This window comes from Alosa pseudoharengus, unplaced genomic scaffold, assembly GCF_046254945.1.
Source record: "Alosa pseudoharengus isolate Yale_2024_CS ecotype anadromous, Long Island Sound unplaced genomic scaffold, YU_APseudo_1.1 YU_APseudo_1.1_scf_20, whole genome shotgun sequence".
In the NCBI taxonomy this organism is placed as follows: Eukaryota; Metazoa; Chordata; class Actinopteri; order Clupeiformes; family Clupeidae; genus Alosa; species Alosa pseudoharengus.
In genome coordinates this window covers 9,373,424-9,445,512 of record NW_027468664.1, presented here as the reverse complement: position 1 = coordinate 9,445,512, position 72,089 = coordinate 9,373,424, and the positions used below count along the sequence as shown (strand labels likewise).

Genomic DNA, 72,089 nt, shown 5'->3' with positions numbered 1-72,089 from the left:
GCTATTCCTTTACAACCACCACTCCCCCTTATCTTTCTCTCTCTCTTTCTTTCTCTTGCTCTCTCTCTTTCCACTCTGCACTGTGTCCTTTTGGAACAATCAAAACATAAACATCACCAGGAGAGTGAGTGCTGAATTTGATGTCCTCACACATTCACATCCATGATCCATCATACATTCCCACTCTCCCCAGAACGCGAGCCAACACCAGAGGCACTTGAAGGGCCAAGAGAAAACACTGCCCAGTGGCAGGTTTGTAATGTATTGCTGTGTTCTTTACAATAAAACCTCAAAACGGTCCTGTAGCTTTACATTGACACTTGGGCAAGCGCAAGCGAAGGCTGCAAAGTAGAGACACAGAATATACACTGTCATATCTCCAGACAATCATAAATTAGAGTATAGCTGTAAATATATAAACAGCTGCATTCCTTTTTCAAGTTAATGCTGAAGAAAGGAAGCATTTCTGCTTACTGCAATTGATGGTTGAATGTGTGTTTTGACCCGAGTGTAGGTTTGGAGTGGTGTCAAGGTTAAGGTTTGGCTCAGGGTTAATACATAGAGGCATTTCTATTATATTTTCAGTCTTAAGGTTTAGTGACCTTCCAAAGGTCTTGGATGAAGTCAGGGCAGATCGGAGTGTAAATCCAGCTTACGTTTACAAAATGCCAAGTGAACGTTTTTCACCCACGGTGTGTCTTAGCTGCTGGAGGTTGTTCTGCCAGAAAGCTACCAATCAGCAACTTATCAGGTGCTTAAATCACTGACCTGAGTGGTTTTATACATGTAAACAAACTACTGATACAAAAACATAACATTCTCTTCAAGACAATCAGCAGTCTGTGCAACATTGATTTGTTCAAAGCCACAGTTGTTGGAAACAGCATTCAGCCTTTCAGCCAGTTCAAAGGACTTGGTTACCGTGAAGAGAGAATTCCTTCACCTCATTGTATCACAATGACAAGTGACATGATTTACACCCTCAATGATAGCTCTTCCATCTGTAACTACATCTACCACTGGCCTTCTCCCATTATTAGCACAGCGGACCATGTGATGGCATTATGACTGACTGCTGCTGTGTCTTTCGGCTAGATGGACATACTCCAGAAATAGGTCGTCAACTCTCCTCAGAAACCTCGACGGGCGCCCTACGAGTGGACGTGAGCTTTAGGAGGTGACTGGCCTTCCATAAATGGGATGGATGGATGATTCTATTTAAAGAGTCTCCTCTGTATCCCCTCTCCTCGCACCTCTTTGAAAACCACTCCGGTGTGTCGGACGCCGTAAAATAATACGGCTGATAAAAGAATATTGGAGATTAAACCTGTGGCTTTATCAGTCAAATTAGAGCGTTAATGGCTTCAAGGTCAGCGTTTTTCGGTGCCAGGCTTCTCTTTTACCACTCGCAGACTTGATCTCCTGTAAGGCGAGAGCTTTTAGAAAGCCACAGGAGAGCTATTCTTGATGCAGATAGTCAGCTGTGATGGGACTTGTGGCATTTGTGGTTGCACAAGTATCAGCTGAAGTCGTTCAAGAAAGAGGAGTGAAAGGACACGACAAAGTGTTTCGTTTACACTGCATTTCAGATAGTGCCACAGAAGTGTGTTAGTCCAACTAATGGAACAATGATTATACATTTATGTTATTATCTAGGTTGTGTCAAGTCCACTTTTCTATCACATGCACAGACCCACACACACATGCACACGTACACTCACACACACACACACACACACACACACGCACAGACCCACGCACACACACACACACACCTAAATACAAACGGTATACAAACACGTAATCTTTCCTATGTTCTTGAAATGATGAGTCAAATAGCAAAAAAGGGTTATGGATTGGTTGGAATATAGGCTACTAAAAATTAACAGTTATAGAGATCAACGTGAACGTGAGTCAGTTACTGTAAGAACCGTATAGCGTGGTTTCAGCTATGTGATAGCCAGAGAATGTCTAATCTGTAAACGGGCTCTGGTGATAGCGATCAAGTGTGTAGGCCTACGATTGATATAGGCCTACATATTCTATGCGATTTACACGTTCAAAAAAGCATGGATAAGATGAAAGAAACTTTAATTGTGTTGTACAGTTTTGCAAAATTAGTAAATTATAGCTAGTGAAATCATTTCACTAGTCGCAGATAGAAATTATTAGGATACATTCTTGCTGTGGAGACGACACACTTTAGGCTATTCAGGAATTATTCGCGAGATCATTGCAGCCTGATTATTAGCCTATATTTAAAGCCAAACATCTCTGGTGTGGTTTTGACGATCAGAAAAATAATTTTCCTTAGCTATACTGAAATAGGCTAATGATGTCAAGTGCGCTTCTGTGGGTGCAGTGGAGTCGGAGTGCTGTCGTGGAACATTGGAATTTGTGGCTGCCCAGGACGTAGATAGATAGATAGATATACTTTATTGATCCCTAAAACTTCTCTCTATCACCCGCACACCGCACTAAAATGATGTATTTAGCAGTCAAAATCATGACAGGAGGGGAGAAATCGTCAGACATCCATTATTTTTGTTATTCAGCACCCCTGGTCAAAAATAGGTTCCCGCGCGCCTGACTGTAGATGGCCCTGCTTTTCTCTACTTGGCGTCTGCTGGGTGCACTTATCATCTTACAGTTGATGCAAGTTGTCATAAGTGTACTTAGCAGCAGGACTGAAGAGTACCACAACACCTCACCTGCTTACAAACACTGCCACTCTAAACACACATGCAGTCACACACTGGACTCTGTCACCCGCATATTCTGCTCTATCACACACACATTCTCCTACACACACACACACACACACACTTTCCTGCACATACACATACATACACACACACACAGGGTTCAGAATTTCAATTACGGGTCCTGCCTGGCCACGCTGTGGATGAAATGCCAGTCGGTGTGACGGGAGCAGGAGCTGGGAGGAAAATTATGCTCTCCGAGCCCGTGTGGTGACGTGAGCCGGGAGAGCGAACGGGAAATATTAACTGGGGAATAAAACGATGCTGACAGCAGAAAATGGCATTGCCAGCTCACTGCAGCACTTCTGGATTCATTTTCTGTCCTGGGAAAAATATAAGGTTTTGGGTGACAAGGGCCAGGGATATAGGGAACGATAGCAGGAAGGGACAGCATCACTCCCGGGGTCCATGACCGTAGCATGTCACATGTTTGCAGGAGTGGAGACAGCAGGCGCTACGACACTGTGACACTGTGGCGTCCGAGTATTCGTCTCAGAGCGAAATGAGATCCTCGCTCTGCCTGAGTGTTTTTCCCCCGCGCTTCTACTTCACTGATGCTGCACTTCTGCAACAGGGCAGGCTGACAGTATCCAGTGGCTGCTAATTTGACACGGATTTTAATTAAGTTCTTTTAATTAAATCAATGAATCACAACAACAGGGGTGGCCCATCGGTTTGAAATGTAATTAAATATTACTCGTGGGTTTTGGTCTTCTCCCCCGAGCTGGACTCGACCACATATCTTCTCCTCTATATTGTTTTGTCCCTTCAAGCTTGGGACACCACAGGGTAAAAACGAGTTAGCCTGAAAATGCTCCTAGATGAAATACTGTTCATCCCTTTGACGTTTTCAAAAACAGAAAAAAGAAAATACCCTTAGATTTAAACTGATCCTGAGGTTCCTCTCTCTCTCTCTCTCTCTCTCTCTCTCTCACCCTCTCTTAGCCCATTGTTAGTTTTGGGGGCTGTCCAAGAGCTTTATGCCCTTATCCTTTCATCCCTGTCTTTTTCTCCTTGCTTTCTTTCTTTTTTTCTTTCTTTCTATCTATCCTTCACTCACATTTTTGCCTCCCTTCACCGAAGACACCTAGCAGTGAGCTCTTTTGCTCTCGGATGGAGTAGAAGGCTTTTGGTCCTCAGTAAAAGGCAGTTTTGTAAAAACATCAGACAGTGAAGTTGAACAGACAGGAGGGCGGTGAATGCATAAGAAAGTGAAGAGCAGAGAAACTTGCATCAAAGCCTCCCGTTCAGCAGGGCACCTACTCTACCCTGTTATTTTCCCCCTTCTTTAAGTGTCTTTTTTCTCCACTTCTCTTTCTCGAAGAGGCAGACTGCTTGAGAGGTGTTTGCTAGGCTGCCAATATAGACCGATGTGCAACAAAAATACTGCCTATACATGTTCACTGCCAACACTGCAAACACATTGCCCACTTACATTCACTGACATGGAACACAGAAAAAAATGTAATACTTTTGCATATGCCTACAAATAGCATATGCCTACTTATATGCAGACGCAGATGCAAAAGCCTCCTGGAATGATGTAAACACATTGCCATCTGCATAAGACACAAACGCCAGGGAGAGAGGGAGGGTACCTGAGTTCCCTCATGACAGGCCACCCTAACGCTACTGCCACTCTTTATTGCCGTTCAGTGGGATTGAGCACGGAGAGGGGAGCTCTAACGGTTCTCCCCGCACCCATCAGGGGTTGGGGGGGGGTAGAGGGGCGGGTGCACATGAAAGGCGTCAGACTCCCCTGCCATTAATTAGACACGAGGCAGATCTGAGGCATGGGGCTAATTTGGGTTAAAACAGCAATTTGTGTCATGCTCTCAAAGCCGAGTGCCATTTACTACCAACACGCGTCGGCCCGTTTTTGATCTTGCAGACACACCCCCTTTCTAGCGCAAACTACCCCCCACCCCACCCCACCCCACCCCAAATGCATTTATTCAACTTCATTAAAGACGACACCTCTACTAGTTGTTTCGCACATCATGCTCTTCACTATCTTATACACTAATGCAGATGGGGGGGTGGGGGGGGGGGGGTGGGGGTGGTTATCACTTCCTATCAGACAAAGGCAATTTCAAGACCTGACATATTTTTTTTCACTGAAATAAATAGAGAGAGGGAAAGAAAGGAAACAGATGGCAGTATTGATTGGCATATTCAAAGCAAACCAAAAGCTTTGTCAAGAAACTTCAGCTGCTGCCTTTGCAATTGTTCTGATGATATGGCGATGGAAATGCTTATCATCTGGGACGATACATGACCTTGAAAGATACATGATCTCTTGAAAGAAGCCATCTGTAACAATCTGCACTATGTACAATAATCAGGTTTGTTTGCACTTCATTTTCCAGTCTGAGGTTAGGTTTAAAATTAACAATGAGAAAAACACAATGTCAACATTTATTTTGTCTACATCAATGATGGTGATTTGTTATTTCAAGCCTTCAGGAAATGCTTCTGTAGAAGGGTGGAGTATTAGATTTTTGAAATCAATCCACAATTGAGTAATCTCACACTTTATGTGCCTATTGATCAGACTGATCCATACACGATTAAAAGTTTGAATGTGCCATTACATCTGTGTAAGCAGCACTCCTCTGTTTAATTAGATTGTTTCATTTAAATCTGTAGAGCTTTTTCTAACTGAATTAAAGTCAAATTACTTTTTTATGGAAATGTTCAAAATGTCTGCATGGGCTTGTTCGGTCCCGATTAGAAAGGAGGTGTAGAGAGGTAGGTCTACCTGACAGCTGCTTTGCTAAATTTTATATTTATCCTCAGTCATAGAAAGCCTCATTATCTTCAAATCAATCAGTGTAAGGTGCTGAAATCTCACTGAAACTCATGTGGATTTATTACTCCCAAACTATAGGCATTTAATGCTCCTGACAAACCGTATTTTAGTGTTCCCCGTCAACCCATTTGTTTGGGAAGTTCTTCGCGCAGCGAAGCGGCGGTCATATAGGTTTAGTCAGATTTTTTTTCTTTGTCCAAATTTCCATCAAGGATTCCCGGGACACTGAAAGACCGGGGTACACGAAACTTGGTGGGCATGTAACCCCACATGGATAGCATGGAACCATCGTTTTTCGTTTTTCAACCCATCCCATTACCACTTATTTCATGTATAGCGCCACCTAGTTAAAAATTAAAAAGCAAAAAATTAGGTGTTTTCATCACAATATCTCTGGCTGACATGGTCAAAACTGCACGAAATTGAAAGTGTAGGATCATTATGACACCTTCCGAATGCATGCCAAGTTTTGTGAACTTTCGTTCATGGGGGGCCATACAATAAAATAATTTATGTGTACATTTAGTGACCATACACCAACAAGGATTCCCGGGACACTGAAAGACCGGGGTACACGAAACTTGGTGGGCATGTAACCCCACATGGATAGCATGGAACCATCGTTTTTCGTTTTTCAACCCATCCCATTACCACTTATTTCATGTATAGCGCCACCTAGTTAAAAATTAAAAAGCAAAAAATTAGGTGTTTTCATCACAATATCTCTGGCTGACATGGTCAAAACTGCACGAAATTGAAAGTGTAGGATCATTATGACACCTTCCGAATGCATGCCAAGTTTTGTGAACTTTCGTTCATGGGGGGCCGTACAATAAAATAATTTATGTGTACATTTAGTGACCATACACCAACAAGGATTCCCGGGACACTGAAAGACCGGGGTACACGAAACTTGGTGGGCATGTAACCCCACATGGATAGCATGGAACCGTCGTTTTTCGTTTTGATCTGTAGCCCCCCCGCTGGACTGGACCCCCCGAAAGAAGAGTAGGGCAGACACAGTTTTCTGTGAATATCTTGAGAACCGTAGGGCCTAGGATGACCATTTTTTTCTGTATGTTTGCCTCCAGAGGGTCATGTTAACCCATTCCATGTGCACACATGTGCATAAACAGATACACACGCACACACATACATTCACAGTAATCATACGTATGACACATACTCACACAGTAGACATATGTACGCATGCATATGCACAAACACACATACGCAGACAAACACACAAGCACGCACACACACAGACACACACACCCACACACATAAACATAAACGTGTGCACGCACACATGCACACAATTCAAGAATTTCTCAGAATTATGAACAGGCAAGATGGGGGTGGGGTTGTATAAAATGAATTTTACATGTGAAATCAATGAACTAATCATGTTTTGGTACTTGTTGTCTAGCAAATACCAGTGAGAATTGAGTGTGGATAATGCAATTTAGTGAGACAGTTAGAATCATATAGGCCTTTCAGTGTGATTTTTTTTTTTTGTGGAAAAAATGTGCTGGACTGGGCGGCGGTCATATTTTGTACCGCTCTGCGGTACATCTAGTTCACCATAAATTAATAAAGTTGAGTTAAGTGGTTCTGCAATGTAGGCTATGATTCCGTTTTTTTGCAGTACCATGTCCCTTACATCAGGGGTCCCCAACCTTTTATGTACCATGGACCGGTTTGATTCCTATTTTTTTTTTCACGGACCGGCGGGGGTGGGGGGGGGGGTGGTTGGGTTGGGGGTTCAGGGGTTCCATGTTCCATATGTGTTGTGCATGCATTACTTGAAAAGAACTAGCTCCAGTTATGTATGAACAGTGAAGGTAACGATCTCTTGTGAAAAACGTGAACTTGAAGAAGTGAAAATTGAACAACTTGAAGCTACATCTATAAGTGTGAACATGCTTAACAAAATATGGGAACAAAACATGGGAACTAAACGTGCATTACGAATATAATCAGTGGGAGCCCTGCTTGTTTCCCTGCAACAAGAAGCTTCCATCTGGGGGTGATGGAAGACAGTGACACCCTCAGTGTGTTTGAAATGTCCAGTCGATTGCGCAATTTGGTCTTAGTTGCAGTCATTGCCGAAAACCCGGCCTCGCATACCGGTAGATACGTGGTGGGAAACGTTTTCAGCACTTTTACGGCTATCTCGGGATATTCTGCTTTGGTTTTGATCCAAAAACCCGCCAGAGAGGTTTCCTTATACACACTCTTAAGCAATTTCGATCAACTGCTCTTCCTCCTGCGCTGACAAGTTAGGACTATTCGGGATATTGACAAATGGGTTGCGGACCCACTCATTGGTTTGCCTCAGTCACTCCCAAAACCCACTACTGTTTGGAACATATCAAATACACGGTCCACTCGTCGTCCCCACAAATCAAGTTTGGCTTTAAATGCAGCGACTTTATCTGCCAGTTTAAAGACAGTCGTCATTCTCCCCTGGAGTGACAGGTTCAGGTCATTAAGCAACCCAAATATGTCACACAGCAGGTTTCCGTTTACCAACAAAACTAGATGCGCGCAGCCGTGGGGCAGAAGATGCTTGGTGGCCGTCCACAACGTTATAAACTTAACCTAAATAGTCGGCTGCTGTAAGCTACAATCGGATTTTATTGTATACCCCTGTTGTCTCAATGATAATAACATCTCACTTCAGACTATATTTCAAAGTTTGCTGTTCATTTGCATTATTAATATAACATCGTATTTTGTCATTTTTGGCGAAGACATGCATTCCGTTAGGAATATTGAACATATTTAACATTCTCTAACCATCGTGATTTCAAATTGGTGCAGTTTTCAGCACAAAAACTCATTTGATTCTTATGCTCTTTTGCATTGCTCTATGCTGTTCTATGGTGCTTTCTGCCTCTTGGTTGTGCACGCATGTTTTCGTGACGTTGCATAGAAATCCATGTATAGACCTCTGAAGTTCGCCTACAAAAAAGCTGCCATCTTTGACATCCGGTATCTGGCGATTTTTCCTATGGGAAAATAACATGGGGATTTTGAATAATCGCACCTGTTAAAGTCTCGTGGGGATGAAAAAGTCTGAAATGCAGACGTTTTCCTGAACACACTTTTGTCCTCTGCCTTCGAGTGGATACTGTGATCTCCGGTAAGTGAAGGCGGCACACTTAGATTTTTGCTACTCCAGAGCTAACTTGCAATGCAATTTGCCATAGGTAGTTAGCTTCAATTAACAACCGGATCTCCTTATATGGGCAAAGATGGCCGTTTTGGATCTTTTTTGTAGGCGAACTTCAGAGGTCTATTGAAAAGGGAACTATTTTTTGATGCGTAAGAACGATGACGAAATTAACATTTTTAAACAATAATGGGGTGTTTTCAGATTATTTTGTTTGTGGTAGAATTGTTGTATAAAAGCAATATAGCACTCGTGATCGTGGGATTGGTCATGGGTATTCCCACGGCTGTTGCCTGCTACGGCCGAACAACACCCGTGGGAATATCCATGACCAATCCCACTCTCACTCGTGCTATATTGCTTAAGTGAGCAAGAAACAAAGCGAGTAGATAAATAAACTGAAAGGACGCGAGGGACTTCATTATCAGCACAGGTCTGGACTAGGCAAAATGGGGTTGATTAATTAGACAAGTGACAAAGCATGAATGATTACATGACAGCAATGGCTGCTAGGTCATGAGGTGCACTGGCGCCTTAATGCAGGGGCTTACCTGGGCTTCAGCCCAGGGGCCTCGACCAATGAGGGGCCTCCTAATAATAATAATGATAATCAATAATAATAAACGGTGTGTCCGTATTCGCGGCGTCATTAGCCTACTCTGGAGCTAGCCTAAATAATTGAGCACATCGTACTGCTCTACAATTACATCCATGCAGAGGCCCCCTTTGTCTTCTCCAATTCTAAAGTGTAACAAAATGTAACAAAACGTAATAAATCCCAACGGGTGTAGAGGAGCTAGAGGAGAGGCTGAAACTGACTGACAAACTTCCCAGACAGCAAAATATATTTGGGCCAGATTTGGTCCAGATCTTAATTAGCATTTTGCGCAGATCCTCGAAACGGACCTGCCCCGGGGTCATTTCTTCCAACGGGCCAATACCGGAACAGGTTGGAATTACGGATCAGAGACAGATAGGGGCCAGAACTGGCCCAGTACAGTTAATATTGCCATGGCATTTGGTGCGGATCTGGCCCAGACTCATATTCTACATCTGGGGCTCATCTGGCCCTGGTCTGTGATTCATATTTAAGCTATCAGACAATTAAGACCCACACAATTTGTAATTTTCAAAATAGTTTTTTATTTAAAAAAGGCAAAAGAGAACACTGTGTCCGCTAGCCTAAGCTTAGGCCTAGGCCTACAACATAACACAAACCAATATGTGAAATATAAGGCTTATGTTGATAAACAAACTCCGCTAAACGCACTGAAAGAAAATGTCATGTTAACATAGTCCGTTGCATCTAACCGGCTGATGTCCCGATGATGATGACGACGGCGCTCAGCTGTGTCGGAGGAACATTACTGGCAGTCTGGGGAGCACTGAAAGCACAGAACAGTTGGGCGATCCTGCAGATCAGCAGGTCGGTGGACTTTGACAGCGACAGTTTGTTGTTTTGTGTTCTTCGACGTTAGCTAGGCTACTCAATCCAGACTGCAGGGCAGGCTGCTATCATGGCAGCTCGCAGGGAAGCAGCAGTTCCTTGGTCGCGGCAGCGGCAGATCTCTCGCAGAGGCTAGTAGCTGTCCTGAGAAATATTTTCGAGCAGACGGTGAATTGCAGCGCCGTTCACGGATGGATGTCAGAGGACCAAGGCAAAAACTAGCCCAATGGACTAACGTTAAAGTTAGGCATCAACCTGCGATTCTTCCTCACTGCTCCTGTGAGACGTACAAAAAGCACACAAAGCAAAGAAACAAAGAGTAAATATTAGATTCAACATCCAAAGATTATTTATTTTATAACAGTATAGTATAATCAAAAACAAAGTTGAATGTCTGCACACTTGCTCCCGTTTTGCTTTATCTTTTATTTTTTATTTCACCAAGTGAACGTTTTCGAGCTACACGCTCTTCATCAGACTTAAGTCATCAAGTCTGATGAAGAGCGTGTAGCTCGAAAACGTTCACTTGGTGAAATAAAAAATAAAAGATAATGCAAAACGGGAGCAAGTGTGCGGACATTCAACTTTGTTTTTGATTATTTGACCCTTTTGTCCTGCACCTGCGTTCTGGATGTGCGCACCTCTACCTGGGATAACAGTATAGTATGCCAACAATGCATTGCATCCCAAACCGGATACACTGGAGGACGGCGACAATTCTTGTGGACCTTCGATAAAAAGCCTAGTGTTTACAGCCAAGTTTTTCCACTCTAAATCCATTTTAACCAGGCTTAAAAAACGCTGGCCGTCTATGCAATACCTGCAGTGCTACTAGCAGCAAGGCTAGCTACAGACAAAGTGGGTAACGTTAGCGCTAATGGCTACGAATTTGCAGCTAACACACAATGGACACGATATTAAGCGATTTTGGTGAATAAGCAAAGCTCACAAATTTATCCTTAAAGCTCATGTTCACATAGTTGTGGATGCATGTTTAAAAGAACCTAAACTACAAGCTAATCGTAGCTACTACCCAGCTTGTCTGGCACTTTTCAGGTTGTCAGAATTTCAGAGTAAACTAAGTTTGTAAACTTTCATGTTTAATACAGGCCTAAATATTGACTAAAATGACATCAACACCAGTTTACATTTAAAATTATATTTGTATAATGTACTTACCAATAATCACAAAGACGGTGCAGCCTGTAGTCTTCCACTCTGCATAATCACATAACATAGAGTTGCAGGTTTATGTGGGGGAAAAGTGTTTCGTTATGGCTCCTACACACAGTTGCGTTCCGTCAACGCATGCCAGTGGGTGTTCCCTACGGTAGCTATGCAAATGACTTGAAGTAAAACCGTAATGTGATTGGTTGGTGCCGTCCGTAGATTGGCTTGATTGGCCGGTGCCGTCTGTCGGTGCAGCAACAGCTGAACTCCTCAACACGAGCAGCGGGAGAAACGCGACGCAACGGACCCACAATTCAGTTAGACAACGGATCACGTGAGCCCATGTAAAGTGAATGGGATGCGTCTCCAGCAACGCGATGCACGCAGGTGTGTGTGGGAGCCGTTAGTTGTGGCGCGTCTGGTCTGCGAATCTGCCCCGGATAGGCGCCGCACCCGCTGGATGGACTGTCACAGTCAGAAGCTACAGACAATTCTGGCGCAAAGTTGGTGCAGATCTGCATAGTGAGTGCGACTGCTGCGCGAATCTGCTGATTCAAAAACGGATCTGGCACATACAAACTCTGGAGATAACGTGGGTAGGATTGAAGCAACGATAAACGAATGACGTGGATTCCTGTAAGTTACTGTCCATGAAAACAGAAGGCATAGCAGGTAAATATAGTAGCAAATAGCCTGGAAATGAAACAGCTTTAAAAACATGTATTTCACTTGTCTCATTGGAGTGAACGCAGAACATGGGCTGTGGCGCAAAGAAATGAATTAGTGATCTGCGTCTCTGTTTACCAACAGCTAAGCCATTCGCACATAATAGTCTATGTTATGTTTTCTCCATTGTTAACATGAGATATGTCTCCATGTAGTGTAGTGATAATGCATAAGGTAGCCATGTTCACGTCACATGAGCCAGCTTGTTCTGTAGGCTAAAAGTATCTGTCCCTCCCAAACTGCTATAAACTGGTGTGTTAGTAGCGAGAATTTAAAAAAAACTCCTGGGGAACCCCCCCGACACGACAAACACATGCACTTTTGAAAAGCTTTTAAACGTCCATGTGTATGTCGTGCCACTCTTAACAATGCAGATTCGAACCTCTCTGAGACACAACCACCACACTGAATAAATTTACAATTATTTATTACAAGGGAGCAGCAGCAAGCATACATGCAGAGCAGGCAGAAGATGTTAAGTGTACACAGTGTCAGGCCCGAGCCCACCCTCTGTTAAGGCCCAGGATATCCCCCACACAGTGCCCGCAATACCAGTTTAAGCCACTAGAAGCCTACCTCTGAGCAACAAGAAAACATCACAGGACTCTCTTAAGATAAAATAGCCCACACACCCAATCACAGCAACGGGAATAGCATTACCAACACACACAGGCTAGCACTAGTAGAAACACAATATTATTCACAGCACTCCAGTATGTACCATTCAAAATTGCATAGCAAAAAGTTTAACACCAATACAGCCACATAGGAATAAGCACCCAATAAATCACTTCAGTCCAGTTTGTTTCTTCATTGCCACACAGGTAGACAATTGTGCAATAGGCCCACGCAGTTATAAGGAGGGAGGGCTCACCATGACACAGTCCACGCCCCCTCCGCTGTCTGGCCCCCGATCAGAGAAATAACATTGGTCGGCGGCACCCTCCTCGCCAACCAAGAAAACAACAAATCCCACAATGCACTGGGTGGTGTAGCGGCGCTGTCTCCGTGGAGTCCGCCTCCCTGCAGCCAGTGACGTCAGGGCACGCTCAGACTGCTGTTCAAATCGCGCAGAAGACTTCCTTGTCGGTAGGCCCGATCTTCCACACAGCAATCGCGCCTCGGGGAGAGAACAACGTTTTAATATTTCGTAACCCTTGAGCTGGCCCATCCACACTAAGAAAGAATGATGTTTGTTTTACTTTCCTTTAGCAGCCGTACGATCGCGCATATCAGCTGTCTCCTCTCTTCAGTCAGGCTGCACAGCTCCAAGAAGTCGGCACCCCTCGGGAAAAGGACAGTTCTTAAAACTTAGACAGATGACCGATGGCCCACTCACACAGCAAGACAACAGATAAGCAAAGGTTACTTTCCTTCATGGATCGGTAGTTTGCGCCCTCTTAATCAACCCGTCAGCGGTCAGTCATCCAGCAGTCCACCTCGCATCAGCTGTTGCTTCGGGGTCGCGTCATCAGGCCAGCCCTGGGTTTCCCCCCGTTCTCTCTACAACCTCTCCTTTCCCTATAAAAAGGATTTGCCTCCCAATTCTCCCAATCACAAACCCTCACACACCCCAGTCCAATTAGTCCATCCACCAATCACAGTGTTCCACATGAGAAAGCAGGAAACCGTCCATCACAGGGAATTGTTCATTGTACACAATTAAGCATTTTCAACCAGCATCAGACATTTATACATGGAAAACCCCCAAAACCCAACAATCATGACAATAAACCCCTCCTGCCTGTGACATGTACCCATCTTTTAACTTAGCCTACAGCCAGTGCTGTAAAAGTTCAACGCTTGTTTTCGTGCAGTAGGCTAGCCTTTTTGATAAGCGATGCCATGGGTAGGCTGACGTGATTCGAGGGCTTTCTGTTCCTGTTTATGTAAAGGTTTTACATAGGCTGAATAATGATAGGCTACACTGCATGTTATTAACCAAAAGCGCACGCTATGTCGGGTCAGATCGCGGGCCGGGTATCATTTAATCATAATTAATATTTGCGGTTGGGGGGGGGGGGGGGCTTAAAAAACATATAGCCCAGGGGCCTCGGGTGGTATTAAGGCGCCCCTGATGAGGTGTCAATCACTCTCAGTGCCGGTACCGTCACAACCACAATCGCAGTGGACCAAGCTTCCACCTCCAGCAAGCGTGTCTGACGACAGCATGAGAAATATAATTTACTTAAGACACGTATATCATTTATGAAATTACCATCAGAGAGAGTGTAAATCTTATCCGTCACGATCAGCCTAGGGAGACGGAGACTGAGGGCGAGAGCCGAACAGAGTGGGAACGCCTACGCATGAGGAATGCCTGTTTGAAATGGAGAGACCAAAATGGAACAAAGCAAGATTACCTTACATAATAAGACAGAAGACCTCACTAAATCTGGCTTGCTTTAATGGAATGTTCAGAAAAGTTGAATATACAGTACGTATTTCTTCCGATTGGGCCTCCATGTTGAAATCTATTGGTACTTGGTAACCCCTTATATAGTTTGTATAATATCAGAAATGTTTTGCGGGTGTGTTCCTTTAGACAGAAAGCGTCACCCCCATAACAGCATTATAGAAAAAGCAAAAAGGAATTTCCAAGAATACACTGGTTGTATCTCTCATGATCTCGTACACTAGAAAAAAATAAAGGTGCTTTTCTGTGTTTTATTACCTGGCTATGTTAAGTTATGGGCCCTAAATACAATGCCGCAGGACCAAATCGATATTACTCTCCGCAGGGCCTCCAAAATTGTAGGGATACGATCATTGTCATCTCCCTTTACCCCATAACTGCAAATGGCACCTCCTCAGCCCTCCACTGTTTTCCCCATATAGAATCCTTATTTATGAGATAGCAGCTCATATCCAGAGACTGTTCTTGCCCTCTATCCCGCACTCACAGGCAGGGTGCATCTCTACCCCCCCCCCCCCCCCCCTCATGCACACGTCCACCTCTTCCTCCTGCCGTTGTGGCAGGGAATACAGATGTAATCTCTTGGCAGCAGGCCACTGCGATCCCATCTCTCTGCCCAGGTCCCTCTATCTCTCTCTCCACCTTCTTCCGCATTTTCCTGTCATGAATCTGTGTAGCGGCCAGGTAAAACAGGACGTCTCCGGGCATACTTTGTCATGAGGAGACGGAGGTAGAGAGAGAGAGAGTCAGTCCATCTGGCCATCATTTCTGCTTCTGACATCCCGGGCAAGGACACCATACTGTGCTCCCTGGTCTGTGTTTCCAGCTGGCTGCATGAGCATCTTTTGACATCGAGTTGAAGAACAGCCCCTCTGGATGATGTCTTTGTGCTGCTCCTCCTCCCCTTCACCGTAGCATTGTAAACAGCCGTGCATTTTAAACACCTTGGCTTGCGCCATGGGCTTCGTAAATTCCCCTCTGTATGGTCACACACCATTATGCTCCAGATATTTATGTTTATCAGTATAATACAACTCATTCACAGCATGACCATCCATGTTAGATTTAAGTGCTGCCCTCTACTGTTCAGAGATGTTAGTTAAAAATATAACCAGTGGTACCCAGAGTCGATACTAATCCATGCGACATTTCCAGGAGACATCTGCAAGTGTGTGTGTGAGAGAATGAGTCAGAGAGAGAACAAGAGAGAGAGAGAGAGAGAAAGAGGGAGAGAGAGAGAGACTGGGGTGAGTCAGGGGATCACTTAGTACACTGTCCACCATCAGAGAAATGGAATACTCCATTCCTCTGTGCTCCCCAGAGCACTTACCATTCCTGCTTATCTTTTCATTAGGCTCCCTCCCTCCTGCACTTCAATTAAAACATTAGATGCCATTCAATGCACACAACAGCATTGACCTCCAGAGGAAGGGGGGGTCCTTTGACAGACAGGCTACGTGTTGCACATAAGGAAAGACCAGCATTTCAGATTCAGAACAGGCACCTAACACGAACAGAATTTCAGCCTCAAAATAGAAAAATTCATCTCTGTCATATTAATATGCAGTGTAAACGGCTAGTTATAAGTATTTCACCGTAACAAGACGTTTACGTGAATCTAATGAACGCACTGAATACACAGAGTATTTATAGCTTGTGGATCACTTTATAACAACGGTACTTGCCTGAAGTTTCATTGAGTAACTCAAGTATTTCAGTCACATCAGAAAAAAATCCCTCAATGCCGCCGCACAAACACTCATTTCTTACACTTGGGGGCTAACTGATTAAGCGAGGCTGTGGGTTTGTAATCTGACTCTGGCAGATGGATAAAATGCTCTATTCACCGCGGAAAGAGAAAATGTCTTCAGGCTTTTTTCCCCATCTCTTCAATAACTCTCCTGGCATCAGTCTTCTAGATACCCACCACTGTTGCTTTGACCTCTCAAATAAATAGGAGCTAAATAATAACCCTGCCTCAGAGATGAAGTCCCGTCCAGAGCACCGTTACTGAATGCTTATCTAGCTTGTCCTGCGAGAATTACAACAGACTGTCTGGAATAACAAGGATTTAAAGTGTTATTCCTTTACCCGGTGAAATAAGTGCCCCAAGTTTCTATCTTCAAACCATTTTCAATGTCACAAAAGTTAAGCTGCTTTTCTGTTGTTGTTGTGTTACCAGAACTTGTTAAACGGAATGAGGTGTGGGAAATATCTCCACTGGCAGTTACTATTTCTTTCTGAACTTTCACAAAGGTGTCCTTTGCCTCTTATATTGCAACAGAACTTCAAACAATAAAATTAAAATAAATGTCATTATAAAATATGTTGTGCGGTTTGTACAGAGCGTTTGAGATAGTACTTATCATAATTTGATTCGAAATGCAGGGCCCAATGCCACCTAGATCGACTTCAAGAAGCGCCGTATTGTCGAGTCTGATTATCCCAGACACTTCAAAGCTCTGCCTTCTGTTCTGTTAGTGCTGAAGCCGTTCATTATGCTCATCACCTTCAGCCTCAGACGCACGAACCAGGCAGGGTGGGCGGTAGGGGTGTGTGTGTGTCTCCTTCCTGGCCTGGACCGCCGCTCATCGCCTTGGCATTCAGCTCGCATGCATTATGGATGGCTCCACGTCGGGTCAGGCCAATCACAGACTTTCAAATTGAGGAGTGGAGGAGGCCACACCGTCCACCTCCTGGTGCATTGTTTACATGCGCTTCAATTTAAAAGGAAATAGAATGCGTAATTGGCAGTGCAGTTGGGGTTAGGGATAAATGACACATCATCAGTGAAATATTCTTCTTTTTTTTTTTACTTGCCCCCCCAATTTGGCTTTTTTATTTAATGGTAACAAACAGATGTGGACGCTGGCTGGGGAAGGGACGTGAATGTCTGATGTTTTAGTTTTCCTCCCCAGTGCTAAACTTACCAAGACTTTCACTCTGCCTCACATGGCAGATGAGGCAGATGAGTTTGCCTCTCACAAGTTAGCTGTTGTGGGGGGTAATTAATGGCCTAATTAGCTGAACTCATTAGTGAGGATTGTAATTCTCTGACTTCATCTGTGCGGTAGTCAACGATGTTCATAATTAGTGGCATTAGGTAGAACACACATCTCAGGTCAGAGCATTTCCACTCGCAGATTTTTGGCAATACGCCTGCTATTATCTAGCCGGAGTTATCTGGCATCGATTGCAATTCAAACAGCCTATGCACAAAATAGGTTTTCAGCAGGGGTGGTCAGCATGATTTTGAGTGGCATTCTTGACCACTCCTGTCGGTTTACTTTTTACGGTACAGTTGAATTATCCAGCACACACTATGAAATCCTCCTTAACCCCCCTATGACTGCTTTTACAAGTCATTAGTGGTGAAGCCATTGTTAAAATGTCTGGCACATCACTTAAGGTGTACAACAGTCTCGCAGGCACCAAATGAATTCTAATTTCTCACTCAAAACCAGAGAACTCCACTTCACTGTCACACCAAGAACAATGGTCTTTTAATTTGAGTAATTTTTCATTTTTCACTGATAATCTTGTATTAAAAACCCACTTGCTAAGCTAATGGAGCCTTTGGAAATCCACCCGATATGAATTTATTTAATTCCTCTCTCATTATTCATGGTGAGCAAAAACAAAACACTAGTGCTGCCATTTATCAACATACAATCACAGAAGCATGACATGCCATTTCTAGTGTTTATCGATTCTAAATTTGCACTTTCCCCAGTTTAGCGTAATTAGCTTCAGAGTGAGGCATCACAGTTAAAACAAGAGGAAAGCTTTGTGAAGAGGCAAGGGGTTGCTTTAATTATGGCGTGGACTATATGCGGTTGGTACTTGGCCTTACTGCCTGACTGATTTATGATGTCTGAGACTCACACTGTTTTAGTTTCAACATGAACTTGCCAGGGGAAAAAGATTCATCTCTCTCATTGATTCATGCAACATTCCTCTCCTTCTTCCTTCTGTGCATGGGGAGGAAATGGGAAATAACTCCCATTGAGAAGATCCTTTAATTAAGAGAACAGTAATGATGTTTGGCAAAATGAGAGCAGAGGCAGGGGGATAGCTGGAATGGTTTGCAATAATCTAATTTAGTGGAATGTTTGCTTCTTTGTTGTGAACACTTTGTTGCCAATCTAGAATGCACTGGATATGTAGTTTAGATGCAGAGAGGAGATATAACGCAAACAGACACACACAGGGTGATTTATTTGTGTTGTATGTCAGGTCTAATTTTTTAGAGTCCTCAAAAATCTCAACTATTAATATTTTAGGGACCAGGTAGACAGCACGTCAGTCTGTCTGTGGACGGCACAGCCGAGAGTAGAGGAAGAACAGGCATGGAGTGAGACTAAAAGAAGAGAGGAAAATTCTTGGAGCCGAGTCGAGAGGGCAACAATATGAACAGCAACAGAAAGTTGGAGAAACTAGGGCATAAGGCCTGTGAGGGGAGGACTGACAAATAAAGTTTAAGTATCGAGAGGAAGGTAGCGGAGAAAAGAGAAACCGCGCACCAAGTTCCACTGTAATGAGAGGAGCAAAGAGCATGTCCAGAGAGAGAAAGTATGGCTGTCTGGATGAGGAGGAGCCGAAGGAGAGCAGCAGAGATGAGTCTGAGCGAGTCGGAGGAGACACAGACGCTTCATGAAGAGGAACAGAGAACAAGCCTAAACCAGCCTTGGCTCTGGAGGATGGGGTGCAGTGCATTTGAACAACCAAGCATTGTGCGCCTCCTTTCGCCAAGCCCACTCTGGCTGCAGTGCAGTGTGGGCTGACGCGCCGCCATCCCTTAATCAGCAACTCGGCTCGGGCGCCTTGCAGTCGGGGTGAAAAATGGCCCTGCCTTCACAGGTGGTGATTGGAAATCACCACTTTGCTTCCCGCAATGCTTCCCTCGAACAGGACCCGCAGGCACGAGCCCACCTCATCAGTCTAGGCGTGGAGGAAATGATCCACATTCCTCTCACAGAAGAACCACCAGACAATGAGGATGAAGAGAAGGAGGGAAGTAAGTCATGAAAGCAAAGCATTGGTACTCAAAGCAGGTGCATGCTACTTTCCCTTTTGCCCAGTGTGAAGAAATGCATCTCTGTGATCTTAGAGCCCAGGAAACCCTCTGATATCTGACTATTCAAGAAACAAGACCCACAAGCGAAAAGAGATTCAAGCAGGTATAATTGGATATACCTTGTGACTCGAACCCAGCATCGAGCACTAATTACAGGTCAAAAGGAGACCACTGCTAATCTTATCAAACGCATTTCCTTTTGAGGCATCAACTGCCCGACACAACAACACTGTTGTATAATGGCTTTTCTGACTGCCAAATCCTCTCTGAGACAGTGTGTCTGACTTTCCAGGGCAATCTGTATACATTCTGGCAAAACGCCTTCTTGCCCACAATGACTCGATTTGTGACCATGACCTTTACTTGTACAATCCATTCTGGGGACTTCATTCAACTTTCTCCTGACTCTGTCTGTGTGTATCTTTCTTTTGTGTTCTTTTCTCTCTTTGTCTGTTTTATGCATGGCCCCCATTCTCTTATCTCGTTTGTGAGGCAAAGTAATTTGTTTTGTCCAAAGCCATTCAGTCTTTTTTCTTTAATAGTATTGTTGTTGCAGAGAGTCTGCCAGGCTGGCTGCCCTCCTCTGTGCTGCCTGAGCCCTGATAAGCAGCACTGTGGTTTTCTTTCACTGGCCAGCCCCTCCTTGTGCTCTCCCCAAAGCCCTCCGACCCTCCGCCACACACAAACACACACTCGCACATCGCTGCATTATACATGAGGTGAGGGACAAGGACCTTTTAAAAATGAATGAGCCATAAACATGACTGGATGGGGGGGGGGGGGGGGGCAGTCTACAGTGGGCGGTGTTTCTGATGTCAGTCTCCTTCGACAGCCACCAGGGGCCTGTACTACGAAGGGAGCTTAACCTACCCAGATGTAACCCAGGGTTACTTTGTTAAACCGGGGTTGACAAAACCTGGTTATCTTAAGTGGTGTTAATCGGTACTACAACGCTGATTATGAAGTTGATTTGTTGAACCGGGGTTAACCTAATTGGAGTTTGTGCGCGTTCACATAAAAGGGGCGGGTTGCAGCCATAGACAGTCAGTGCAAGTCCATTTTGATGACGCGATCACCTTATTTTACGGATGAGGAATGCACAATTATTATAACAAGTTATGAGGAATTAAACCCCACTCTACGACAAAAATCAAATACGTCGGCAGTGAACAAAGCAAGGCAAGGCTGTTGGCAACGTATTGCAGATCGGGTAGCCTAAAATGCCTAAAAGTAAAGTTTTATTTCCACATGTTCAAATATGTGTTACGGAGGATTAATAGCTTGCGGAATGTCTGAAATTAGTTGAAATAATTAAAGTGCTTATTTTGAGTTTATAAAAAGGCCTACAGATGCAACACAATTCAGAAGTGGGCATATCAATTAATAAGGATAATTGAATGTCTAAGTAGCCCCCATTGACTGATTTACTGTATGCCTAATCCTGTAAACATTTCAGATGCAACACCAGTGCCAAACGCACATGGCGGAAGGTGAAAATGAAACACAAAAACATATCAGAATGGTAGGTTTATATAGTTATAGCTTGCATTCATATTTCTTAATTATGAAAATATGTTGTAGGCTATTCTTAGGACTAGCCTTCACTTGGCCTCTGTTTTACAGCTAATAAGAAAAAAGGTGTCTTTGAACACTAGGTTACTGTAGGAGGAAGAGTGTTTTACAGTAGCAGATGAGTTGGCCATCGCAAATAATGGTGGAAGGCTGATTTGGAGGGGGGTGAGGGAGGCATTTGGTCGGATCCTGGTGCTGTGGAAATGTGCAGCCTTTATGTGCAGGATAGTGGGAAGGGTGATTTATTTTTGGACATACAGTATTCTTGCTCAGATGTTCAGCACACTGTGGGCTATGTCCGAGGACATACAGTAGCCTATTCTTGGTCAGATATTCAGCATCACCGATGGAATGAATTGTCCACTGGCAAACTATCGGAAGGAACATTATCTGCTCTATCGTAAGGGGCATTGCTACGGCGGGTGACATTAGAAACGTCTGCCTCTGTCACGTCGGGTCTAGAACCCGGGCCGTCGGAGTGGCAAACTGACCTTTAACCCACTAGGCCACTGAGACTAATGACTCAAGTGCAGAGCAGACAAAGTAAGATTTACTGAGTTTATTTCAGGTTTCAGACACAAAAGCTCAGAAGATCCGAAAAAGTCAAAAACAGTCCAAAAAGTAAAATCCAAAAACATCAATCCAAGGCGTAATCCAGAAAAATCAAAGTCCAGGAGCCAAGCCAGTGTTCAGATAACAAGGTTCAGTCCGAGGGAGGAAAGGCAAACAAATCCAATAGGAGAATCCAAAAGAGATACCTTAAACAGTCCGGGTCAACACAGAGGTAAAGAATCCACAGGGCAAAAACTTCCACAAATATCCACAAAGGCTTAGAGCTTGAGACACACAGGGTAATCACGAAGACTTAGCAAAGACACAGACAAAGAGCAGGGTTTAAATACACTGACACAATGAGGAAATGAGACATGTGACAAGAGACAACGAGGAACAGGTTAATTGGATAACAAGAGGATTGGCTAACAAGTGACTAGCTAGGGACAGAACTCTTGTTTTTGGCGACATCTAGTGGCCAAAATAGTTAATGCGTGACAGCCTCGATCAGATGACAATGATAACGAATTCCCTCGGCTGAGAATCTATATCGTCCATAAAGAATATCTTCCGGTAATGTCAGCGGATTCTGGTGGTCTCTAAAAACACTCGCCCTGCGAAGAGAGCCCCTCACGATTTGCGCTCCAATGTCGTATGAATCATCCAGGTATACGCAGACAAGTGGAGGGGTGGTACTTATAAAGGGTGTGGTTAAACGGAAACCTCGGGTTAACCAAGAACATAACCTGCTCGGACCAGGTTTGAGATGCAGCGTAAATTGCCATGGCAGCATACCTCGGTTAAAACCTATCCACCTTTCGTAGTACGGGCTAATCGAGAAGTTACGCCACACGTGATCAAGTTACTCTCGAAGTTACCCAGATAAGCCAGTAACCCCGCTTCGTAGTACAGGCCCCTGCTCTTATTATACATACATTATTATTTTTTAGTTGTGTGTTTGTTTTTCTGTCTGTTTATTTGTGTGTGTGTCTGGGTGTGTGTGTGTTCGCACATGCATGTGCCTGTACATCACTCACTACACTTAGTCTGTCAAAAAGGCCTACGCATTATGATTTGCTTGATTTGTCAAGTTCACCCAATAAAGTAGGCTATTAATTCCCTTTCCATTCTTCCACCCTTTTCAAATCTAACATTACAGCCAGTTTTACATCTTGACAGTAATGGATTTAATCAGAGTGACATGTTATTGAGAATGTGCAGATTTTCCTGTCCATTAAAAGTTTTAAGGTTTTAGAAACAATATGAGAATGTCAGTTTGCTAAACTATGAAACCCTCAGACCAAATTAGCTGTGGCAACGAGTTTTTAGTTATTCAGCTACCTCATATTGGATACAAATCTAATATATCCTATTTATCATTTTATTTTAAACTCAACTTTAGAAACATTATGTGCCCAATGTGTATGTGCGGAAATTATCAACCTCTTTTGAGTCAGCATGGTCAGGAGCTTGTGGTGTTTTTTGTGGTCCATTTTCCATCTATACCTATTTTCAGGTTCTACAAATACAACCTGACTTTCACTAAACTGAGCTACAGAGGTCAATGGCTTACTGAGTTGTACTTACGAATGAATCTGACGACCACCACCCCCCTTCACAATAAGGCTGGGCAAATAATGATCATGATTATTTCTAACTTTGATTATGATAAATGAATGATTTTTTAATGCCTTCTTATTTCTCTGAAAAGGTAGGCCTACTGTAAATAACAAATGACACACTATTTCTTTTTTAGGTAGGCTATAAGTTTGGGTTGAGGCTGGCTCAGTTTTTGCAATTGTGGCATCCATGCCACCAGCATCGATTAGAGTAGGCTAAACTGGAACAAAGGCAGGTAGAGGCATGAGGCTGAACACAATATATGTTTTACTTTACTTAAGTTTTATTTAACCTAGTTCATGAATGCATGCAGGAGAGAGTATTTTAAGAATTTTAAAATCAATCAATTAAAAATTAATTCATTGAAAGAATCAAGTTGTAGATTATGTCATTCATTTACAACTAATGTATTTAGAATGTATTTGTCATTTTAATGCAGTTTATTATCCAATGTAATACAATGGGTTAAAAATTGAATCATTGTCTTTAGTTTTTATCCTGCGCTTAGCCCATAGCAGCAGTAGGAGCACATAGGCTACTGTGTGCAGTAGCCTAAACCTAGCTTTGACGATGTGTTGAAAGCAAGATGCCATTCTCCTCATTGTAGCCGAAGTCAGTAGCAGATTACTGTCTAACTTTTCTGTTAAGATGTCACACCAAAACGGTCCCCCCCCCCCACACACCCCTCCAGACATGTCGGCTAGTCGACGTTGTGTGCTTGTGGTCTGACAAAATCAAGGCACAGATAGCAGTAGCCTAATTTTCAGTTTAACAGCAAAATGGATAGCCTACCTTCCATCAGCCTGCCTCCCATCTGAAGCTCTGTGTAGGAAACAAACAAAAATGCACCTTTCATCTCTCCATGGTCTTTCCAACGTTGTTGCACTGGTCACACAAACAACTCATGTGAGTTTTCGATGTCTTTGTGGGTGAAGAAGTCTGGGTGAATCTGATGTCTTTGAGGGTGAAAGAAAACTATCATATTAGCACCTAGCTAATGTTATGTAGGCTAAACAACTAGCCACTTAAAAACTGAGTTTTTAGAAAATAAATAGCCTACGATGGATATGAATTAAGCTTTTTTTTAGTCTAAACGTCTTAACTTTGCTTGATAAATAATAATCAAACAGCCTACCAAAGAAAGTAGATTAGGTTTTGCAATTAGGCTACATTCCAGCCAATCACTTTAATCTTCCTATACCTAGAGCATTCTGGGTAACTCCAAAATAGGAGCAAATAAACAGGTTGAACATTTCTGCTTTCCTCAACTTCAGGGCTGGTCATCGTAGCCATATCCTACAAATGTTGCCCTCCTTGGACTGGCCATTATTCCTAATCCTAAACAGTAGTAACCTGACCCTCGCCAGAGGCTCCTCGCTCCGCCTAGCTCCACTCATCCACCTGGAACCGATCCATTGGAATGGTGTTTCAGAAGGCTGGGCCTAATCAAAAAATGCTTGCATATGATTGAATAAGCCACTTGTCCGTCATCTATTGACGTGCTACTTCAACCACTCACATCGAAGCCAACCCGTGACGCTGATAACAGTCTCACGGTCGCTTCTCCACTACGTCACATCTATGAAACTCCCGCCCTGCGTCCTGATTGGCTGAACCATAAAGTCGGTTGCAGAAATCACTCTCAATGGAAGAGGTCCCAGATGGATGTGAGTGAAGCTAGGCGGAACGAAATTCATCTGGCGAGGGTCAGGTTAAAACAGTAGGCCTACACATACTGTAAGAGTCAGTCAAACTGGATAACACTACACCTTGGGAAAGTAAGATGAAAAGACTAGGCTACATATTAGCCTATATAAAAAAAAAAAAAAAATACAGGCACAATTTCTCTCAGGCTCGTTAAAAGGGTGCTGATTTCCAAGCTCCATGTAACTGATCACTCAGTTTCTTAATTCAGATTTAGGCATAACGGCACAATCAGACTGCATGCTGCATATATCAGAATTCTTATGATCAATGTTTACTGCTGATTTTTTAAAGCTACTCCTGTTATATTTTAAAGAAGTGTGAGACGTCTGCGACAAAAAGAGAATGCCAGGAGTTTGTCTCTTCCCCAGAGAGAGGCCCTGGCTTCATATCATGCATCATCAGTAAAGGGCAGCTTATTAATGCAAAGACTTCCATTCCAATCGATAAAGCAATCAACAAGAAAATGCATGAAGTGGCTGGGCACAAATGCAAAAGAAGCTTCAACCTCTTCAGCCAGGGAATGGCAGAAGCCTTTTTAGGGATTTTTGTGTGATCTGAACTGAGATGCTGATTTCTGTGTCCTGCTGGTCAGAATGTCTTAGGGTACAGTGCCAGGTTTGGTGAATAATTAAAACAATGGCATTTCCTTCTCAATCTAATTAGAGTCATTTGCAATGTTGAGTGGCATGTCCATTGGAAAGATCTTATGAGAACTCTGCATGCAACAAGAGAAAGACAGTTGTTTTTTCTTCTTTGAGAGAAGTCTGAGGATGATGCTGCAGTGCAAAGCTTATGGATTATTAAAAATTGGTGTGTGCAATAAAGTGACTGGAGGTACTTTGAAAAGATAAAGTTGGGGCAGGATTTGCATGATCATAGCTGCAGAGTTTCATTCCAGTTTTATTGCACCAAAAAAGAAGACCAATCTGAATGTATGCTTGCAGGGCAAAGATCATGTCTTTTAATACTGCAGCTCACAGAGAATCTGTGTTGATTTCATATACTCTTCATATTTTTAAACATTTTAATATTTATCAAGCTGACATTGGTGTGTGCTCTGTGACCTGCCATATTTGATATGCTCAATGTCTTTTCCAAAGCCTCCCTTTCCTCAAAAGGATTGGGGATGATGGTTGTTTAAAAATAAGGGAAGCAAAAAAGATAGAACTCTGAACAACAGTGACAATTTTCATACTGCTTCAGGCCATTTTGTATTCATATTTTGCAGAAAAGCAGCTTGTTTATGGAATCATATCACTGCAGGCTACACTGACAGCTTCAAGGCTGTTTTGGCCTTGGCATTTCTGTCCGAGTGCTGACGTCTCCACCTGGAGACCTGAAGCACAAAAGGGAGAGTAACAGGGGAGTGTGTGTGTGTGTGTGTGTGTGTGTGCATGCGTGCGTGCATGCGTGGTGTGTGTACGTACAAATGTGCTAGTGTCTATTGCAGGCACATATCTGTGTGTGAGACCTTTTCACTGAATACTGAAGACCTTTTTTTTATATGAATATGAGTGTTACAGACCTCATATCTGTGACCTCGTCCCCCATTTTTTTACGGTCTCACTTTGTTTTCTTTCACACAGGTGTTTTCATCACTGTTAGAAGCAAACCTCATTTTATTCAATTGCTTATGTCTTAACAATTGCTCTGCTTGATTAGCTGTACCCCAGAATCACCCTAAAAGTGGTGACAAATGAGGCACCTAAAAGTGAGACATAAGTAGCTTGCCTGGGTGTATTCGCACAGCAGCCCTGTCCTGCCATCAGACACTTACCCATAGATCATAGTTCACGATTGATGGGCCCTGTTCATCGCTGCTCAGTTAGATCGACCATGGTTGTCTGACAGTCACAGCACACACACACACACACACAGAGAGAGAGAGAGAGAGAGAGAGAGAGACACACACAGCTCTGTGCTTGTTGCTATCGGGCAAAAACCCAAGCAACAGCATGGACCAGATGAGCGTGTGAGGGAGCCTGGTGCACTATTTGGGGTTTAATCAATCAACCCCACAGGGCCCATGGAGGATCGGATCCTCCACCACCCCCCTCCCCCAGAGCTGACTGAAGTGCTCATTTTTCTGCACCCAGCGACGACATGGCACATCCATTCATTAGGGAGACAGATAGAGATAGAGATAGAGAGCATGAGGGTGAGAGATGGGGAATGAGCCAGGGCAGGGAAGAAGAGAGAGAGACAGTAGAGAGAGTTGGAGAGATTGCATAGATAGAGAGATGGAGATACTGTATGTATGTACAGAGAGAGCCAGAGAGAGAGAGAGATGGAGAAGTAGAACCTATCCATCTACCAGGGTGCTCCACTACCCTGAAATCTGGCAACAGAGAGCCCATGCTGAAGAGGGCCCAATCATTCACCCGTTAATGAGCACTGTTTGAGGGCAATGCTTCAACCTCAGCTTGCTGTAACATTACCGTGCAAACAAGGGCAGAGCCAAGAAGTAAGGTGAGTTAAGTCGAATGCTCACTCCGAAACTCCCAACCGAGAGACGGAGATGATGGACACAAGTGGGCGTATCACTATCAATCATTTCCTGGGGAAAGAGACAGGCGTCATTAAACCCCGCCCTTTGCGGATTATTTAAAGCTACTTATTTTTGTACCTGACTATGAGTTATACTACAAGGGGAAACTGCCTTGACTCACTTCACTCACCACAAGAACTGCCACTTTCCGGAAACTCCATTATGGGTAGGTGAGAGAAGCTTTTAAATAAGCACAGTAGATTTATAGACTAATTTATCCACATCATGTGATTGAGATAACTCTAAACAGACCGTCTGTAGCCACAGAGGAGACAGCACACACACACACACTCACACAAAATAGTATCTGTCTGTGCCTCATATCTCATTCCACACAATGAAGCAGCACTACCTTTTCAGAGTAATCAGTGCCATTGATCAGAAAGAGGCAAAAAATTGAGAAATGTGGGTGAGGGGACAAAAGCGAGTTAATGGGTAAATGCATCCCAAGCCACACAACCTCGCTCTGTGCGTCCGATGCCTGGGCCCCATCTACATGGATGAGATGTGTCGTGTGTAAATGGCTCATCTCACCTAATTACTGTCATTTCCTTGCATTTGATGGGATTCATCCATTTGGGGAAGGTAATGATTTTTTAAGAAGAGGTCCATTATTACTGTGCTTCCGTACTGACGCCTCTTACTTTAATTTCAGAATGTGGCAGCAATTTCCTGTTTTTGTTATACCCCTTAACTCACCTGCTTGTGTCGCTGTTTTTTTGGTCTGTCTAGTCCTCATGTCTTTCTTCTATGTTATTCTGTCCTTATTAGTCTGTCTTGTCATCAATGTTTCTGTGTAACTTGTGTATCTGTTGCCCCAGGGCTCCCTTGTAAAAGAGATTTGAATATCTCAATGGGACATCACCTGGTAAAATAAAGGATAAATAAAAAAAATAAAATAAAAATAAAATAAAAAACCTGTATTCATTTTCAGGCTGACTGATGATTCAGTTCTCATAACAGGTGTTAACTTTTATTTACATTTATATATTATTATATTACTTATAGTTAAATTATATGTGGAGCCATGGCAGAGAGTTTATTTCTATGAAGTCTCATCTTTAGATGGATTTCCTAGACCCAGAACATGTGTATGCATTCAGGATATTGCGAAAGGTCATGCTTCTCGCTGGTGGACATTCTACTAAAGTATAGGATTTTTATATATATCTTGGATTATTTATTTTACAGTTTGGACCTGTTTAGGCTTGTTGATGCTCCTCTATGATGCCAGATTGAGTCATGCAGGGCACAGAGCTGAGAGAATGGGTTTAGGGGGGTGGGATGTGTGGCTCTGAGGGGACAGAGCTGATAGAAAGGCGTTGATAGGTTCAAGGTGCATGTGTGCATATGAGTACGTATGTGCATCTACGTTTGCATGTGTGAGTGAGTGTGTAAGAGACAGAGTGTTTACGCATTTGTCTGCATATCAGAGTGTGTGTGTGTGTGTGTGTGTGTGTGTGTGTGTGCGTGCTTGCAAACATGTGCATATGTGAGATGTATGTCAAGCAGCGCTGTGATAACGCATATAGAGAACTGCTCCGACCCCATGTTTCCCTGAGGGAGAAAATCAGCCCAGTTTCCTTCTCGTCAGTCTCACAACTCCCTCTGAGTCATTCCACATCACTCCGCTGGATTCAATTATTACACTATTGCCATCTTCTGCTCCATGTCCTCCCCTGCCTGGCCATTCTTCATAGACAATTTTCCCTTCAATATTATTTTATTTATTTATTGTTTTGATGAGTCATTCTGAGTATCGACATCAGCGAAATCACATTATGCAGATGTAACACATTTAAATGCACCACAATTTTAATGTAGGAAGTAATGCATCTCAGACTTCGTCCAGTTACTTTCCACCGGCTCTGTGGAGTTGAATGCATTGGCTGGTAACGATGTTCATTACGTCCCAGACAGGTGTTATATATAGAAAAGTAGGTGGGCAGGGACTGGTCTTGCCGAGAGCCATTGTGCATGGCTGCACTGGTAGTCCCTGTAGATGTTATTGAATATTGATTGCCAGAGCGAGAGAGAGAAAGGCAAGCCGTGGCCCTATAGAGAGGCATATGCAAGAGGGGGGAGATATGGACCTGGACAGCTAAATATAGCCAAACGGCCCCACCACGCCGAGAACCAGCAGTGTTGACGGACTCCAGCGGAAAAGCTGCCATGCCTCCACACATCGCACCTCACGCTCGATGCCACAGAGGACCCCTCGCTGTCTCATCAGTGAGGGGGAACGAAACAACTCGGTGTGTCAAAGCCAGCAGCAGGGGAGCTCTCACGTATGACACCAGAGTGAAAGCCTGTGTTAGATTTGATCCCACATATCAATACCAGCACCACCATTCATTTCGGTTGTCATCTCCCTCTATTGATTTGCCTCAGAATTAGGTTAGCATGGTGGGGGAAGGGGACTGAATCAATCTGCACTGTTGATACTCTAGGCAACCTTATTACCGTTAGTGTGGTTCAGCAGCACCTGTGGTCCAACCAAAGACCAATGCTTCATTTCTGGGTATCCCCCTTCCCATTTCTTATGGTGCATATAAACATCCGTGCAATGTGACTGCTATTCATCTGGCCAGTGCAGCTCCACAACTGGCAGGAGAATGAGCTTGGCTTAACATAAACGATAGTGTTGAATACACGATACTATTCTTCTACAGTAAATCTCCTGTACTCCCCCGACTCTCACTGATGAGACTCTCACTGCTCTATGATACCTCAGTGTTGCCAGGCTCCTTCAGAGATTACAAATGAAAAATCTCTGCTTGGCATTCGAAAAAGTGAAGTGCACTGCACTGACAGGAGTGCTGCATTGATAAATCCAATATATCTACTGAAAACGGCTTATCTAGTGCACAGTGAGAGAACTAAATGAAAGGGCTGTTATTCTTCCATGCACGGCATTCTGCCGTATAAATGAAGATGGATGAAATGTTATACTAGCCTCAGAGTTTGTACTTTTCACTAATCAGAGGGAAACAGGTGAGGAATGATATGTGCACAATAATCAAAGAGAGAAACAACCATGGACTCACTGACCTATCACTGACAGAAAAATCAGTCAGACATTTGATACAAATTAAAAAACAAGGTTGAAAGCCACCACCATTTAGACATAACACAACGCTATCTCTCATGATCTTCTCCAGCATATCCACAGACACAGTGTTTTGTGACATGGGTGACCAAGAGTATGTGATGACGAAGGTAATCAACCTCAGACCACTGGGAGAAAAATGCAAGAAAGAAGAAAAAAGGAAAAAACACTGGGTAAGCAAAAGGGCTTCAAAATCATCCTTAATTACTGTTCTTCCTCTAAACATCACTCTCCCTGCAAGACTCAGCAAATTGCAGCAAGAGGTGCGGTAAAGATGTTGCCTCCTTGAATTTCAGGGTGGATTACACAGACCAATTTGAGATATTCAGTGCCGAGTGCGAGGAACTCCAATCTCATCACATCACTCACCTGAGGCAGGAGGAGAGCGCAGACTCGCACAGGTAATCATAATCATGCAAATGAACTGGGCCAGAAGAGGGAGCTGGAGCGCGCACACACACACACACACACACTGATTCTTCAACCCAATAAAATACAAATTACAAAATACTATTTTAAATACATGTATCATAAATACTGCCCATCCCTGCATGCACACACACACACACACACACACACACTCACCTTCACATTCACATGTCCCTACCCATGCTGACTCATTCATACACCCAAATTTTCTATTTCACTGCAGCCAGTGTGCTGGTGTTGAACGATTTCATCAAAGAAGTGAAGGCAAAAATGTGTTTTGCCAAGATTCAGTCGTCCAAAATAAACAACAATTAAAACAAAGAATGTAAACAATGAAAACAAAACATGTGAGGACAACAGGTGCAGAGAGAAGAGAGGAGTGAAAGATGGATTGGGTCTGTGTGGAGGCAGGTGGAACAGTGCCTTGTGAGTGTGGCCCACAGCTGGGTGGTGGAACATGATGTTTTCAGTCCACCTTGTAACAAGCTGCATGACACCACCAGCGTGGAGGAGCCAGCAAAGAGAGAGCTCCTCCCAGGCACAGAGACTCTCAACAAGGACTCCAGCTGAGTTTAATTTCCAAAGAATAATAACCAAAGCTCTCCAAGTGGGACTTTAACCATCTCAGGTCAATGATGTGTACACGACAAGTGAGTGAAATGGGGATTCTTATCTGCGATCAAACAACTCGGTACAACTGTGTACAGCAGGGGGTGACAGACCCCTTTAGCGAAGCCCATACTTTCCCTTAGACGGGGGAATGGGGGAGGAGGAGTGTGTGTGTGTGTGTGTGGGGGGGGGGGGGTGGTTGTGCAGTCCCCGGGACTCGCCAGTCCAGCCCGTTCCCGCGCTCTCGGACCGAGCGAGTGAATTAGACCTAATGAGCTCGTCGCCGTTAATTTAATTTCAGCACAGCCCCCTGCACGGAGCTCTGCTTCCGTCTGTCAGAGCGGCGCCCACAGCTGTGGCACCATTAACCCGACAGGAGAGGCTCGGGCAGGCGTAGGCGGGCACACGTACATATACACACACACCACACACACACGTACATATACACACACCAGACACACACGCACACACACACACACACACCACACACACGCACATACGTATACACATACTCACGAATACATACACACCGATACGGGTTGATATATACAGGTCATGTACTATACATCCCCTCTACTGACACATATTTACACATTTTGCTTACAGGGGGCTTTCATACATAGATGCTGCAATTATGCACATGCATACGCATACAAACCTTAATGACCATCGTGCCTTCTCTGTACACACACACAATGCACACACCTGCACCGCGCTAATAAATGTTTGTAGAATATGCAATGCTCCATTAGCTTCACTTCAAGTCAGTGCCAAGTTGAAAAAGACTTCAGTGCTCTTTTGATTTTTCATCCTTTCCCTTTTCTGCTTCTGATCGAAATGTCTCTTATCTTATGATAATTATCCTTATCTCCCATGTGCCGTCATGGTGTCTTGCATTATGAATTGATAAAGCTCTGTTGAGTCAGCTGAAAAACAATGCCACCATTTATCTAGCAGGGAGAAGGGTCACCTTGTGTGACCGAGACTTCATTTAGCCAAAAGAAATTCGATTCTCTAGCCACGTAAATTTTTGAAAAGATGGAGGTTTCTGGCAGATACTCTTGGTTGGCTTTGAGGCCTGTGATGGACCTCTGCCCATAGATTTAAAACAGAGCTGCTGTGCTGTGGTGCCAGAAGGCCCGCCAGCGCATATTGCCTCCAGTGGTTCACCAAAAAAAGATGAAAGACAAAAGAAACACACGATACAAGATAAACAGTCCAGCTGAGAAGTCTGGACTGTAGTCTTTCCTATCAGTCTCTTGAAGACTCCTGTAAGTCAAGAGTCAGGCCTCATCTATTGTGTTTTCAGGCCCCTCTCACTTTCAATAAGTCTCTGATTCCCAAAAAGAGAAGTTCACCTTCCCTGGAGGATGAGGTGCATCGATTTTGCCGAGCAGAACTCCGAGTTCTCAAGTCTAACATGGTGAGTGTGTGGAGGGTGGAGAGAGAGAAAGAGAGAGACAGAGAGAGAGAGCGAGTGAGCGATAGCAATGAGCCAAATCGGAGGCTGCTTGTGGAAGAGCAGCAAAGCTTGGTGCTAGCAGGAGCACTCACAAGCTTATTGAAGATCATCATGACCTGAGGACGACGACTAAAGGGCAAACTGAGAGTGAGAGAGAAAGATAAATAGATCTAATAATTTTCCCACGCATTTACTATGGGGTGGATAGGGGAGGGGAGGGGGGGGGGGGGTCACGTCGCCAGAATGGCTTTCTGCTCAATCGCCCAAGTAGCACTTCAGGAAAGGAAAATTGGATTTGCATGTCTGCATTGATTAATGAATGTGCAGGGAGGAGACTGGAGATTTCAAGCCCAGATTAATCTTAGCTTGGCAACAACATCCTAAAGCAAAGCAAACATGAAGAGGGCAGGCAAACAACGGTGGCATGAATAAAGAGCATGACTATTTTAAAGTTTACTTTGACAGAGTGAGCGTTGGGAAGAAAACTTTCTTATCCAAACCAATTCAAAATCCGCCTCCTTCCTGAGCAGTTTTAACATATGCAAGAGGAGTGGTGCTGAGGTGAGCAAAAATATTTGTTTTCCTAATCCTTTTTCTCCCAGACTGTCTTTGCCGCTAACCCCCTCCATTTGCCAAAACTTCAGCCCAAAACAGTGATTTTCATTTATGGGAAACTCCAGAGAAACTAGAGACTGCACTAATCTCCACAGTCTTTGCTCTGTCGCTGTGACATATTGACAAGGGGGTTTCTGCTGCCTCTGCAAAAAGCCGACCGTCTGGGGCACATCAGAAGTAAACGTTTTTTGTGGATAACTTCTGGAGGTGACTGAAGTCATTCGGTTGGCACAAAGACACACTTTAAAAAGCCCAGTCACACTGTTAAAACGTCCTTTGTTGTTCATTTAAGGACACATGATCAAATGCCTATTAGATGGCCGATTGCCTTGCCTGTGGTGATGGCAGGCTGCTGTAGTGGGGGCTGGGTTGGCCGCGTCTTTATTTCCTGGTGACAGAGACCTTGCGACTTCATCACAGGATAATGGATGGTAAAGGGGGATGTAGATAATGGGTTAGATATGTGGGAGAGAGAAAGAGAGGGAGAGAGAGACAGTGAGGCGAGAGATAAAAAAGAGGGGGGATATAGAGCGCAAGCTGCCCGAGAAAAGGCACTGCTCACAGTGAACACGGTTCCGCCCGTCCGCGGGAGAATGAGAGCAAGGCTGCTGATTTGTGCCTAATAAAGATGTCACATCCTATCAGCAGCCACATCTACAACACACACTGAAATCCCACAGCTCAGGCCAGTCAGGGGCAGCCATGGGCAGTCAGCGGTGGACAGGCCCAGCGCGTGATTGATAGCAGCACGGAGCATTGCATGATGGGAGTTAAAGGGGAATGATGGAGGTGATGAAGGTGAGCAGTGTTTTTGCGAGAAATATAATTTACGTCGTCGCAGCAGGTTTGTCATCCGGCAATGATGGTGACGATGATAGCACAAGCCACGGTGTGCTTGTCGAAGTGATTTTGTTTTGTTGCATGTCAGGCAGCACGTTGGTCTTGGTGCACTTAAGGGATGAAAAGAAAGCAACATCCAGAGTCCAGAGTCTTTCTATGTCTCTATCTCACACACACGTACATACTCACACAGATTGTCATACACACACACACACACACACACACACATACTGTGAGAGAGAGAGAGAATGAGAGGGAGAGAGATTCACACACTGGCCATAAAAACCAGAGGGTAGCCTCATATTACAAATAGTTCTCATGCTGAAGGTTCTCTGAGTCATAAAGGCCCTTTCCAGCTCACTGGGTAGTGCTGAAATCCCTCACACAGTCGCAGCAGAGCAGCACTCAACACCTGAACCCTAGAGGGAGGCAGACACTACAGTTGGAGGCAGTAGCCACCCCGCTCCTTCACTACCCCCTCTCTGCCACCCTCCTCCACCATCTCTCCACAGGCATGTATTCATCCACCCAGAACGACATGGGATTGAATGAGTCCTAGCAGCCTATGGGGTGTATGCCTGCAGTGGAGTTTTTGCAAAGTCTCCATACTTCAGTGGACAGAGATTTTTCACCTATTATACTTTTTTCTTGGAAAAAAAAGGGCCAGGGAGAAAGTTTTGGGAGAGGTCCTAAAGGACTTCTTTGGGGGCAACCGTGGCCTACTGGTTAGCGCTTCGGACTTGTAACCGGTGGGTTGCCGGTTCGAACCCCGACCAGTAGGAACAGCTTAAGTGCCCCCTAAGCAAGGCACCTAACCCCTCACTGCTCCCCTCACTGCCGCTGTTGTAGCAGGCAGCTCACTGCGCCGGGATTAGTGTGTGCTTCACTTTAATGAACCACAGGACTGGGATTGATTTCTTAAAGGTGCTCTAAGCGATGCCACGTGTTTTTTAGGCTAAAACATTTTATGTCACTTACTGCAAACATCACGTGCACAGGAGCAGGGGGAAGACGTAGCGAACTAGCTCTCTGTTTTGTTTGAAAGTCAACAGAAGTGACGTTAACCAGCATCGCTTAGAGCACCTTTAATCAAGATTAAAAAAAAAAAAAAGTTAACATGAATTTCACTTTAATCCATTTCAGTATCAACATATTAAGGGTCAGCACAGTAAACATTATTGGCTTAAGAAGTAATGTATATCCACATGATTGATTTACAGTGCAATGCATCTTTGGAAATAATACATTCACCTTTGTTTTAGAGCATACAGGGGGAAAGTAATACACAATTCCACACCTGTTTTATTGCTTTCCACTGTCTTTCCATCCATGTTTTGCATAAACACCCAAGGCAAAACTGATTAATTTTAGGCCAAGTTCAATCATGCTTTCTTATCAAAGCTTTCTAATTTGCGAAGCTGCAAGACCAGATGCTCCTCTCGATCATTTCCCTTCTCCTCCGTTCAAACCACAACTTTGCAAATTGGATTTGATTCCAGTGCAATATCTCTGGCTATATATAAGTTTTCTCTCTCTGAAAGTTGAAAGCAATCATCTTATGTCCCCCTTGAAGGTTACTCGAGCAACCTTTGCCAATGTGAAACCAGAAGTATATGTGCAGGCACAAGAACTGCAGAATGGTGGTATCTCCCCCTTCATTTATAATGATTGACTATTAAGGCAATAAAATGACTATTACTGTAAAATATAGATACGTGTACAGGCCACTCGGGTAATTACCTCCATGACATTTTAATATGTTACCTATATAAAGGCACCATATCAGAGAAAAAAGATCTAACTACATTACAATAATGGTGCATAGTAATAGTATCCTCTGACATGAGCATATTTAACCATCTGCAGAGTCCCTGTACTTATTCATCATTTATTGTTTCAGACATCAAGAACATGAGCATACGCGTTAGATCACGTTTCATTTGCATCGGTAATCCCGGTTACGAGTGACAGTTTTGTGCCAAACTGATTGAGATAGATTACACCAACATGTCTAATGTGGATTATCTGTCAGCCGCTGGCTATCTGATGTACCATGACAAGACTGAACAGGATTCTAGAGATTTTCAGGCTAGCCTGGAAGTCATGGAATCAGGGGCATTCTTGTAGGAGTGAGAATGAGCATCTGAAGAAAGAGGATGAGGACAAAAGTGCGGAGAGGAAGACTAGTTGATTGGAAGACATGATTGGAGACTTGACTTCCTGCTACTGACAGGTGAAAACCTACGCCATCTGATAAAGAGAAATTGAGCCAATCTCATTACACCACCCCTGGATGCGCATGAAAGCATTCAAACTTTCCCAACCATGCTCTGAGACGCATTTTTTAAAACTTTACCCTTTCACTTTTAATTACCTACAAATGCAATAAGAATGAGTAGCCCAGCAATGACCAGACAGGAGACTGGAGATGCTACAAACAAGTTAAAGGAAAAGATTTTTGACAGACCATCTGAAAGTTAATAAGACGTCAAGCTGCTCAGTCTTAGCTATATGATGAGGAAGTGGGTATTTTGGCTGGATGATTACAGGCAAGACAGCTAGGGGGAAAAAGATATCTAAAGGGGGGAAATAAAATGCTGATTATAGTGATGATTTATACCTTACCCATCAGTTGTAGCATAAAAAGATATATTACATCCACATATTTATGGCCATGATAATGAATATTGATACAGAGAACACATTCATTTTCTTTTGGGTGAAGCCCAAGGTTTTCATTCTGATGAAATAAGGTTATTTTCTGATGCTGAGGCATTGTTTTGCAGAAAAAGAAAAAATGACATGCCAGGCCCCATCATTCAACTTAAGTGTGGTTTGTATCATTTGCAGCAGACATCTCATACTTCAAGATCTCTGCAGCATCTTCAGACCTGAATAAGAAATGTATCTTACTTTGTTAATAAAGTATAATAACATTTTGATTTCTGAGTCCTCCTCTCTGTGTGAACCTCACGGTGTATTTGCGAGTTGGCTTTGATACTCAGATTGTGTTTAAAGGGCAACTCCGGTCTGACTTTCGTTGGGGATCAAAACATTGTTAATGAAAATAATTTTGAGAAGGACCAGAATGTGCATTTATAACAAAATAGCATATAGACATAGCCTTGGGGGTAAGCTTGCTACGTAAAAGTAAATCTACTTAAAAACTGGTAAGGCTCAAAATAGATTTACTCTTCTGTAATACTGTGGAAAGGGTCCCGACAGACAAACCAAAGTAATTTTAACTTAGTAAGTCTACAGAAAGGGTATCAGTGTATTACCTAAATGTTCTTCCAGTCACCACCATCTTACTAGGAGAAGCCTGTACAAGTCAATTGCCAAAAGCCATTCAAACAATGGATGCAAAAGGAGCAGAGTTTGGTTATCGACTTATCGACTTTCTTCTCACAACATGGTGGTGACCGGAATAATAGTAAGAAAGCACTGACTGCACAAATAGTCTTTTTTATACCCTTTCTGTAAAACTCCAAAAATAGATAGGTTGTTCTTAGACCAGCGTTGTCCTTTAAGATTTAAACCGACATGTAGGAGGAAATTACTTTAGTGTATAATTGCCATAATTTGCTCGTCTACATAATTCAATTAATTTGCATGGGAGAGACAAGCAACCAATACATAGTTGCATAAATGCATATAAACAATACATAGCCTAGTACTTTTCAGCACTTCACACTTTCCTGAACAAACTTGGAAGTGAACACATCTTGTGTTCCAAATGAGAATGCCCATCAGGCCTGAGCTATGATGCCTGGGATATCTGCAGCACAGCCCGTTCCTGTCCTATGGTGACAATTTATTGTAATCATATAAACTGTGTCAATAGGTACCTAGAGTATGTCCACTACCCAGCTGTCTCTAAGCAGTATTTCTGGTGGGCTTAGAGAGCATCCATGCTCCAGGTGCTGATTTGGGTTGTGTGGGTGGCGGTGATTTTATTACCCTCATTGTTATTCTCAGTGCAGCGCCATGTAGAATTTTTTTTCAGATGGCGGCTTTTATAGTCCTGTTCGTCCTCTGGCCGGATTGCTTTTTCTCTTCTGGAGTGCTTATTTCATGTAATAATAGTGCTACAAGCAACTTTGTCATCGGCCATATTTCACCGAGGCGACTGGGGAGAAAATAAAACTTTTTTTTTTCTAGCTCCAGGAAGTGGAGGTGCATAGAGGAGATCAGTGAGATGCAATGATGCATGCGTGCAATGAGTGGAAAAGTCAGAGTTTAGAGAGTGAGAGCTGCCTTCTCTGTCCTTGCAGCTTCTCTGTCCTGAGAGCAGTGGTTCTCAAAGTGTGAGGTGGGCCCTACTAGTGGGGAATATGACAGGTGGGGCGCGATGAACAGGTGGAAATTTAGTTTTTAAGTGCCTATATTTAATAATGCCTTTCTTTTTTCACAAGGAAGATCATAGATTCAAAACAAAACAGCCACACACAAACGTAGGAGTAATAAACAGACCGACATATGAAGAATAACATCTGATCCAGCGGACCGAGATGGGAAATGTAATGTGGAACCAACATGCAAAAAAATATTTTAATGTTAAGTTTTGCCGGGTTGATGGGGTCAGGTGGGGCTTGAAAATTCCCCACCTCCAAAGTGGGTAATGACAGAAAAAAATTGAGAACCACTGCCTTACAGCAACACAATGAAATAATTTGCCACTTTCTGTGGTATGTTTTTCATGAGTTATACTTTTTGGTATCATCTTCAAATTAATTTTGCAGCTGAGCACTGTGCAATGTGATTCAGGTCGGAACACCCTGTAAAACTGTATGAAAAGCCTTCACAGCATGATATCTCCTACAACACTGACAAAAGAAACCAATTACAATGTTAACAAGCTTTTGGTGGTGATTGCATTGAGGTTTTTTGGCTGCTTTTAAAGTAACTCTGACCCAAATTTCCACAATGCTTCTTTAAATGACTTCTATCAATGAACACTTCCGATCTGTGTGTGTTGTTTGTGTCTGTTTGAGACTTGATTTTCATTAGGAAACAAATAGGAGAAATTTAAAATGACTGAAGAGGGACTTTTGTTAGCTCCCTCTTCACAATCCTTTGACCAAAGTAATAATAATAATAATAATACATTTTTTTTAAAGCGCCTTTCAAGTCACCCAAGGACACTGTACAATAAGACAAAAGGATATAGACATAAGAGTGCATAAAACATCGGACAGAGACAGTATAGGCCTACAAGAGAACATAAACATACAAGAGAGACATAAAAGCAACATATACAGGGACAGTACAAGTACACTTAGTAAAACACACTATACATTCAGCAGGAGACAGACATTGCCAACAAAAGTAGAATAAAATAAAATAAAACAGTAATAGAGGAGCAAGTGGGATGGAGGCATGGTTATGAGTCGGAAGGAAAAGCAAGAGTGAAAAGGTGAGTTTTGAACATGGATTTAAAGGTGGACAGGGAAGTGCTTTGACGTAGTGCAAGTGGGAGGGAGTTTGGGGCCAGCCACGATAAAGGCCCTGTCACCCATGGAACGGAGATGTGCAGTGGGGGTGGGCATCAGTGGAGCGTAAGGAGCGGGTTGGTAAGGGATCAGGAGGCTTGAAAGATAAGAGGGTTCAAGATGATGTTGTGCTTTGAAGACAAGAAGGATGATTTTGAATTGAATACGGTATAGGTGCCAGTGTAGTTGATGGAGGATGGGAGTGATATGTTGCCAGGGCCTGGTACGGGTGAGAACTCTTGCAGCGGAATTTTGTATGTATTGTAGCCTATTTATAGCCTGGCGGGCCATCCTATATCATTGAAATGTATAGTCTGGAATCGAACCATTCACCTCGCTTAATCCAAGGGGCGGGCAGAGAATTGTCTTTCAAACTGCCTAGGCATGCAATAGGCCAGCGCTACGACCATATCCGTATCCGGTCGGCAAAACGGCAAATACATCCTTCTTCGAAAGGAATGACTTAAAGGACAATTCCGGCGCAAAATGAACCTAGGGGTTAATAACACATGTGTACCGAGTTCGACCGTTCGCTGGGATTTGTTTTCATGCTAGTCGAATGTGACCAGTTTTATTGCAAACCGCTTATTAGCGTTTAACGCTAGCCTTCGGGGCACACGTACAGTAGAAAGAAATCGCTATTTCTATACCACTAACAAGGCTCAAAATAGCACCACACTTACACAGTAGCAAAATAGCACCACACTTACACAGTAGTACCGAAGCATTGAGAACTTTGTAAGTGTACAGGCAGTTTATTAAAAAGAAACACATTACCGTTCACGTCTGGTTCACATACAGGCAGGCGCCTTGGTTAAACAGAACTCTGGGATGTGAAGTGAATCTCGGGTGAAACGTTGTTGCAGAAGGACTGTGCAAAAGAGAAGCACTGAACGCAACAGGAGACATAAGAGATGGCAGGTTATTTGAACAAATTTGAAGACATCGAGGATGAACCCTTATTGGACGTCCTTATCTTTTCGAGTCGGAATACCAACGAAGAGCTGCGGGAGCTCCGTGAAAGGGCTATGAGAGAGAGAGCTAGCACTAGAAGCTACCTGTAGTCAATACCACACAGGCGGCGGCGATCCATACCAGAGGGACCAGATGGATCCACTAAGTAAGTACACTATACAAGTTATGTTACATCGGAGCTATTATTTCTGATAGGCCTATATTGAGCAAATTACGTTTGATTTTAGTTCACATCGCCTGCCTGTATATGTGAACCAGACGTGAACGGTAATGTGTTTCTTTTTAATAAACTGCCTGTACACTTACAAAGTTATCAATGCTTCGGTTTACATGTAGAGACCCTCATTATGCTACTGTGTAAGTGTGGTGCTATTTTGAGCCTTGTTAGTGGTATAGAAATAGCGATTTATTTCTAGTGTACGTGTGCCCCGAAGGCTTGCGTTAAACGCTAATAATCGGTTTGCAATAAAACTGGTCACATTCGACTAGCATGAAAACAAATCCCAGCGAACGGTCGAACTCGGTACACGTGTGTTATTAACCCCTAGGTTCATTTTGCGCCGGAATTGTCCTTTAAGCGCATTGTGTTGCTCAACTTTCAAAGAAAAGCACAAGTTCAACTCCTCCAAAGTTGACGCCAACGCCGATTCAAACAACCGCTCTTTTTAGCTGCACTCTGTGGTAGGATACGCCAGTAGTCCCGCCTCCCCACACACCATGCGACTGACAAGTGACTGACGTGAGGGTTCACTCATCGTTACTCTAAGGACCCGAGAGAGGGAGAGAGAGAGACGAGGAAAACAAACAAGCAAATGGCATTTATCGCGGCCAGAAAAATTATCGAGCTAATTTTAATTATCATGCGATTAATTGATTTATTAAATATCGCGACAGGCCTAGTCTGGAGGTTATGAAAGCATGAATGAGAGTCTCAGCAGTGGTGGGGTTAAGGGACGGGCGGAGTTTAGAAATGTTTTTGAGGTGGAAGAAGGCTCTTTTAGTGATGTATTTGATGTGAGAGTCAAATGTAAGGGTAGAGTCAATTATGACACCAAAGTACACTCCTTGTGACAGGCTTGCAGTATTACGACTACAGACTTTTGCTAACCAATTCTGAACAATTTTCTAATTTCATTTTTCCATTTCAGATACTGTAATTTTGTCTTCCTAATTGCTGCGCACATAACATGTCAGTGTTGTAGGCCTTGAGGTTTCCTCATCTGAGAGCTCACTTAAGTGGAATCCAAACTGAGCCATAGCTTCAGAAGGCCAGACAATTTAATTAAATTTATTTTATATTTTAGTCAGAAATTATATCAGGATGAAAAACTGAGTTCAGTACGGTCTGTTTTAAATCTATAAAAGGCTGCACTGATGCAAAAAGGAAAAGCTGTGTGGAAACGGCCGTGTCCTTTAACATACAAGTTTTCCTGCATTTTTATAGTTCAGTTGCTTATTATTGCAGATAGCCTACAGCCTACATAAACCTTGTGATAGGCCTATGTCCTTTTAAAGCAACACTAGGCAATAATGTTCTACTTTTAAAGGGATGTTTTTAATATAGTATCACCTTCAAATTAATTTTCATGTATGGTCATGTAAAGGACCTAAAATTCAAATGTTTAGCAAGGTTCCCTGATGATTTCTGGTGTAAGTAACATGGACCCAATTATTTCATTATAGTCTAGTTGACAGAAAGGTGAACCCGGAAATGTTGAATACACCAAGTTTTATGATAGAAATATATAGTATGGGTCCCCAGCATGCAGAAACTGCAGGATGCTAATTAGCATATGTTGGGCAATTTGTGTAATTAAGCTAATTAGCATAAATGAGCATAATTGCCTATTGATCATATTATAGTTTTTGTTTCTGCAAAACAAAATGTTTTTTTGGCCAAAATGGTCAATGTTAGTATGTTTTTAGGGGTTACTGGAGATGCTGAGTCCATATCTGACATTTTCAAGACTCAAAATCACTATATAAACATGGTTTGGTCACGTTCTTACTCTCATTAAGCTGATTTTGCTGAGTTTTTGGGGGCGATTTAGACTGATTTTTGGAGGATAAAAATGTTCAGTGTTCAGGAATAATTTCAAGTTATTTCTGAATTCCACAATAATTTTGGAAATAGCTATTCACTGGCCCTCTGCTGTGACTCACAATTGAGTAACAAAGGGAAGAACTAGCCTCTACTACTCTTCCTGTCCTCATCCGTTGTCCTGTCGCCATCTTCTCCAGACTCTTCATCCCTGTCCTTCTGCTCTTTTAGCTGTGTATATATATATATATATATATATATATATATATATATATATATATATATTGCAACATGTAACATCACTGCCTTTGCAGAAACAATAATTAGTACAGGCCAGGCCTGCGGCTGCACAGCTGCACTTTCCAGATACATGTATACACAGTTTTAACCCAGCTTTGCAGTTACTGCTGATAACATCTAACAAATCAGCAGGAGCAACAGGACTTGAATCGAGGGTGGGCGAGTTCCTCTCCTTTCTTCATACCTGTCTTCTTACTCCATCCAAACGCGGTGATATCCACAGCCGGTGGATCAGGGCGGTCTGCTGCTTTCCAAAGCAGCACCTGTAGATGGGCACGTTTTCCATGGAGGAGTAAGTCCATCCCCAAAATGCACCAGTATACAGGAAATCACATCAAAGAAATTAAAAAATTTCTGAGGAAGGACCCCCAAAGCCCCCTTCCACATGCGACAATTAGTGGGGGGCCCTTAATACATCTGGGCCCAGGGGCCCGAAAGTTCATAATCCGTCCATGCTCACCGCTAGGTGGATGCCCAAGCAAAAGGATCTGAAGAGAGCCCTTGTAAGGGGTACTAAGAAGCTTACAGAGGCCTTCAGTAGAAGCCGCAGGAGGAGACCAGCCATCGCCTGGGCCTGGCTACGGGAGGAGTGCTAGCCTGAAGAGGATCTCGATGCAGTGGACACGGCGGAGAAGGGCTTCACGCGACCGGGAGAGCGGCCTTGGAAGATGAGGTGGTGATGCCGACCTGGGCGCTGACTTCACCGTGAGAAGACCTTGAGCCCCTGGCGGCCCTGTCTGCGGAGCAGAGCAAAGGTGGAGCGGCAAGGAGGTGGTGCCTTGAGGATGGACGGTTGGCGGAGCCGTTTAAGGCACGACGGTTGGGCAGCTCCGGCGGAAGGGCCCTCTGAAAAACGGAACTCTAATCCTTTGGGTGCGTGTGGGAGGCACCATGCTGTGCGGGCGCCTGTTCTTGTTGGCCTGTTCGCCGGCGGTCTTCAGAAAAATAAGGGGAAAAAAAGTTTGTTGTGTGAAATCCGATGGCACGAGCCAGAGAGAAGGTCTACGTCTTGGCACGACCGTGGCGGAGTGGAGCGGCCGGGAGCAGCGGAGGACCGATATGCGACGAGGCAGCAGAGGAGGGACACCAACGTCGGTAGCTGTAGCCCGATTGCGCAGCGTGGTCCGGCTACGATGGAGCTGGAGTCTGCTGCCTCGACTGGCGAGACGACGGAGCAGAGCGTTGGAGGTGCGGTGCCAGTTATGGTGTTCAGTGGTGGGGAGTCTGTGCCAGTGGAGGCTAGGCCCCGCCAGGTGTTGGAGGAACGTTGTGGTGGTGCACACTGCGAAAGTGCGACCTGAGGGTGTTCTCTGTTTGCTGGACTGAATGTGCCGAGGACGGCAATGGCTTGTTGGGGGAACTGTGTAACGTCAGCGTGCTGGACTGTGCTTGAGATTCCCACAATGTTTCGCGCTGGGGATTCTGGGAGAACTTTGGGGTTGTTATTATGTGTGCTTGTGCCTGTATGGTGCGGCTGCGTCCAACCATAAGGTGCGAGTGTTCTTGACTTCCTTGGCGTGTGCTATGTTCTGTGCCGATGTCCCTGCACTGTAAAATCTAACACTTGTGTAAACTTGCATTAACCTTGTTTCCTTTACTTTCAGCAACAAATGTGTGCATCTTAATGATTTGAGTAAAGTAACAGTTACTTCCATGTTGAAAAAAGCATGTTACTTCATAATAAGACTGAGGTCAACTTGTCTGAGACAAGTAACCTCAACAGTGACAAATTTCTACCATTAGGAGGCGAACTTGCGCGTATTTCTGCAGGGAAGAAGAAGAAGAAGAAGAAGTGGGAGCATGCAAGGAAGACGTTAACGTTACTGTGCTGGAGTGATTTGAATTTTCGCCCTCTCAGTTTGCTCTTCCGAAGAGTCGTTGTTGAAAGCATTCAGAAGATAAAAAATAAACATCAGACCTTTTCCTTTCGGAAGACTTTGTGGTAAGCTGTAAGGATATACATGTTGGTGAACTGTTTTTATTTTGCCCAGGCATGTTTTTGGTTCGAAGGAGCTAACATTAGATCGATGGCCCCCCTTCCCCCCACCACACCACAGATGTTTTGCATTAACAGTTGGATAAATGAATGTGTAACTTTAACTACTAGTAAATTACTGTCCAATTCAAAGTTGGCAGCTAATTTAGAATTTTAAAGCAGGAGGTAGTGAATACAGAATCAAAGTTAAGGTTAGCAGGTTAGAAGATGGTAGTGTAAGCATGCAGTGGAAATGTAAGCATTGCATTTTTTCGGCAGACAAAAGAGGTCAGTTATTTAAGCATTATCGTCTAAGACATGGCAGGTATTCGGCAACAACCAATACCTTGTCTTCATATGGATTGTTTATGCACTTTTCAGTCATATGGGGAGCCCTGCACTGAAGCAGATTTTTTCATACATGTGCGTAGTCATTTGAAATTAACATTCCATGCCCATATGAAGGCTGTGATTTTCATACTAGTGTGTATTCAACATTTAAAGGAGAAGTTCGGTATGATATTGATCTAAAGTGTGTTGAAACATGATACCTTGAACTTTTGTCTCATAGCTCATCTCGGCTTGTCCCCTGCACTCCGAAATCTGGCGCTATTAGCCGATGCTACCAACAGGTTTCCGATGGGGGTGCCTCGGGCATCGGCCTAGCCATGCAAATAAATCACTGGTTTACACCATTTACGGTAAGTGGTAAGTTTCCATGGATGTAATACAATGCTGAAAATTGCTTGTATGTTTCTAAATCTTTTGTATCATTTCATGCTGATGACATCCTCAAGAGATCAACACAAAGCTTGGATTACTTGCAGCAGCATTACCGTTAATTTATTTTATATTTCAACAAGGTACAGTTTGGACGCTAATAACTAATTAGTCATATATTTAACTGTTGTCTTTGTGTTTCTATTTGTTTTACAGGTTACTGATGGTGAGGATGTGTGGGCACAAGTCTCCTTTGGGCTGTTGACGGTCATTGATGATGACACACTGGTTGATCCAACTCTTATCCACTTGGAGCCAGTGTCTACAGCCATCATCATTGAGGGGAGGCTGGTAATGGATGGTCTCAAAAGTTTGCCTGAGGCACTCTGCATCTTGTTTGGGTTATCATATGCCTTACACCTTGATTACCCCAAGTCAATGAAAAATACATTGAATTTCATTCAAAAGGTGATGCTTGGTTTGGGTCAGAACAAGCTACCACCAAAATGGCAAAGTCTTAAAAATCTTCTGCTGAGATGTTTTCTATTTTTTGAGCTTATATGGTTCTAAACTGAAAGGAGAATTCTGGTGTGATATTGACCTAAAGTGTGTCTCAAAGTGTGTCTCATAGCTCATTTCGGCTTGTCCCCTGCACTCCGAAATCTGGCGCTAGCTAACCGATGCTACCAACAGCTTTTTCAATGGGGGTGCCTCAGCATCGGTCTAGCCAAGCAAATAAATCACTGTTTTACACCATTTACGATGCTCAAAGTATCTCCACACTTAATTGGTAAACTTAATTCTGTGGAAATGCATGGATTCCAGTTGCTGCTACTGGAAGCAACTGGAATACATGCATTTCCACGGAATTATTTTTGGAATCTGATCCCTTATCATACCTGTTCATTCGTACTCGTCGCTCGACTTATCGTGACTAAATTCAAGATGGCTGCGAACGGTAAACTTCCTTAAGGTACTGTCTGTATAAATCGTCTTGTAAATAAACTACCAGTGCTTTTTCGAAGTTCTCAATGTCTCGTTTTAAATGTCAGGGCCCTCGGAAGTCTACCAATGAAGTGTGGAGATATTTTGAGCCTCGTAAATGCTGTGAAACAGTGATTTATTTGCATGGCTAGGCCGATGCCGAGGCAACCCCATTGAAAAAGCTGTTGGTAGCATCGGCTAACTAGTGCCAGATTTCGGAGTGCAGGGGACAAGCCGAGATGAGCTATGAGACATACGTTCATATTCTGCATCATGTTTCAACACACTTTAGGTCAATATCATACCGGAATTCCCCTTTAAGTCTGTGGTGGTAAGTCATTTAGAATTTGGCCCTATAAATTGGTGGCCCGATTAAGTTTTAAGAGATGTTTAAAGGGATATTCCACCATTTTAGGAATTACACTAATTTTTTCCATTTCCCCTTGAGTTAAACGATTGATTTTTACCTTTCTCCAGTTCATCCAGCCGTTCTCCGAGTCTTGAGATACTAGTTTTAGCTCCATCCTAGCATAGATCATTGAATCTGACTAGACCATTAGCTTATCACGTTTAAAAGTGACTAAGATTTCCAGGAATTTTCCTATTTAAAACTTGTCTCCTTTCAAGTTAGAAAGTGTAATAAGACCAACGGAAAATTAAACGTGCCGATTTTCTAGGCTGATTTGACATGGAACTATACTCTCATTCCAGCGTAATAATCAAGGAACACCATGGGCACAGCAGCACAATGATATCATGCAGCACCTGAAAATAGTCACTGTAGGCTAACTTCCAGCAACAAAGTTGAGCTGCAGCAGACGAATCGGTTAGTGACTGGATTATTACGCCTGAATGAGAGTATAGTTCCATGTCAAATCAGCCTAGAAAATCTCTACATTTGATTTTCCATTGGTCTTATTACACTTTCTTACTTGAAAGGAGACAAGTTTTAAATAGGAAAATTACCAGGAATCTTAGTCACTTTTAAACGTGATGCTAGCAGGCGAGATGCTAATGGACTAATTCGATTCAATGATCGATCTATGCTAGGCTGGAGCTAAAAGTGGTATCGCCAGTCTCAGAGAACAGCTGGATGAACTGGAGAAAGGTAAAAATCAATTGTTTAACTCAAGGAGAGGTGGAAAATGAGTGTAATTCTCCAAATGGTGGAATATCCCTTTAAGAAGACAGTATTTTTCATGTATTGTGTTAATTTACGTTAGACTACTGTGTTGATTTTTATATGGTACAGGCTACTGAGATACTTAAAGATTTTTATAAAATGTTCAAGGAGAAAAAAGGAAGATGTAGGTTGTTGCTACAGCTAAATTGTGCCATTTAAGACATTTTAAGATGTTTTTTTTTATTAAAACAACACAATTTTGTTGTTTTTACAAGAATAATAAATAATTCAAAGCCATATTTGTACCTGATGCAGTTGTAAATGTCATTATTTTAGAATAGAGCCTATTTTTATTCAAACTTGTGTATATGAGTAATATTTACTTGCTAAATTGAAGGCAATCGGTTTCCATGGTTTCACCAAGTAAGATTAACTTGCTGTTCAAGTAACTGTTACTACATATTCCAGATATGAGGAATTGGTTGATTACTTACCTCAACTTCAGAACATGAGTTTTATGAATGAAAACTAAAGTACACTTCACTTGCAATACCTAGGTAGGTTAAAGAGGAATTTGCTGTAGTGTTAATACACTACACTAAGGAATTGCTTGTAAGCTCAGTTTTAGAATCCCAGTCCACTTTAGTCTGATTTTTCAAGGCAATCGGTTTCCATGGTTTTTTTAAGTAAGGTTTACTTATTGGATTTTACAGTGTGCTCCCGACCTTTAATAAAGCTTTTGATTAGACAACGCTGTCTCATCAATCATTACACTATTAAATCTGCTTAGCATCATTAGCATGCTGCACATATTTGTTAAAGCTCTTGCATTCAAGTTGAGTGATCATCTCAATACCAATGTTTCCCAAAAGGACTTGTCCCTACGAGAAGACTATTACCTTAAACACACATGAGGAAACTTAACAGTACAATCAGTAGACTATGATAAGCTAGCCAACTATGCTTCTTTGTGTACAATATTTCCAGGCTGCAACCAGACAGCTGAATGTGGTAGAGTTGTAATAGAAATAATAGGCCTAAGCTATAGGCTAATCTGCATAAAGTGTGCTGTCATAAATATCAGACATTCAGTATTCTCTCTTTTAATATCAGGATATAAAATAATACAGATATATTATATTGTAATCCTCTGGTGTTCTAAGGTAGGCTATTGAAATGTCTAGCCCTACCCCTCCAAAAAAAAATCGAGGTTCGTATCAAACCGTGGGTCAACGGTCAAAAATTATGATACGAATCGAATTGTTAGGTTGGTGTATCGTTACAGCCCTACTGTATATCGCTAAACCCTATCCTCCAAAAATCCTCCAAAAAACCAATTGTGAGTCACAGCAGAGGGCCAGTGAATAGCTATTTCCAAAATTATTGTGGAATTCAGAAATAACTTGAAATTATTCCTGAACACTGAACATTTTTATCCTCCAAAAATCCATCTAAATCGCCCCCAAAAACTCAGCAAAATCAGCTTAATGAGAGTAAAAACGTGACCAAACCAAGTTAAATAGTGATTTTGAATCTTGAAAATGTCATATATGGACTCAGCATCTCCAGTAACCCCTAAAAAACATACTATCATTGACCATTTTGGCCAAGCAGCTCTTATAATATGATCAATATAGGCTATTATGCTAATTTATGCTAATTATCTCAATTACACAAATTGCCCAACATATGCAAATTAGCATCCGGCAGTTTCTGCATGCTGAGAACCCATACTATATATTTCCATCATAAAGCTTTGGTGTACTCAACATTTCCGGGTCCACAATGGGGCTCTATGGGCTGTCCACTGGACTATTATGTAAGCCTAGGATACACTTGACATATTGGAAACGAAAATGGAACTCCAGTGCAGACCTGAGCTAGGGGTTAAATATTTTGATAGGTGGCAGATTACATCAACATCAAATCTGCATGTTGACACAAATTAATAAACAAGAAAATCGTGGATCCTCCTATATCTTAATCTATGTTATTACTGAAAACATGGTGCAAAAAGGCGTGAACATAAGCCCTGTAGTCTACCATGGAGGGTAAAGTAGGCTACAGTGTTTTTCAACCTTTTTTGTGCCACGGCACACTTTTGACACTTAAAATGTCCCACGGCACACTAACATCCTGTGTGAAGAAAAAATAAACATACCATAGCCTAAAATTTCAAATAATACACAGATATGGCCTTATTATGGCTTCTATGCAAGACCTGCTCAATAAAACAAGTGCCCTCTGTTTCATTTGTAGGTGACTATATCTAATTTAATTGTTGTATGAACTGGATATGTGATGATTCTGTGAATACTGGATATGGGGCCCCCGTTGTACAATGCCTGCATACCACAAATAGTGCAATCATACAATCAATGAGAGCATGTGGTTATACATTCTTTGATGCAACAGTTGCTTTTCTGGACCAGTGAGTGACATTTGGGTAATTTTCTGCGGCACACCTGATGATCTCTCACGGCACACTAGTGTGCCCCGGCACAGTGGTTGAAAAACACTGGCTAAGATGATATTTTGGAGACCGTGTGTTCCCAAAAGAAGTCGCTCATGAGACTATAATAGCAGACATCCCAAGTCTCCCGGAAGTTCCGGGAGTCTCCCGCATATTGATAGCGGCTCCCTGACGCCCACAAATTAAATAAAATCTCCCGGAATCTAGAGCGAGCGATCAAGAGCGCGCACGCGAGAGGGAGACCTAAAATCGCGTGTGCATCTGAGTGTAGCGCGCACACGACAGGGGAGAGAGAGAGGGGTGGTGGTGCATGTGTGTCTGAGCGCATCCAAGACAGAGAGCATCCTGATCAGTTCAGTGTATCTAGGAACAGGAGTCACGACAGAGTCAGTCCCCCCCAAAAAGGAAAATGTAAGACCCATTTCAAAGTGTACCCTTGTTTATAAGAGTAAAAAATAATGATAGGCCTAGTCTTGCATGCTGCACTGTTTGTAACAGTGTTAGCATTGTCCATGGTGGGTTAAATGATTGCAAAAACATGTTGAGGTGAGTTTAACTAGTGTCAATTCATGTACATATTATTCTGGCCTATATTAGATGGCTTAATTGCCAAGGCTACATGAAGACCAAACTGCAAGATCTACATATTTTATTTTCACAATTAGGCTACTATCTATAGGCCTTCCTTATTTGGTGTATTGTTATTATGGTTTTTAGTATTGTTATTTTTTTTATTTATTTATTTATTTATTTTTTTTGGGGGGGGGGGGCTTCGTGATACCTCCCTGAAATGACTTTTTGCAGGTTGGGATGTCTGTAATAGTAGGCTACACCTGCGTAGCGTATGATACATATGTCATTCACTCCATTAGTGAGAAGTTTAATAAACAATTGCTGATAGGTATGCTGACTAACGTTGCTTACCAGCGGCACGGTTCCCACAGACTTTTACAGGCTGACTTTTACTTTGAAACCGGAAGTTGAAATCGTTTTTGAGGCTAGTGTAAAGGCGGATCCCCAGTATCATCTCTGAAACTTTTCTTTTCAGCGGTTTGAACGTTTGTTCATTCGGTTGTGGTAAATAACAACAATTATTTGAGTAAAAGAGTTCTCAGTGTTAGAGTGCATGTGCTCCTGCCAAGAAGTGCGACATTAAAAGTAACTTTTGGTACATCAAGCAGAGGTTTAGACTGAATAGCTACAAGTTAGCTCGCGGGCTAAGTGGACAACTGCATTTTCCCGAAAGCAAAGGCAAAGGAAATCGAGAATCTACTAGAATGGGGGATAAGGAGCTCATGTGGGCCTTGAAAAATGGAGACTTGGATGAGGTGAAGACTTTGTTGGTGAAGGTAAGACTGAGCGTTAACGTCACAACTTTCTTTACAATGACTACCCGGCCAAAGGAATGACTTTAGCCGGCTAGCCAACCTCGCCACAGATTGACTCGAACATTCGGTAAAAGCTTGACCCTACCTAGCTTGCTGTTAGCTAAAATGAGCTTGGTTTGTAAATTCTGTATCTGAACAAATATTGTGAGCTGTTATATCGTTTATTGCCAAGAGGATTTATCCTTGTATCTAGGGCGATGCATTAGCACAATTAACAGGGCAAGCTTGTTTGGTAGCTGTCTTGCTGTCTGATTCTGAGGCATTAACCAGCTTGTTGCATCTGATAAGACACCAACAAGGGAGTTACGAGCAGTTTGACAGGGATAGCATAACCTTACTGTCGTTAGTGACCCCATACATTTCTCAAAATGCTAACCCTAAAAAGGACAGTTGTATCCCAGTATCGCAAACAAAGTCTATCATAAAGTGTCTAACAAGTTGCCGAAGAAACTGCTGAATGTAACTAGCAGTTACTAACGTCTGTCTGAAGATTCCTGGTATTTGAAGCGAAAGCCAACAAAATTTCAATTGAACTGTAGCCAAATTATAGCATACTACCCAATAGCATAAGTTACCAGTCTGTTCAACTGTCAGAAATGAAGACGTTTGTCAGGCACATAAAGTTAGCTGGTTTAATACTATCTTGTAAAAAGCGAATGTGGTAACATCTCCTGTAACTTCACGTTTCTTATTTGTGCACTGTTAGGTCTTCAGGCCCATTGGGCTTGGCTTGGATGTCAGTGTAGACAACAGGAGAAATAGCTTGCCTGCTAGCAAGCTAGCGGCAACCAATGTGAGGTGGGCGTGGGTTCAGGAGCGAGGTGCAAAGAATGGTAACGTCGTTATTGTTGGATGAATAAATACCGGTATCTTAGGCATTTTGCCAAAAATGGGTGATAATAATACGTGTTGTTAGCTGTTCGATGAGTTTAAACTGCAAGCATCCAAGCGTCTCAACAGCCACGCGCTGTTCTCAGGTAGCCGATTAGCAGTCTGCAGTCTACACCCACATCTTTTAGCATACACCCCTCAGATGGTTTTGGCGTAGCAAAACGTATGACAGTTGCGAAGGCATGGTGGTGTCATCAGACATCAGCGTCTGTGATTATATTCGTCTTGAAGTTGTTTAATGATCAGTGGTTGCACTACGCTAATGAAAGCCCAATTACCAAGCAGAGTGTGGACAGGTACTAGCCTGCTGTAAGGCCTGTATTGTAGTGATCAAAGCCCAGCCCACATTGAATTGTGCCACGGCGAGAAAAAAACGACCGCAGAATTGCGTTTTTTTTTTATTAGGTGTTCTTTGCCACCATCTCACTTCCTCTCATTTTGAGAGATACATTTTTCTTCTCAACGCTCTAAAGCAGTGTTTCTCAAACTTTTTCAGACCAAGGACCACTTAACCAATAAAAAAAACCTCACAGACCACTAGCTAAAAGAAAGAGTAAACCTACTTCAACAGTATATTACACAATAGGCCTCCTCACCTTCCTTTTTGTGTCAGAGGATTCAAATGATTTAAACTGGCGTAGCTTACATAGGCATGTTGCAGAACTGTTTGGATTTACATACAAGTTGGTTCAACCTTGCAAGATATTATATTTTATCATGTCTGCTCGCGGACCACTTGGGATAGCTTGCGGACCACCAGTGGTCCCCGGACCACACTTTGAGAAACACTGCTCTAAGGTTACACTCATATTAGTATGGGAAGTATTTTGTGTTTTTGTTTTACATTATATACATTCCGAACTAGTCTTTCCATTATTCAGATTAGCCTGGTAAAACCGTAGGCTCAGTGCATTATGGTGCAGGCCCCATAAGATAAGCTTCATCATGGTTGAGATGTTAGAACCCCCACACTCCTTAGGACATAAGCATTAGGCTAGATTAGAAGAGAGAAGGGTCAAGATCTTTTATGTCACCTTGACAATGATGTATGGTGAGTAGGGAAGCGGTAGTGACATTGGTCTCTGGGTGATTATGGGTTCATGCCATGGTTGTGAGGATGAGGTTGTATGCAACTGTGAATGATGATGGAAAGTTACTAACCAAGGACTCCAGATATGCTAATATTCATTGCTGTTTCATGTAATGCTTTTCTTTATTGATTGGGTGTCAGTAGTACATGCATGTATTTTAATTGTATTTCCACATAGCCTGTGTCCATATTTGCTTTTACACATGCAAGAAGAAATGATATTTGATGACATCTGCAGTCAAGGATGATGTCAAGGCCTGTGTATGATGACCCTGACCCTCAGCCTGGAATGCAACATTAGCCTTCAAAGCATGCACCTACACGTATGGGCATGAATTTGTTCGCCCTGAGACTGACCCACACCCAACACACAGTAGAGAAATGATTTGGAGGATGGGTCATTTGTTGACAATGACACCACACAGGCCTTGTCAAAGCTACTCATGGTCTGCTGTGAGGGCATTGACCTGGAGACCCTCTCCACCCCATAACCCTTTCTAATCTGGATCTGTCCCCCCACTCAGGAGAGCTTAAAAGTGCCCTTGCACCCGGCATTCCCCCCCCCCCCCCCACCTCCTGCACTCCAGGGGACCATGGGATTTTAGCATATCTCTTGATGACCAGCACAGGGGGGGGTTAGACTGTGGTATCGCTCTGCCTCATCTGTCGCCCCATGTATCCAGTGTCACAAGATCACACCGCAGCTCCATGTAATGAGATACAGATACTGCACTTTCCTTGTCATCAACAGCACACACACACACACACTTACACACACACACTCTCTCTCTCTCTCTCACACACACACACACACACACACACACACACACAGTGGTAGAGACTGTTCCATGGACCATTTCAGAGGTGAGAATAGCTAGCCTGGAAATATCCAGGCTCTCGTACGTACATTTCATTTGTACAGAGAGTCTGGCCACTTTTCCATTGCCAAGCGTTAACTTCCTTGAAGGCGAGTACTCTGTTGAAGTTTAAAACTATTGGATCTGCCATAACCAAACACTAACGTTTGATCGTGATGTATGTCTGGCTCAAACTAGCGCACAACCTCAACGGCATCGTTCTCGTCCCACGAATATACCGCAGACCCAGACGACGTACTGAAGGGAAATTAAAATTGAGCGGAAGTACGTAGGAGGGGCGGAGTCAGGCTATAGCTTCCTATCATCTGAATTCATGGTCTGTAGGCTGTGAATGTGTTGAGAGATTAGAATTGTCGCACATTTGGTGGGATGGTAGTGTTTTTGTTGTGTTTTCTCACACTGTCTCAGCCTAAGGGTGCTACGTCTTACCACACAGTAGAAAGTGAAGCATCATGACCAAAGTGTTGCCACGGTATGTCCACCCACACCATAACTCCCGTGTCTGCGCACACACACATGTACACACACATCAGTGTCCAGTGTCTCTGTTATAAGGCAGAAAATGTATTTACGCACCATAACTCACCCTATTACACCCCTACCCCATGCTATCGGCCAGTCATAGTTAACACATTACTTTTTTTGTACACCCACAGGCTTTTGTTGACCTTCTGACGCACTTAAGCTGCTTGCTTCAAGCATGTTTGTATAGAATTTGATAATTGTTGTATACATTTGGCCTACAGCATTATAATATGTATAGTAAGACTACAGCACATTTAATTATTGTTGTTATTTCTTTTTACAGTCCTCATGCTCAGTGGTTCCTCAGTAAAATGTCACCACTAGTCATTTTAAGCTTTCAAACATGCAAGGTGGTTCTCAGTGCTGCCTTTGTGTAGGGACATGTGCAGACGGAAGAGAAAGTTTGTTCTCCCACAGCTGCACTGTTGAGAATTGATCAGTGTGAGGGCCCAATAAAACCACAGCAGGGAAGTTGGAGGATGGACTTCTCTGGCACAGTGTGATTACTGTTTGTTGTGTGTGTGTGTGTGTGTGTCTGTCTCTGTCTGTCTCTGTGTGTCTGTGTGTCTGTGTGTGTCAGTCATGTGTGGTTACTTAAACAGTGACTTTGGTGGGTAGAAGAGTGTTCCAGAGAACTCCGACTTTGACTAAAACCGCTGTTTGTGTCTTTCTGTAGGATGAAGACGTAAACCGAACTCTGGAGGGCGGGAGGAAGCCGCTGCACTACGCCACTGACTGTGGCCACGCCGATGTGGTCGAGTTTCTCCTGTCCAGGGGGGCCGACGTCAACGTAAGAGCCCTCTGTCCCCCTATCCAACGCACGCACACACACACACACACACACACACACACACACACACACACACACACACACACACACACACACACACACACACACACACACACACACACACACACACACACACACACACACACACACACACACACACACACACCACCCACCCCGGCTGTTTCCCACCCTCCCCATTTGCATCTGGTTTGCCTGCTCTTGGTAGGTGTGTGGCAACAAGCTGACAAAAGCCTTCCTGTGCGCGCCTGCTCGCCTCCCTGCAGTCTGTCGCACGTTCACTTAAGCAGGGCCTCCGATTTTTACAAGCTTTCGGAAGTGACCGAGAGCACAAGCCATATTTTAGGAAAATGTTCTCGCCCTTTGACGAGTCAAGCCGCCCTTTCCAAATGGCCAATTGGATTTCTGTTCCAGCTATGAAGGGGGCGCACACCTGATGAAGTTAATCACTTAATTAATGAGCAGGGTCAGGGTGGCTCCTGCTGGGCTTTGACTGAAAGATTGCTGCCATACCAATCCTCAGTGGACATGCCTGGACACCCCTGATATCCTTTAATCAATGTTGGCTATAAAGCTGTGACACCATGAAGAGGATAGTCCGATGTCTCTCAGCCCACACAGTGGAACCAGCGTCTCCGCACAAAATAATTTCCATACTAGTGGGGGGAAGTGGTTTTTACGATTGCTATTTACCACTTATCTCTTAGCATCGCATTTGACATCCCCCTCCTACTTCTGCTGCAGGGAGGTGACTGATAAGGCCCTCATGGCCTGTAAGGGGTGTGTGGAGCACGTACCTGGCAGAAACAAATACTCTCGCATAAAAGCCCACAGGCCTTGTGTGCGCCCCCTGTCTGTTGAGAGGGCCCATGGGCTTGTCCCATGCCTGGACATGCTCTATGTCCGTTACGTTAGCAGAGGTGAAGGTGGTGGTTAGGGGATTAGGCAAGCCTGCCCCGCCTCTGCCCCACCTCTTCTAGAGAATATGTGCGTGTGTGAGTCAGATCAGTTGTTTTTCTACGCGTCTCATTTCCCCTCCTTCCTCTTCTGTCTCATTCCTCAGTCTCTGGTGGTCATCATGTATCACTTGGTCTGTTTCTTTTTGTGTCCCCTCGCTCTTAGTTGCCTTTTCTACCACAGGTCTTGATCCTTTACGAACCCTTATTTTGACATCCCCTTTTCTTCTTCTTTCTCATCTTAATGGTATTCTCCATTACCTACTTCCTGTGGTCAGGGGGAGTATTTCAGTCTGGAGAGTTTTGAGAGGTCCCTCCCTCACCACAACACACATGCCCATAGACGCACACACACGTACGCACACACGTACGCACACACGTTCACACACACATACACACACAGACACGTAAACATCAACCTTCTTCTCTAAACAAAGTGTTTTGTGAGTGCTTGCTTCTCAGTCCCATCCCACACACACAAACAAATAAGGAGTAACGCTCTCTGAAATGGCCTGATAAATCCACACCTCTCCCTGGGTAATTCATCGCTGAGATAAGCTGAGGAGAGAAGCGGAAAAAAAGTGCCTCCCCTCTTCACGAAGAGAAGGATGGATATTAGGGGTGAACGATTTTGGAAAAAAATCTAATTGCGATTTTTCTCACCAATATTGCGATTGCGATGCTCTTTATCTTCTGTCTTATTCAACAAAAACAAGCATTATATTATTCTATAGTATGACCAACACAAAATTAGATAAGTTAAACATAAACTGTTCTTTCCTGGAGCCCAGGCCTATGTTATGATGGCATTAGGTCATTGAATAAGATTGATGAATGAAATATTTTTTATTTAAACTATTTTAATCACATTAGTAGACCTATATTTGTTGAACTTCCAGCCTTGTAAACATTTAATGATTCTGATTCGTTTCTATTTTGTTTCTATTTCATGTAGATATGACCTTCTTTCGTTAGTTAACAAATACATGCAGTGGCACTGACACGGCTTCTCATTGTCCTGTGCTCTCCATACACACACACACACACACACACACACACACACACACACAGACCCGCTCCTCTCCTCTGTAGGCTACTTGCACGTGAATCGGAACAAACTACTGTAGATTGTTGTAGCGCAAATAAATGCGGCCGAATGACCGTTCGGCTCGGTGTTAACTAAAGGTTAGCATCATCAACACCACAGCGCAATACGCATACATGCAAATTAACTAGTTTGTTCATATCACAACAAAGCCAATAGCAAAGACAAAACTCTTTAAAACAGGCAAAGTTATCAGCAGTTAGCAGCATGTATGTAGCCTAGAGCCTTAGCTGGTAAGCTAATGTTAGAACAGCTGGGTTTTTGGTGGTTAGCTGTGTCAACTACTTGCGGATAACATTATGCATCAATTCATTACCTGTGAGATTAAATGTTTGTGCCGCCAACCCTCTTGGATATCGCAAATGCCCCCACTGTCACTGTACTCCAGTAAACAAAGTCCCCAGTGCACAGGTGAATGGCTGCTGTGCAGCCTAAACAGTCGTGGAGTTTTAATCGTCAGCTGGACAAGTGAACGAAGTTACCAGCCAGAGTAGCAGCACAGGGGAATTATGAACTAGAACCAGGGACATGGCAGGTTCGGGCAAAAGGTAATGAAGAGGTTTATTTTTAACCAAAGTAGCTCTACTGATCAGACCTTTCTTGACACTGTTAGCTGGTCCTCTTGTTCACGTTTCTTGCTTTTTCAATGGTCGGAGAAAGAGTCGGTGGCACGTCGGCAAGCGCAAGTATAAATGCGTTTTGGTGACGTCACATATTACAAATCGCAGCCTTTGCGGTTTGAAAATCGTGTTTCATCATATGTCGATATTATCGCAAATGCAATAAATCGTTCAGCCCTAATGGATATGACCGCACCCTTGCGTAGGAGGCCAAAACGGCCCATAGAGCAGTCCATGAAAAGGACGATATTATGCATTGCTTTTGCCCTTGTTGTTCTTTGTTTGGTTAAAACCTGTTTTTCTTCCTCCTTTCATTATAGGCTGCAGACAAACATGGCATCACTCCTTTGCTCTCTGCCACTTATGAGGGTCATCTCTCTTGTGTCAAAATCCTGCTGGAAAAGGTATGCAATTGGAAGCTGCACCATACACAAGTTTACTTTTCCTCAAAAAGCCTACACGCTCATTCACAGAAGAGATACTCACTTGTACCCATACCCAATCCTAGGCAAAACACGCACACAGAAAGGGTCATGTCACAGAAAGGGAGACTCTTATGAAGTGCAACAGCACAGTAGGTGCCCCAGTGGGTGGATTTCAGGGTTGGCTGTGTCTGCAGATGAGGGATGAAAGGGGCTTCATACAAAAAAGTCCTCTATGCTTCTTACCCCCCTTGTTTACCTCCTTTCTCTCTCCCCCTCTGTCACATGCATTCTCTCTGTCTCATTTTTACATACGCCTTTTCTGTGTGTGTTAGCAAGCGGGAGGCTTCTGGAATGTTCCCAGAGTGTGGAGTGCAGGGCTCCTTTGTTTGTTATTTTTGTATGCTCCCAGGCGGTGCCAGCATTCTCTCTACAGGTCTCTCCCCCTCCGCTCCCCGGCTTCTGGCACATACTCTCCTGAGTTGATGCTAGCTGGTCACCTCTCTCTGCATGCCTGAGGCTGTGCACGATGTTGTTTTACTTTCTTTCTCACACTGTACCCCCACCCTGTCTTCTCTCTCTCTCTCTCTCTCTCTCACACACACTCTCACACACAAACACCCGCACACAATTTCTCTCTCTCTCTGGTGTTCTGAAAACCACTGATCGTTTCACTGCTTCAGATATAATGCTGAGTTCAAGGGTGTGGGATAGACTATCTCAGGTGGCTGAATATAAAGTTCCACCAGCTACTTTTTACATGGGCCCTGTATCACCATATCTGGGTAGGTAGTCTACAGATCACACACACACACACACATACACATACATACATGCTCACATGCACACACTCACACTCACTCACTCACTCTGTAGCTTTATGTGAAACCATGAGAAGAGAGTAAATGGATTCTACCCTGCTGAGAAAGCTGTTGAAGTTTTGTGACCAGAACCTTTTCTTTAGACACCTTATGTGTGACTTTTCTTGTCAGTTGCAGTCTTTCTTTTTATATGACTAGATTTAACTCTCATGTTTGGGGGGGGTTTGTCAGGCTTTTGGAGTCCTTGAAAGGGCCCCATATAAATTAGATTCTTCGTACTGACGGCCTGTGGAGTCTGTTTTCACCTGATAAGATCTGTCTCGGGAGAAAGTGGTGAGAAGACCTGATGTAAAGGATTTGTAAAATCAGAAAGACCCCTGGCTATCACAAAGAAGCTGAAATTACATGGCTGAGGTAGAGGTTTACTTAAAGCTGCTAGCATGTTAAGTTCCGCTCCCTGATCCGCCACTGTGCTGATAAAGCATTGAAATCTCAAGCTGTGATAAACAAGGACACACCTGTATGCGTGTGTCATTGAGTGAACAGCTTTCACTTAGGTATGTGGTAATGTTTCAGATGGAAAAGCAAGGTTGTTTAATACTAACATTGCCCACTTGACTTGTAATGCTTTGGATCAGTATTGTGGGTGTATGGAGTATTGTGGGTGAGCAGATTCATTAGAATGGTTTCCATGTGACTTTTGCCCATGCTATTGGCATGCCATGGGTTTTTGGTGTAGAAAATCTGAATGAAGACCAAAATAAATGATGGTGCCCCTCTATGGACCCTTTCAAGAGAGTTCCATTATCATTACATTACATTTTACATTACATTACATTTGGCTGACGCATTTTTAACCAAAGCGATTATCAGCATCATAGTTGGCCCCACAAGGCTTCCTTTTTAACATTCCATGTTATCTTAATGCAGAGGAAGTAGATTGGGGCCCAAATAGAACGTTCAAGCATTGTTTTTGTTTTTATTGTTGAAAGGGTCTATAGACTCCCCATGACTCCCCACATCCAATTGTTCAATGTTTATTTCTAGTGTCCAATCTGTGGTTTGTGCCAGATTGGTATCTTGCTTGACCCCCCACCCCACCCCCCCCCCCCCCCAAGCCGCACTCCTCTCCCATTATATGGAGGCAAGTAAGCTCCATAGCTAGACTACGCCCACGACAGCACTCGGCTGGATAAAGTCGGATATTAGAAAACGTGGTGTCTGTCATTAATTCACCCGCGGTGAATGAGGAGGAGGAAGACTGAGTGGAAGGATTAAGAGGGAAGCGAGGGGCCATGGCGAAGGACTCACACGCTCACTGGGTTGAGAGTTGCGGGAGCTTAAGGCGAGAAAGGTCAGAATCACCCATCGGCCCAGTGAGCTTTTGCCGGCTTTGACCCAGACTTCCATTAACACAGTTGTTAGCCTTCAGTACGTTTGACATTTTGCTGGCCCTGTGCTTTAACTCACCGCTGGTGGAAAGGCAATATTTGCCATGGCACCTTCTGTACAGAACAGCCGTACCTAAAAACTGTTTTAGCAATGAAGGTGAGATGTGGTTAGCACATCAGGGATTACATTTTCCAAACTTTTAGATGGATGAAGGACTCCAGTAGGTTCAAGGGAGTAGACCCCTGCACTGACCGGCAAGCAGCTCTCTGATTGGCTTTAAATAATGGATGCCTTTTCTTTAACCCGCTGTGATCCCTGTGGTTGTCGCAGGAGGTCAGAACAAAGATGTGCACACGACCAGAGGCCTTGAGGGACCGGGAGAGGTGAACAGGCCATGTTTGAGCTTTTGCTGCTAGAGGCTATTTGCACAAAAGTGCCATGACCGTGCATTGGCAAGGCATTTATTTACCATTTAATGAGGAGGTGTACAAGGCTTGTCCCAGGATATTGACCAAATGAGTTGGTCTCTCCATAGATTTCTGTTTTTGTTAATCCTAAACATACATTTCTCTTTAGGAGCTTCGGAGGTTTCAGTCTCCTGTAAGACGAATTAATTTCTACCGCTGGCTAATGCTACAGTTACTTTCAGGGAGCCCAAAAAGAATTTGAACCGTATCAGTTTGTGGGTGCGACATACTATGTGTAGTGACATTTATCAGTTAGAATAAATGGTCGGCCCAGCCTAACAGGAAGCCGGTTTTTAGGTCCCTGTAGCAGACAGCTATTTCCTCTTTTCTATATATAGACTCTTGCACATCATATTCAACACAGTGCATAGAGGCGCTGGCTGTAACTGCTGGTGAGAGATTGCCTGTATAGAACTTCTCTTTTCAAATAAGCTAGACCACGTTACTGTGCAATGGATCTCATGAACTTCTGCCTGTATAAAGATCCTGCAGGGTTTATTTTAGTTTATTTTGTTTATTTGAACAAAACTCAGATTTTTTGGATTTTGGCTAAAGACTTTGGATCTGACTGTCAAAGAATGCCTGAATGCATGGACAAACGAGCAGATATCTGCTGTTTGCCTTTCACTGATGTTTGTACTTCTACTTTTTTTTACCCTTCATTGTTTCCTTTTTTCTTTTCTTTCTTTTTCCTTCCTCCTCCTCACTTCCTTTTTTCTTTGTCTGAGGAAGTATTGATCCCCAGCCCCACTCTGCCTCTCCGTAAGTAATGCCATGTAAAATATGTCCACTAACAGCCACCGGCCCTTGAGTGGAGCCCGGGGGTTAATAAACTCCAGTAAGCCTCACTCACTCACAGGACTGATCTCTAAAGAGGGCCTCACTGGCCCAGCTGATAGATTATACATGGAGAGTCTCTCCTTTCCACTCAATAACGGCCTAATGAAGACTTAAAGGACACCTCTAGCAGCAACAAGCTTGCGTTTCTCTCCTCGGACACATACAACCTACCTCGTGATTAAGGCTTCGCCTGAATTTTCTTGCAACTTGTCTGTGTGATGTGGAGTGGGGTACAGTAGGGAGCAGAGTTCATCTGCTTCAGTATCAACACAAGTGGATTTGGAAGAGTCAATTAGCAGATGCCACTTCAGTAGAGTTCCCACTAGACAGATTGTTGAGAATGTCTCTCGACCTTCTTTACATTTGGGCCAGCAGTGGCCATGACGGCCTTCCACTCCAGTAAAAGCAAAAAAGCAAAGACTCCTTTATGCCCCTACACCACCACCACCTGTGGTTTATAACGAGATAGATGAGCTTGGTCTGAGCCAGTGTTGTATAAAGTACTAGAAAGCAATACTTGAGTAAAAGTAGAAGTGAAAGTTACCTTTTAGAATATTACTTAAGTAAAAGTCTTAAAGTATCTGATATATACTGTACTTAAGTATCAAAAGTAATGTTCTGCTATTTAATGTACTTAAGTATTTGAAGTAAAAGTAAAAAGCAAGCGGTGTTATTTTTAACTTTTATTGTGACTTTATTTTGGCTTTCTTATAGTAAAGCATAAAGCACATTCAGGGTTCCCATATCTTCTTAATCTCACTCATCAAATCAAATCACATTCTTTTCTAGGACTTTTCAGGCACAATTCTCTTAAGTTCAAAGAGCAAACAGCATATTTTTAGAGCTGACATCAAAGAAAAAAACAGAAACAGAAATGTCACTTTTGTATGAACTTCAGGTAAAAATGAAAAATAAATAACTTATTTATTTCACAAAAATGACCTGCTTGTAGGGAGAACATTTTGGTCATGTGGCATGAGCATTTCTAGGGCTTACTCCCCAGGTCACCATCTCTCACACACACACACACACACACACACACACACACACACACAGGCCACCTATGTCCAGCAGCTACTAATATGCCAGTCATTAGTTGAAACTGAAAAGGTGTCTGTTCATCTTCAAAAGAAGCTGGTTTTCAAAGTTGCCAGAATTCAGTGCCCGGGAGTTTCAGGCCTAAGACCGACCATAGTGGTGGAAATTGGATAAATGAAGCAACATTTCAGCTCTTACTAGTTTTTATTAGTACCATGGTTCAACAAATGTGTAAAGGTTATATAATAATTCACTTCAACTGAGAAGTTAACAAAAAATATTCCACTATTCCACAAGTTACCAAAACAGAAAGAAAGAAAGAAAGAAAGCCTTTGAAATGTAGCCTATGCCATGCTTCCTCAAAGAGGCATATGGAACTAATGTTTAGGCTTCATGTTTTTTGCATGGGTAGGCTATATTGTTTTTGGTGATTTAGCCTACTCCTTTACTACACCCTCTTCTGAGCAAACAAGGCATATAGGTTTATCATGTAGGGTAATTGCTCTTTCTTACATGAAATAACTTTAATTTATCCTCTCTACTTGTCCCTGTAGTCATGGCCTCCTCATCACTAATTTCGGGCTCATCATTTTCAGTGGTCGACTGGTTGATCTGCTGCTCAGTCTCTCCTGGCCTCTTTCTACCATCTATCCTTCCTGACGCTTGTGTCTACTGTAGGGCCGACTCGGCTATCCGTATCTGAGAAAGCATTTTGGAAAAGACGGGCTATATGGACCCAACCAACTCTTTTTGGGAGGGGAGAACACCCTCACGTAGGCTACAACCCATGCAGAGGCATTACATTGGTGTCATGCACAGAATGCGGAACGTGTCCTACTTTAAGAAAAGATAGACTAACGTGACAAATGTCAATATTTGTTTCCTCGACTGGCCCAAAAGTGAAGCGGCCCACCGGGAATTCTCCCGATTCTCCCGATTACCCACCCCGGGCCTGATTCAGTCTTACTCTTCTTGGACTGAAGACAAGTCCTGCGATGCTATGGATAAATAGCCTTTCACAGGCCGCTGAGGCAGGTAGCGGAGTGTTCAGCTTCACAGAAAGTTGCCAATGTACAGAAACATTTCTTGCAAATACGGCCACGGGTGTATGACGTTATATTCACCACTACCCTGTTCACCGAGTTCACCACTATCATCGGGGTGGTCGTCTATGATAACGGGAGGTCCTCCAGTAGGTGCTCGTGCTTCCATGGCGGTTTCAGTTGTGCGTCCTCCTCCTTTAGCAACAAACAAGCGCTGAAATAGAGTGCGGAGCGTGCGTAATGCAATCTAGGAGCAGTGATTCGTCAAACCTCCCTTATTGCAGTCGCACACATTTCTTCTAATTTTATGTTTTAGTAATGAGTAACGAAGATGCTTAGTGGAAATATAACGGAGTAAAAGTATACATTTTATCTAGGAAATGTAGGGGAGTAAAAGTGGAAGTTGACATAAATTTAAATAGCGAAGTAAAGTACAGATACGTGAAATTTCTACTTAAGTACAGTAACTAAGTATTTGTACTCCGTTACATTACAACACTGGTCTGAGCCAACAGTTCATACATTTAAACTCACGGCAAGGGGTTGCCTTTGAGTGTGTGTGTCACTGGGAATTGTTCGTTAACATGGTTAGGAGGAGGTTGTCAGACCGGCGCTAGACGGACTCCATCAGTTGCTCTGATGTCATGAGGCATGTAGTGGGAAGCGAAGGTGAGCAGGTGAGAACGAGAGGATGTGTGGGAAGGGAACTCGAGATGGCCAGAGGGAATCTAACCCCCCCCCCCCCCCTCTTATTTCAAGTAGAGCAAGAGAAGGAATGTGTTTTATTTGAAATAAGTCATAGCTGGTCTGGATGTAGACTCAAGGCAAGGAATACAGTAGGTAGCAAAGTAACCTGTTGATGGTCTGAGCAGTGTTCAGCACAAGGCGGATCATGTCTTGCCAGTGGTTGACAGAGTTGCTGAGAGGACTGCATAGCCGCTTACACTGCGTGCCAAAGCTGCCCGCTGGACTGGCTGAAAATCTTTTGTTAATCCCTCCCTAAAGTGCATCACTGGATGACCAAACACAGGATCTCGGCACAAACAGTAATAATCCTCTGCTCAGTTGCATGGCCCCAAAACCTAATTTCCCAACGTCAGGTTCTGTTTACAAGGCAAAAGCCTGTCCCTTTCATAGGCCCCTGTCCAAACGGAGTGGCCTGATGAGGTCAAATTTTCACTCCAGTCTCCCAATTAGAGGTGGCTGTATGAGGGAAGCCGGCAGCCTTGTCTGTGGAAATCCCTGTTCCCAGGTCCTCGCTCCACTGCCTGCATGGCACCAAGTTCTAGCCTTGGCATCAAAAATAGGTCAGGGCCTCTGTCTTTTCACACAAACACGCACACACACACACTCTCTGTAGGGGTTTCTTTGTTTCTTTTCTCTGTCTTTCTTGCATCTGTCTTTCCATCCATCCATCTCATTGACTGTCACTTAGAAAAGAAGTGTGTTTACTGACTTTGATGTTAATATTGAACTAAGATTCCAACCTTGGAGCATAGTGCACAAAGTCATATTTCCCCTATATTTCTTCCCATATTCCCCCTCTCTTGGCTGTTGTGTCTATTTCTACTTACTCTTTCTGACTCATGGGTAGTACATCATATTTACATATTTGCTTGTCTTGAACAGTCCATCTCTCCTTAGTACTCCAACACACAAAATGAATACATGGTTACACATATGCATTTTGCAACAAACTACTACATACCTACCACTGATAACCATGCAAATGGACGCATAGTTAGTATTGCCTGTGGCTGCAGAAGCATCAGTAGATACCAACTTGGATGGGCCGATGCTGATAGTGACCATGTGTGGGATGGTGCCCTGCTGCAGGCTTTGCAATGTGTGGAAAAAGCAGGAATTGAGGAGTCTGCTGCTGCAGATCACAGCCAGAGGGCTGTTGGAGAAGGAGGAAAAGTGTGTGTGTTTGTGTGAAAGGAAGGAAGGATGGATGGATGTGTTAAAGGAACACTTAGCGTTGGAATGTAACCGTGTATCGGGCGTTGTTTTCTTCTCTTTGCGCAGGGAGCTGACAAGGAGCGGAAAGGGCCAGATGGCCTCAGTGCCTTCGAAGCGGCCGAGAGCGAAGCAATCAAGGCTCTCCTCAAGTGAGGTGAGTCCTGTGGAAAGAGGAGAAGGATGGACGGACGGACAGACAAACGGATGGACAGACAGACGTGGCGATTACCCCAGACAGACGAGACGGACTGACGCCTCTTCCCCATCCATCCCTGCAAAAAAACAAAAACAAATCCTCTCGTCATAGCACCACGCATCTGTGTGATAGTTGTGTTTGGTTTTCATGACTTATATATTTTTTTCTTTTGTTAGGATGATTATTGTTATTTTTCGGTGGAAGGTCAGGGTGAATTTTCCTTTTTTTCCAACTCTTAGAATTAGTTATTCAGTGGAAAGACAATTAAAGAAAAAGAAATGCCTCGCTTAAGGACCAATAGCTGAACAAATTTCCCAATTACTCCACAGTCCGCCTTAAGTCCTGAACCCTAAATCACACCACTGAACTAACAGACTTTTATTGTTGGTGTGAACAAAAGAGACTAGCACTTAATGGCTGATTTCATACCCTATGAGAAACACCTTCCTAAATCTGAGCATGAAAAAACTATGTGTATATATATTTTTTTCTACACACAAAGTACTGTAAGGCCACACAGTAACTGATATGATTGTAGGGGTAACAATAGTCATTAAAAAAATAGTGGGTCAGAATAAAAAAAAAAAAACGGTTGTAAAATAGGACTGCTTTCAAGCACTGATTTGTGCAGCTGCCCCTCATTCTGGCTATGCTAGATTGCCCTTACATGTTTATGGCCTCTCTAAACTTCGATATTCTTTCCTTATGAGTGGTGGGGAGGTTGTAGGTTGTATGGGATCACTGTTTCTGACTATATGCCATCAACGTATCCCTCCATTCACATTTAACCACATATCACACTAAGACCGAGACACAAATAACAAATATTTTCAATTACTGACAAATGTACAACCACTTTCCGTCAAAAATGTTGGTTTGTATTAATTCCAATGTTCATAATTGAATAAAAGGTACAAAAATATCAATGGAAATTCCTATTCATCTCACCCACAACTTTCACAGTAGCTCTTCTGGACACGATAGCAGTTTTTAAGTTGCAAGTGTTTTTCCTTCCTCTGTTTTCTTTTGCTTTTCTTTAATACCTTGTTACTGCAATCATGATATATAGTAGCTCATTGGTGCACAATTACTTAACAGGCTTTGGGTTTGGTTTCTCACACTCCGAGTTTGATTAAGTCTCCTGCTGGCTTAATGCATGCCAGAACTGCTTCTGCTGGAAAGCTCTTACAAAAGATAAAACTACACAAAAAAAGGACAAAAAAGTGGCTGCTTTTCTGTTTTAAGTTGCTTTCAGATAGTGGTTATGCATTGGAACGCTTTATAACTGGCATCGTTGTGAGAACATGTGGAATAAAGAAATGAAATAAACAACAAAAAGAGAACAAAAATACAGTCTCGTCTGACTTAATTTTTCCATTGATACCGTGCTACAGAGTAATGAAACGTTTCATGCCTTGTTCCATACTACAAACTCAGTAGAAGTGAGTTAACGATCCATATGCCGTATCCAAGTCATGCATAATTGCATTCATGGCTCAAACCTCTCCTCACCCATACTGGCTCCCTCATACCACACCAAGGGCCAGAAGATATCCTGCATGTTTAATTATAATGACCATTCCATTATTGGCTGAATCAGTCAGGCCCGAGACTAATTCAGTCAACTCTGCCTTTGGCAGCTCCCTGCATCTTGAGCTGTGTGTGCTACTGTGTTAAATAAATAACAAGCAAGTGGTTGTTATCTCGAACCATGCGTATTCCATTGCTAGATAGCCATTCTGTCTGGCTCACAGGCCTTGTTGTGATCTCTCTTAGTAGGTGATGTACACTGCTAAAAAAAAGCACATCAGATCTCAGTGGGGAAAAAACATCATGCTGGATATTTGTACTGACTTGGTAATGTGTTGGAAACGGAAGGATGCCACATCGTTTTTTGGAAATGAAAATGATCAGCCTACAGAGGGCTGAAAAAATGATGCGGCAGGCTAGTCCATTTTGCCTACATTTCATCACAGCAACTCAAAATGGTACTCAGTAATTCATATGGCCCCCACATGCTTGATGACATCAGGGCATGCTCCTAATGAGGAAGCGGATGTTGTCCTGGGGGGATCTGCTCCCAGATGTGGACACGGCCATCACTGAGCTCCTCCAGTTTGTGGTGTTGGATGGACCAGAACATAATGTCCCAGAGGTGTTTTATTGGATTTAAGTCAGGGGAGTGTGGGGGACAGTCAATGGTATAAATTCCTTCATCCTCCAGGAACTGCCTGCACACTCTAGCCACATTTGGCTGGCCATTGTTCTGCACCAGGAGGAACCCAGGGACCACTGCACCAGTACAGGGTAGTTTTCATCCAATACCTAAGAGCAGTGAGTGCTGTTGTCTTGCCCGTGGAGGTCTGTGTCCCTCCAAGGATATACCTCCCCAGACCATCAATGACACAACACCAAACCGGTCATGCTGAATGATGTTGCAGGCAGCATAACTTTCTCCACGACATCTCCGGACCTTTCACATCTGTCACTCATGTGCTCAGGGTCTATGGCAAATGCCAATTGTGCTCCACGGTGCTGGGCAGTAAGCACAGGTATCGCTAGAGGTCATCGGGTCCTCAGACCATCCTCATGGAGTCTGTTTTTGATAGTGTGGTCAGAGAACTTCACACCAGTGGTCTGCTGGAGGTCATTTTGTAGGGCTCTTACAGGGCTCCTACTGTTCCTCCTTGCACAAAGCTGCTGGGTTAAATACCTTCTACCACCCTGCCCAGCTCTCCTAGAGCAGTGGTTTTCAAAGTGGCGGCCGGGGCCACGAGGGGGTGCCAGGGGGGCCTCAGCAAGTTGGAAGGAAAAATAAAAGCAACAAAAAAAAGGTAAAATATACCTTTTACTATGAGGGTTGTTATACAATGCCATTATAATAATGTCAGGCATATCTGAACATTATATTTCCCATTATAATGACTGGGAATAATAGTAGAGTGATAGCTCTCATATAACAGAAAGCCCCAAATACAATTTTTATACACTGTATGCTCCATAGCGAAGTGCTTGTGGCTAAAATAATTATTAGGAATAGCTTAATGTAGTTTTACATTTGCCGTAGTATTGTCGATGGGTTTAATAACACATCAAGGGGGTCCTTTGCCAGAGCCTATGGTATTTGGGGGGCCTTTTCGTGGAAAAGTTTGGGAACCCCTGTCCTAGAGCAACTGACTGTCTCCTGGATGAAAAATGACTGAAAAATCAGTCAAGAAGGATAAAGACCACCTGTAAAACCATTCCTGTTTTGGGGTCATCTCATTGTTGCCCCTCTAGTGAACCTGTAATTTCGTTGACACCAAAGCAAGGTGAAACTGATTCACAACCACCTCTGTTACATAACTGGCCAGATCAATATCCCACAAGTTTGATTGACTTCATGCTTTACTCCTATGTAAAAGTGTTTACCTTATTTTTTTGAGCAGTGTATTTTGGTGCCATTCTTTACAAACTGTACAATTGTCAAACAACTCGACTTTATTCAGCACTTTATATCCACCACACCCGCAACCCCTCCCTCACCTATGCAATTGCATTGCAAGTTAGCTCTGGGGTAGCAAAAATCGAAGTGTGCCGCCTTCACTTACCGGAGATAACAGTATCCACTCGAAGGCAGAGGACAAAAGTGTGTTCAGGAAAACGTCTGCATTTCATACTTTTTCATCCCCACGAGACTTTAACAGGTGCGATTATTCAAAATCCCCATGTTATTTTCCCATAGGAAAAATCGCCAGATACCGGATGTCAAAGATGGCAGCTTTTTTGTAGGCGAACTTCAGAGGTCTATTTGTTTGCTTTTATTTCGGTGACCAAAATTCCTCTGGTGCGCATGCGGATTGTCTCATTGTGTACAAATTAGTGAACCATGTAAACACAGATATCTGATATGGGCCTCTCTCAAATGTAGATAAAAACAGGCAGTCCAAAAAATCGAATATAGGAAGAAAAATCAGAACTGTACCAAGGCCTGCCTGTGTAAACGCAATCTAAGACAGCCTTGCGTGTAACTTGCTTTGTAGTATTACCTCAGAGGTCTTATAAAGATGCATGCCGAGTGGCAAGACTTGCCTTTTGGACTGATATCCATAATGTATACTGATGACTTTACTCTCTATTCCCTTTCTCTTCCTCAGATTGCATGTTTTGTTATATCCACATGTGCATTGAGCTTTGGTACACGTCCATCAGGGTGTGACACAGGAGAAACACACTTTGTTATTGGCAGACTTTTTGACAGAGTAAAGGGGATTTGATGGTGTGCTGAACCTTTTGTGCAATGGCTGTACCTCGCCAGTGCTTATGAGTATGTCTGAGTAAGAGGCTGTGGCCTTCTGATCTTATTGTTTGTTTGTGGGCTCTCCTCGGGTTTGACATTTAGCCTCCCATAACAAATCATTAAAATATCAGATCTGCAGGCATCACTCAGTGGCTCTGAAAACACCTTATGAATTGGGTTTATCACCTTGTGTTTATTTTGTCTAATGAATAATGGATCAAACCCGACCTCATCACGGTCATTTGTATTTGTCCTGTGGGTGATATATAAGGGAGTGTCACCTTTAGGGTCATGACATGGAAATACTGTCAACCATCACCATCATAAGTCTGTATTCTGTCTGTATTGAGTTCTACAACACCCTTTTTTGAAATCCTTTGAAAAGAAGGAAGCGTGTATTTCACAGCATGCAAAGTGTGTCACAATGACCCATGATTTTACACCAGAGCCCTTGTAACAATGAGCCCATGATGTTTCCTGTGAAGTTTCAGACTTTTTCAGACAAAATGAGATATTTTGGTCAAATTCAGTCTGCAAAGAATGTAAACAATGGCACCCACAAAGGGTTTTAGGAAGTTTCTAGTTACAAATAAAATGGAACACAATGATAAGAACATGATGCCAACATCAGAAT

General features: G+C 43.3%; 1 protein-coding gene across 1 annotated transcript; it reads left to right on the top strand.

Moving 5' to 3' along the window:
* Positions 1–51,727: 51,727 nt before the first annotated feature.
* Positions 51,728–68,525, top strand: mtpn (myotrophin). Its single transcript, XM_076296490.1, has 4 exons — positions 51,728–52,083; positions 56,183–56,296; positions 59,316–59,399; positions 67,047–68,525. Exons 1-4 carry the CDS (start codon positions 52,012–52,014, stop codon positions 67,131–67,133), a joined length of 357 nt encoding a protein of 118 aa, XP_076152605.1. The 5' UTR covers positions 51,728–52,011; the 3' UTR covers positions 67,134–68,525.
* The last annotated feature ends 3,564 nt before the right edge of the window (positions 68,526–72,089 follow it).

Bases quoted from the DNA above. Each gene is read 5' to 3' on its own strand.
- mtpn (XM_076296490.1), top strand. From the start codon at position 52,012: ATGGGGGATAAGGAGCTCATGTGGGCCTTGAAAAATGGAGACTTGGAT. The intron at 52,084-56,182 runs GTAAGACTGAGC...GTCTTTCTGTAG, and splicing joins TGAAGACTTTGTTGGTGAAG to GATGAAGACGTAAACCGAAC. The intron at 59,400-67,046 runs GTATGCAATTGG...CTCTTTGCGCAG, and splicing joins TCAAAATCCTGCTGGAAAAG to GGAGCTGACAAGGAGCGGAA.